At 32.9% G+C, this 56,984-nt stretch overlaps 3 protein-coding genes across 7 annotated transcripts; 2 read left to right on the top strand and 1 right to left on the bottom strand.

Moving 5' to 3' along the window:
• The first annotated feature begins 1,532 nt into the window (after positions 1-1,532).
• Positions 1,533-26,812, top strand: LOC141695491 (protein NRT1/ PTR FAMILY 2.5-like). 5 transcript variants are annotated; one of them, XM_074499732.1, is made up of 4 exons: positions 1,533-1,882; positions 1,963-2,180; positions 26,164-26,375; positions 26,454-26,812. In XM_074499732.1, exons 1-4 carry the CDS (start codon positions 1,756-1,758, stop codon positions 26,476-26,478), a joined length of 582 nt encoding a protein of 193 aa, XP_074355833.1. In that variant the 5' UTR covers positions 1,533-1,755; the 3' UTR covers positions 26,479-26,812. The 5 variants fall into 5 exon arrangements, 2 of the variants coding, with proteins under 2 accessions (XP_074355833.1, XP_074355834.1); XM_074499733.1 differs by having other exon boundaries at positions 1,535-1,882; positions 26,164-26,359; XR_012564449.1 differs by lacking the exons at positions 26,164-26,375; positions 26,454-26,812 and adding an exon at positions 11,942-11,957 and having other exon boundaries at positions 1,549-1,882.
• A 3,604-nt stretch (positions 26,813-30,416) lies between these two features.
• Positions 30,417-31,563, bottom strand: LOC141696366 (uncharacterized). The gene is made up of 2 exons (XM_074500516.1): positions 30,743-31,563; positions 30,417-30,621 (listed from the first exon to the last, which is right to left on the bottom strand). The coding sequence occupies exons 1-2, from the start codon at positions 31,561-31,563 to the stop codon at positions 30,417-30,419; spliced, it is 1,026 nt and encodes a 341-aa protein (XP_074356617.1).
• A 24,359-nt stretch (positions 31,564-55,922) lies between these two features.
• Positions 55,923-56,504, top strand: LOC141696365 (uncharacterized). Its single transcript, XM_074500515.1, has one exon. It carries the CDS (start codon positions 55,923-55,925, stop codon positions 56,502-56,504), a length of 582 nt encoding a protein of 193 aa, XP_074356616.1.
• Positions 56,505-56,984: the final 480 nt, after the last annotated feature.

The raw sequence follows: 56,984 nt of genomic DNA, 5'->3' as shown, positions 1-56,984 counted from the left end.
ATTCAACAATATTGATATTTGATGCAAGATAGCTTGCTGTGAAGATTGAGGATGCTATGGATCAAAAAAAGGGAACAAATAAAAGGACTGTACGATCACGTTGTTAAGAAGGGATCATGACATGATCACGTTTTAGGATGACATGCTCATGTCAAATAGGAAATTTTCAATAGTTCCTACTTGGTGGTTGTGCATGTTCGTGATACATACCTCATGATTATGGTTCCTTATCATAAATATTTAAGTTTTAATTGAGATTTGGTATTATTTCTTTCATTTTAGGGTTTTATGTCCTTACGTGCATAAACATCATCACTATGTACTAGATTATTATCTTATTATTAATCAAAAACTCTCGAGAGTTTTCTCATATTTCCGAAAGATCTCAGAGTTATCTTATTCCAATTCGTATTTGTGAATTCATTATTAAGGATTAGCGCTTATTTTTTCCATTCTTCCGTGCTACGTCAATATTCATTCCCTAACCATCAATTTTATTTTAGGAGTTTAACAATCTTAACATGGTAATTCTTTTTATAACAAATGTTGAAACAATTCTAATTATTTAACCTATCATAAAGTTGGAACAAAATAAAATTTAACTAGCTAAATTTTATATAATAAATATTTGATATTTGTTTAGCTAAAAATATAACTATCATGTTATCGTCTTGAAGATGCTCTTATCTGTTAAAGTGATTTGGATTATTCATCCTGCAAACTTATATGGAGCATCACTTCCTCTTCTCGATATAGAAACGGAACACTAGTTTAACCATGGATTATTTTTTGTTTTCTTGGTAAGCAAGTTTAACCATGAATTAAATGGAGTAACCTAAAATATTTGAACTATATATCAATCAGTTATAGTGATAGTTACCTAAAAGACTAGTTAAAAGACGCTTGCAAAAGGGATATAACTGTATAGTTATCCTAGTTCCCTAAAGTTTGTAACATTATTCTAATCGTACATATAATAAAAAAAAATTAAAATAGAAAACTCATAGGAAAGGATTAAACAAATAAATATCTATTTTTTCATGGCAGGTCTTTGAACTAAACATTTATAAGTATATTACACAATTTGTCATATTACCTAAGCTTAAAAATAATTATTAAGTGTTGCTCAAAGTACATTAATTATTAAAATAAGACGGAGGAAAACAACATAAAAATGCCAGAGTAAAAAGAATTTGAAAGGAATTTAATCCATTAGCTATAGGACAAAGGGTAGAAAACACACAGAGATTTCTGATTTTACGTTTTGTTATAATAATATTGTCCGCCAATGAGCTAGGAACATAATTATATTCCTCCTCCCTGTAAAAAAAATCACAAATTCATATATTGTTCATCATCACGTGTCTTTTTAACTTTAATTTTATACAACGGAATATGTCTAAAAAGAAAAAGGACAATCATTGTCTGATTGTCTTCAATTTGAAGGAAATACTTTGCAGTGTCCTCTTATTAATGCTATCAGACTAGTACTCTTGAAACAAAGAATTAAGATTTTATTTGATTCCACTGTTTCGAATCAGATAAGTTATGTCCAAATCATAAAAATATGTATTTATTTAGAGCCACAAATTTTCGTCACTCAATTTTTAGTCGGCCCCTGTGGACAGAGCTAGATAGCTAATTATGAAGGTTCATCAGTGGGGTGCATGTGCTGAAGTTGGTAAAAACAGAGAAAGAGTATAAAGATACAGAGCCAGATAGATAGTATGTGTGTGAGTTAAAAAAATAAATACTATGAAATACTCAGAGTTAGAGCATGTGGAAGGCGAGTCTTCGGGGAAGAAGTTATCGGAAGAAGCACGGGAGGATTGCATGCAGAACAGTAAGCGTGGTGGCTGGACAACCTTTCCATACATTATAGGTATAATACAATTGTGGTCAAATTTCTACCAAGAATTGCAGTTTAATGTTATTTGCTCATACATGTACTGGAAAATGCAGGGACTGAGCTAGGATTGTCGCTGGCGGCTACAGGGTGGGGATGCAACCTGACGGTTTACTTGATCACTGTATTCAGTCTTAAGAGTATACATGCTACACAGATCAGCAGCATTGTTGCCGGATCCAGCAATCTGTTTCCCATTGCTGGAACTATTCTAGCAGACTCTTTCTTTGGCTCCTTCTCGGTCATCAGCATCTTCTCTATAATTTCCCTATCGGTAAAGTTCTTTGATTTTTATTCTTAAAATTGTCTGGAATACAGAAACACTATCAACATCTAAATGACACAAGTAAACAATAGTACAATGAAAGACGTCTGCATCTTAAATGGCAAAATAGAACAAAACAGAAATAGATCATTAACTTCGAAGGTAAAGAGGACATGCCGAGATTTCTATTTGAATATTGCTAAACAGAAAAGAATAGAATAGAGTCTATGCTAGTTATGTAGCTAGTTTAGAATTATGAACTCAAACGGTGACATGGCAAGTCCACTAGCAAGTAGCAACCCGAGACTCCAAGAAACGGGGTCACTTATGATGGAATAATTTGTCCACTATAGTAAGATATTTTGTAATAATACCTATGCTTAATATTAACTGTTGCTCAAATTACATTAATTATTAAGATAAACTAGAAGAAAAATGGCTAAATACAACCGGTCGACTGTTTTCGGTTCAATTTAGCTCAATACGACCGGTTTTTGGACCGTTTGTATTCGCTCGAGTAATATTTAGTAAACCCGTAGTATTTAGTACTAAATACGATCGACTAAATACAACCGGCTAAATACAACCCCTTAAATATGACCGGCTAAATACAACCATTTCCGGTCAAATTCAAATGTTCAGATATAACTCGATTTACCCACCCAACTAATTAAATTTTTCAATAAATTTTAAACAGCCCGCCCAAAAATTATATTCGACTAAAAATGATCAAAAGTAGGTGTTCAGTAAAATATTATTATTAATTTTGATTATATAATTTTTTACATTTTATAGGAGTATCCATTATTCATAATATTAAAATATTATTATTATTATTGTGTATTTAATTAATTATTTAAATTAAAAAATTTATTTTTGATAGCTCACTATTTTAATTTTAAGTTATTTGATAAAATAGGTAAGCTCTCTGTTTAAATGTTTTTAAAATTTTGCACATAGTAGTTTTTCTTAGCCATTTTAACATTTGTACAGTTCAACCATTCAATATTTATTCTAAATGGAAGAAACATTATAGGGTTAGGATCTGAACCCCTAAATTTAATTTTGTCAGATTAGTTAATAATTAGTTACGACAAACTTCATATCCGTACATTTGGATTACTCAAAACAAAAAAAAAGTTGGAAACTCAACCATAATTTATACCTTAAATCTATAACTATTAAACTACATATGTAACCATTTTATCTACATGAATTTAGCGATTAAGAACAATTTTATTATTAGCTCATTAATTATACATTAGAAAAGTATAGTGAAAATATAATTTTTGCATACGATCCAAATTTTTGTATTATATTCATTTGTACGTCGGAATATCAAAAAAACTTACATAAATTACAAAATACTTATAAATGCTCTAAGCGTACGGATATCATAATATATATATATATATATATATATATATATATATATATATATATATCAAAACATTCAGTTTGCTTTTTTAACAGTCAACCACTAGTTTGACTAATAATTCTAACTAATATTTGGTCGCATATTGATATTGCGATTTTTTAAAAATATTAATGAATGAACCTACGGATGTCAAGATCTATATATTTTAATGATATGAAAAAAATTTAGAATAAAATAAATATATTTGGTTTAGTTTTTAACAGTCAACTAGTAGTTTAACGAGTACTTCTAACTAGTTTTTAATCCCATATTTATGTTGCGATTTTTTAAAAATATTTATAAATGATCCTACTGCACGGATGTCATTATCTATATATTTTAGTCATATGACAAAAAATTTAGAAAAAATAAATATATTTGGTTTGTTTTTTTAACAGTCAACCAGTAGTTTGAATAGTACTTCTCACTAGTGTTTGGTCCCATATTGATGTTGCGAAATATATATGCTTGCTTTCAGAATCATAAAATCGTAGACTTTGGTTCCTAACTGCTTTTTAAGATTCACTACTCTCTTATTACGATCGTCAAGTTCCATTATTTCAATACTAAAAACCTTCATATGAGCTAAGAACCCAAGTTCACGTATATGACCAACGTGTGATTTTTTCTCAGTCCGTGCTTCATATGGTGTCTGTCGCAATAAAGGTCGAGCGGGATATACTGAATGACTAACGGATTCGCCCTGCAACATGGATGGAACCTGCACCTTCTTTCGTGTAACTCCTCGCCATATCTACCATATTTAGGTGTCTTCACTTTACGAAGCCATTTTGCCGAAGCGAGTACGGAGCAGTGAAATGCCTTATGATTCCTCCTTCCTTATAGTAGATTTAAAATCGTTTGACGAGAACTCCCATCTCCTGAATACTTTTAGCTTCCTGTTTGATCCATCTCCAACCTTAGCTAAAAAATTCTTGAATGCACTCAAAGCTTCGTCCATGCTCTTAAGCATGTAAATCCACATGATTCGACTATAGTCTTCCATCAAAAGAGAAAAGAATTTATTTTATGTAGGTCTTTCTGGAAATATTAGACCACAAAGATCCCCATGAACTAACTCAAATACTTTCTTCGCACTATAATTGCTTTATCTGAAATGATTTTCTGGTCAGTTTTGACATCGAACACCCATGGAAAATACGTTTAGGTTGAGTATTTTTAGGCAGCCCACATAACATTTGATTATTTGACATCAAAGCTCACCCGTCTAGTGACAAGTTCCTTAAAATTTGATTTTTGAATCATCATGTGATTACTTGTAAGTATCACAAATTTGACTCGTTGAGTAACATCATATTATTGTCTTCCTTCACCATTTGGAATGCGTTTTGGTACTACTCTTTACTTGTTGAGTAACATCATATTATTGTCTTCCTTCTCCTAATTTTACCAATAGGAGGGCATGCTCTTTTTTTTCCAATTCCTCTACTGGCTTCTTGTTTATGCTCCCTGGTTCGTCTAGGTTCCACGTAATGGCCAAGAATGTTGCAATTATTGCACCCGACTCTGCTTTTATCTCGTCCTCCACAACCATTCATGTATGATTGTTCATATGTTTCTTATTTATTTGTTCGCTTAATACATTTTACTCGTACACAAAAGCTTATCCTCGTTATTTTCTCTTTTTGACAATTTTTTCTTTGTCAATTATAGTTGCCCCCTAGTATTCTCATTCTGTCCTTCTAATTATTCTTCATGTGCCTTAGGTAACTCAATAGCCACTTCTACCGATATTATCTCCAGATATCCAAATTGTTCTATTGTTAATGCAATTTTAAAAATTTTTGAAGGAACTGTACGAAGCAGTTTCTCACCATATATAATCACCTATTTCTTCTCCAAGAGCCCGAATAGTCAATATAATGCCATTCAGTTTCATGTAAAAATCATCAAGTTGTTCGGGGCTGTTCATACTTAATGACACGAACTCGACTTTCAACATCTGAATCTTTGATTTTTTCATTCGTTTTGCGCCTAGACACATAATCTTGATCGCCCAGGCTTTCTTATCCATTTTCTTCACTGCAATAGATAACAACTGTTGGTGAGATTGTGAAGCTGTATGAACAGTAAATATGATAACTCAATACTTGAACATGACAGGTAAATAATACTACGTCTACATAAGAAATCAGGAAGAATTAAAGACAAGACATATATAAAGAATCAAAAGATTAGAAGAAGGTTTGAATTCTGTTTACAGGTCACTTAAAGAAGTTCATTAATATGTTCATGCCTTAGTGAAGAATAAAAGTTAAATACTTTCAGGGTTTTAGAAATGATGAAGATTCAATGTAAAAGTGCCACAAGAAGATTTCAGTGTATTAACATTGAAAGAAGATAGACAATGTTTGAAGCATAGGAATCTGAAGAACTGAAAACAAGATATAGATAAATGTTGAAGAAGACATCCGCAGTCTTGAACTTATACTCACTGTTAGGAATATGTGTATTAGTTTGATGATAAGTTAAACAAAATACTTAAGTAGAAATCTAGTGTTTGTAGCCTCAACGGATAAGACCATCTTGGCTATCCGTTGAAGTAGTAGCTTTACTTAGCAATAAGTTTAGTATTGTAGCACATTTCTTTCTCTGGATTCAAGTTGTAATTCTTAGATGTTGTAAGAAATTATCAGTCATGTTGACTACTAGTGGATATGCAAATAAGAGGGCTAATTATAAATATTTCATGCCTTGTAATTTTGTATAAGTGAAGAAGTATCAACTGATATTGAAGACCTTCAACGGATAAGAAACAAAGCTTCAACGGATGTCTCTAATGCTTCAACGGATAATATTCATCAACGGATGAGTGCTTCAACGGATAAAGACTTCAACTGATAATGCATCAACGGATAAAGCTTCAACGGATAAAGCCTCAACGGATAAGGCATCAACGGATGAAAGCTTCAACGAATGCTTAGTTCATTAGCAGTTGATAGTGACAATTCACAAGCTGACAGAGGCACATGGGTTGACAGAGACAAACTGGAATGTGGAAGCCTCTAGGAGGAATCAAGAAAATGCAGTATTTCCATTCTGATGCAAACAAGGAAGTATTCAAAGATCTACAGCCAAGCCTAAATTGCATTTGATAGAGAAATGAAGAAGAAACATGTGAAGAATCTTTTTAATTGTATTTTACAGTTTTGTCTTCACTTGTAAACTTGGTGTTATATAAACCAAGTAGCAGCTAGTAATTAGATAAGAATTTTCCTGAGCTGTTTAGAAATATCCGGAGAGAAAATCATCTAGTTTGTACTAGGAAGCAACTATGATTAAATTTTTTGAATCACAGATTTTCTGAAATAACACATCTCTGGTAGAACAACAAATCCACCATAAAAGTTTTTAAGTTCTTTGTGTTCTTTACATTTGTGTTTGAATATATATATGTCTGTATTTGCTTCAAGCAATTCACACACTTATTCTCAAAAACACTTAGCCTTAGAAACTGCTCAAAACTTGAAAAAGTTTTGAGATTTACATTCAACCCCCCTTCTGTAAATCTCATTGTTAGTCCACTGGGAATAACAATTGGTATCAGAGCTTGCTCTTAACATACAAAGAGGTTAAAGATCCATTCTGCTAACATCATGAGTAAGAAGGATATTGGTGTAAAGATTCCAATCCTGGAAAGAGATAACTATCATCACTGGAAGGTGAAGATGCATTTACATCTTCTCTCTCAAGATGAAAGCTACATCAACTGCATTGAGAATGGTCCTCACATCCCACACAAGGTGGCAACAGCTGCTACTGCAACAGTTGCTGTTGTTGCTGTTGGACAGTCTATTCCCAAGCCAAAGGCAGAATGGACTGTTGAAGATATTGAAGAGGTCCACAAGGACAAGAAAGCCATGAACATTCTGTTTAATGGCCTGGATCAAGATATGTTTGACAATGTCATCAACAGCCAAACTGCTAAGGAAATTTGGGATACTGTATAGCTTATCTGTGAAGGCACTGAGCAAATTAGAGAAAACAAAATGCAGCTTCTCATTCAACAGTATGAATATTTTCACTTTGAAGAAGGAGAATCATTGAATGATACCTTCAACAGATTTCAAAAACTGTTGAATGGATTAAAGCTGTATGGGAGAGTGTACCAAGTCAAGGACTCCAATTTAAAATTTCTAAGGTCTCTACCAAAGGAATGGAAGCCTATGACTGTTTCTCTAAGAAATTCTCAAGATTATAAGGACTTCACACTTGAAAGATTATATGGAATTTTGAAGACATATGAACTTAAGATGGAGCAAGATGAGCTGTTGGAAAAGGGAAAGAGAAAAGGAGGATCAGTTGCACTTGTAGCTGACAGTGAGAAGGTTGAAGCCAGGAATGAGGAAAAGACAATGCCAAGTCTCAAAATTGGCACAAGCAAATCAGAATCAAGCAAGGGTAGGATACAAAATTCCAGTCAATTCCAGTCAGGATGAAGCAAGGTTGTAGCTGAGGATGAAGACAATTCCAGTCAGGATGACTCTGATGATATTGATGAACATCTGGATTTCTGTCCAGGAGGTTTGCAAAGATGAAGTTCAGGAAAAATACAAAATTCACTAAGCCAAACAAAAACATGGTGGATAAATCAAAGTTCAAATGTTACAACTGTGGCATTAGTGGACACTTTGCAAGTGAGTGTAGGAAGCCAACTTCTGATAAAAAGAAATTTTAGCAAGTTGATTACAAAAAGAAGTATTTTGATTTGCTCAAACAAAAGGAAAGAGCTTTTCTCACTCAAGATGATTGGGCAGCAGATGGGGTCAATGAAGATGATGATATGGAATATGTCAACCTAGCCCTGATGGCTAATTCTGATGAAAATGAAACTAGTTCATCAAGCAACCAGGTAATTACTACTGATCTCTCTCAGCTTTCTAAACATGAATGCAATGAAGCCATAAATGATATGTCCAATAAATTATATCATTTGCGTGTTTCCCTTAAATCACTAGCTAAAGAAAACACTAGGATCAAAGAGAATAATGTTTTTTTAAGTGATAGGAATGCTGTGTTTGAGAATCAGGTAATTGAACTTGAAAAGATTAACCTTAAATGCTTGACTGTTGAGAGTGAACTAGAAGAAGTTGTTAAGAAGGTAGAAATTCTTTCTAAACAGTTAGAAAGTGAGCAAGAGGTAATCAAGGCCTGGAAAACATCTAGGGATGTTAGTGTTCAGATTGCCAAGGTTCAGGGAATTGAATCATTCTGTGAGAATGCCTGGAAGAAAAACAAAAAGGAGTTAGAATTAATTGATGGATTATCAACGGATGTGGAATCAACGGATGATGAAAGTTATCCGTTGAAGGAAGAAAAGGAGCATCCATCGAAGGCTCATCAATTAAAACAGGCAAGTAATTTTAAAAATAAAAATCTCAATAAGAAAAATGATTCAACTTTCAAGAACTTTGTCAAAGAAGGAGCCATCACATCCAAAGATGCCAGTAAGGTGAATATAGGACACATGACTTTAGATCAGCTGAAAAATAGGCTTAAGTTGGTTGAGGATAAGACGGAAACTAAAAGAAAATCTAAAAGAAATGGGAAGGTAGGGATTAATAAACATAACAATTACACACCTGATAGGTATGCTCCTAGAAAAAGCTGTGTGCATTGTAAAAGTGTTAATCACCTATCTGATAATTGCAAATCTGTTAAAAATACTCCCATGCCTTCAAATCCCTCCATGCCTAACATGTCTATGTGACCTCTGCATGCCACGCCTGTTATGTCTCATCAGAATCCCCATGCACATTTTGCAAACATGTCATATATTAATAATCCTTATTTTACTGCATTTAGTATGCCTCAAATGCCATACAATATGCCTATGTGGAATAACATGTTTGCACAATCTATGCCTTATCAAATTCAATCAAATGTGCTAAATGATTCTGTGACTAACCCTACACTTCAACCAACCACATCTGAGATCAAGGTTGACCCAAAGTTACCTAAGTCAAAAGATGCAGGAGGAATGAAGTCTAGGAAAAAGACTAACAAGGCTCGACCTAAGGAAACTTGGGTACCAAAATCAACTTGATTGATTTTGTTGTGTGCAGGGAAAAAGAAGGAATCTATGGTACTTGGACAGTGGCTGTTCAAGACACATGACAAGAGATTTCACCCTGCTCACAGAGTTTAAGGAGAGAGCTGGCCCTAGCATAACCTTTGGAGATGACAGCAAAGGATTCACTATGGGATATGGCTTGATTTCAAAAGAAAATGTCATCATTGATGAAGTTGCATTGGTTGATGGTCTCAAACACAACATATTGAGCATCAGTCAACTATGTGACAGAGGGAATACTGTTTCCTTCAATTCTGAAGCCTGTATTGTCACAAGTAAAAAGGACAATAAAGTGGTTCTAATTGGAGTTAGAAAAGGAAATGTGTACTTAGCTGACTTCAACTCTACAGATGCAGAATCCATTACTTGTCTTTTCAGCAAAGCAAGTGCAGTTGAAAGTTGGCTATGGCACAAGAAGCTGTCCCATTTGAATTTCAAGACAATGAATGATCTAGTCAAAAAGGACTTAGTTAGAGGAATGCCTCTAGTGGAATTCACAAGGGATGGACTGTGTGATGCTTGTCAGAAAGGAAAGCAAAAGAAAGTATCATTCAGTAAGAAGTTTAATCTGCAATTGATGAACCATTTCAACTGCTACACATGGATCTTTTTGGACCAGTCAATGTATTGTCAATTTCAAGGAAAAGATATTGCCTAGTGATTGTTGATGATTTCTCTAAGTTTTCACGGGTCTATTTTCTTGGATCAAAGGATGAAGCTAGTGAAATCATTATCAATCATATCAAGCAAGTCAACAATCATCCTGATTTCAAAGTAAGGAATATTATGAGTGATAATGGAACTGAGTTCAAGAATTTAACCATGAAGTTGTTCTGTGAAGTGAAAGGAATATGTCCTAAGTCCAATCATGTATGAGGATTTAGGAATAACTTTTATGTAATCTGTTTTGATTTCATTGATATTAATAAAAGACTTGTTTTGTTTTTATTACGGGCTTTATCTATTTAAGTGTTTAAATAAGATATACCATAGTTTAGAGTAAAGCTTTTTATGGATTATGATGAGATCATAATAGTGAGACCTAAAAAGATGATAACTCTAAACTTAAATAGTTCCTGGTCATAGGATTACTAACTGGTAATTAATAATCCGCAAAGATCGGTACATACTATGCTTGCTTCATTATGAAGGATGTCTGTTCTCATAGACATTTGTGTGGTGACACTATAGCTAGTATGTAGGCGCTTATTATAGAATAAGTTCACTGAACATGACTCGCACAGCTGAACAACTGATGGAGTTCACTCACGTGTCAGCAGTTGTTCACCTAGTGATAGTTGTACAAGTATCCTTAGATTTGAGGTCATCATAGTCATCTTGTGTACACTGAACTATGCTTTGGTTTAGTTCTTAGTCTCCAGGGACAATTATTAGGGCTCTACTGGGTATAGAAATTTGTACACAAAGATAGTGTATGATCAATAAAGGATCTACCCCTTCCAGTGAAGGAAGCGAATGTTCAAGGCTGATCCAATTATGCTAGTTCAGGAATCTCTGGCCAGAGTGAATGAAATTAGAAAGGAGTTTCTAATTTGCATAGAACTACGCAAAATAAATGGTAAGCAAGTAATTAAATTAGATAGGCTTGACAAGAGATCCATGCCTTGTATTTAATCGGGACATTGTAGGGTAGAAGGAGTTTATTGTACGGTAACTATTCACTGACAGGTTCTTGGTATTCTAAGCAGTGAATTCATATTATCGGGATAGTCGCGATATGTTGAGAAGCATCACTCACGATGTAGAATAAATGTGATTAATTAATTAATCATATTTAATAAATTAGAGACTTTATATAAATAATGATAAAATAGTTTTATTATTATTTATTTCTACTACCGGCTTAATATTGAACCTACAGGGTCACACCATAAAAAGAGAATGATTTAAAGGTGGAGGAATTAATTAATAATGGCTAAATAATTATTTATTTGTGAAATAAATAATTAATTGGCAAATTTAATAATTGATTAAATGAGATTTAATTGATTATAAATTAATTAAGAAAAGTTCTTAATATTATTAATTAAGGATTTAATTTTTGGAAATTAAATCAAGAGAGAATTATTTCTAAAGTGTTTAGAAAAAGGATTAATAATTAAAAGGTGTTTTAATTATTAATGAGAATAATAAATGGGATAATAATAATAATATTTATGGGAAAATTTCAGCTGAAAATTTTGCCTATAAATACACTATTATAGACCCTATTTTATTCTAACCCCAGAAACCCAAAAGTTTCAGAAAACCAAATTCTCTCCACCTCCTCCTCCTCCTAAAAGTCGTTTTCTTGGTGGATACCGGTGGAGTGCTTCACACTTGAGGAGCAACTGCTAAAGATCTCTGATCGTTGTCTCCAAATTATTTTTAAAGGTTAGATTCGATCCCTCGAATTTTTTATTCACGATTTATATGCTTTTATTTGGATTTTGTGTGTGTAAAAGTGTTTTTCCACGCCCCGCTGCGTTTAAAAATCCAACAGTGGTATCAGAGCATAGGTTGTATGCATATAGATCTGTGGTAAAAATTTCAGAATTTTATGTGCTTGTATGAATTAATTATGATTTTTACAAGTTATATCATGGATTAATTTTGTCTGATGAGAAATCGTTTCTTAGAATAATTTTGAATTTTCATCTGGGTTCTACAAGTGTTGTAGATCGTCTGGGTATTTTTTTCATAATTTTAGGATGTATAGATTTTTTATTATGAATTTTTGAAGTTCTTATAATTAAAATTCGTAATTTAATAAGTATAATTATATGTATATATAGTATATATATATATTTGTATCATCTGTACTACTTCTGCTCTGCTGCGGTAAAGATTAAAGACAGACAGACAAGGGAAGACATTGTCAGACACGGCAGGAACAGGCAAGGCGGCGCCAGGAACAGGCGCGTGTGGCGCACGCGCGCAAGAAGGCATGTTGCGCATTCGTAGAATGCGTGACACCCTTTATTGGCTGAAAAAGGGTGTAACGCATCACCGGAATGCGTTACAGGGCTTGTAACGCGTTCCTGTAATGCGTTACAGCCCGTCTGTTGATATTAAAATTGATTTTCTGGGAGTTTCGTAACTCCGTTTTGGGCGTGCAATATACCGTTGGATTCGTTTTTTCGAGACGGATCTAATGGAGTGATCTATTTTAGTTTATATTAAAGTTTTGAACTGTTTATATTCCATGAAGTGTTTTAAAGCTGTTTTTGATCGTTTGAATTGATTTTAAATGCTTCTTGTGATACATAGAGATGTATATTGCTTAGAACAATGTGCTAGATGATATAACATGCCTACCTTGATGTTGATTCATATTGATATATGTGATATATGCTTAGTTTATCATGCGATGATAGATTTAGGTGAACTTAAATGAACATAAGGCGTTTGTTAGACAACCTAGTATAGTGAAATTGTTTCATAACCTTAAGAATAATATTATGAATACAATCATGAGATTCTTGTGTTTGTGAAACACGTAATTGAATATGAATTTTTGATATGAGAGAAAGGATGATTCTGTCAACAACAGATTTCTATCTGTAAGAAAGGGTTATTAAGTGACGCCTCTTGACAATGCTCCACCCGATCTGGGAATCATCTGATTATTGATTATTGATTTGAAATATTTAATTTAAAAGGAAGAATCTCTTTATAATATGATTATGATTGTAACGTAATATAATCCCTTTAAAATTAAATAATATCAAGTAGTAATTGGCTAATGACACAACGGGCTTGTGTCGGTCATAGCCTTCCAACATGGTAGAATGTAGTTCTTATTTTTGAATCATTGTCGTTTCGTGCCACAGCCGAGGGCTTTGATTTCGAAATAAGAAATACTTATCTATTACATAGAGATGTGTACATTGAATAAGAATCTAAAGGTCGTTACGTGCCACAGCCGTGGGCCTTTGGGGACTGATTCAATAGTACGGAATGTTGGGTTAGACTTGACTTAGAATATTGAGTTTGTCGTGCCACAGCCGTGACTCAATTATTCAAGAGGCTAAAGTTTGATTAGGGAATAACATGAGATGTAATTGAAAAGAGTTGTCTGCCTATTGAACATTAAATGGCGTTTCGTGCCACAGCCGGGGTTGTGTGATGGAATGTAGGATCCCTATTCCCACTAGCATTATGAATGCTTAATTTTTCACGTAGGGGGTTGAATAAATTAGGAAAACTAGTGGGAGCCACTTATGAATAAAGACCCGATTCATATAGTGTTTTGAAATGAAATCAAATATTTGCTAAGTGTTGTTATGTGTTTATCATTTACAGATTTACTTTGTACGTTATGTCTTCTGCACTATCACTCAGGAGCATACTAGATGCTCACAAATTGACTGGTCCTAATTATGCTGACTGGCTTCGAAACTTGAGAATTGTTCTCAGGATTGAGAAGCTGGAATACGTGATTGACTCACCTAAGCCTACTGAACCTGCTAGTGATGCACATAATGATGAACATGTTGTGTATCATAAGTGGATAGATGATGCAAATATTGCTCAATGCATCATGCTAGCTTCCATGAACATTGAGCTACAGAAGCAACATGAACATATGGATGCTCACACTATCCTCGTGCATCTACAAGAGTTGTATGATGTGGCAGGGAGGACAGCTCGATATGAGATATCGAAGGAGCTGTTCGGGTGTAGGATGTCTGAGGGATCATCTGTGAATGACCATGTACTAAAGATGATCAATTTGATTGAACGTCTTGGACAACTTGGTTTTGCCATGGATGGGGAGCTGAGTCAAGACTTGGTCTTGCAATCGCTTCTGAGTTCGTTCTCGCAGTTTGTTGTGAACTTTCACATGAATAAGTTGGATGTCAGCCTGCCTGAACTCCACAACATATTGAAGACTGCGGAATCGAATTTTTCCCCTAAGAAGAGTTATGTTTTTCTAATTGGTGAAGGTTCCAATCCTAAGAAAAGGAAGAGGAACTCTTCCAAGAAGAAGAAAGTAGGTGAGAAAACGCCGGTTCCACCAAAAGCTGAAGACCCCGAGAGCAAAATTGTTTGCTTTCACTGTAACAAGGTGGGGCACTGGAAGAGGAACTGCAAGGTTTACCTTGCAGAATTAAAGAAGAAGAAGGGTAGTGAGACTACCGCTTCTGATTCAGGTATGTTCATGATAGAAGTGAATATGTCATTTCTACTTGGGTATTCGATACCGCATGTGGTTCTCATATCTGCAATTTGTTGTAGGGACCAAGGAGAAGTAGGACGCTTGAGGAAGAGGAGGTGATTCTACTGATGGAAATGGAGCAAGAGTTGCTGCTGAAGATGTAGAATCATTTCATTTACATAGGCCTACGGGCAAGACTATTGTTTGAAATAATTGTTATTTTGTTCCCTCGATTGTGAGGAATATTATTCCCATGTTAAACTTGGCTGGATTTTCATTTATTATTGAGAATAATGAATGTTCTATTCTTAGAGATAATATTCTTTATGGACGTGGTGCTTTAAATAATGGTCTGTAGGGTGCTTTAAATAATGGTCTGTATGTATGTGACATAATTTATTTCAGATTGAACAAACTAATAAAAGAAAAGGGATGATGAAAATCTCACTTCATAGTGGCACTGCAGTCTCCATTTAGTAGACATGGAGAGAGGGCTGCAAATTTGCTGGGAATGGTACACACAGATGTATGTGGACCAATGTCTACGCAAGCCATGGGTGGATTTTCATACTTCATTACTTTCATAGATGATAGATCTGGATTCGGATATGTGTTTGATGAAACACAAGTCTGAGGCCTTTGAAAAGTTCAAAGAATATAAGTATAAAGTGGAGAAACAAACCAAACATAGTATTATAATTCTTCGATTAGATCAAGGTGGTGAATACTTTAATGGAGTATTTATAGATTATCTCAAAGTAAATGGTATAGTCTCCCAGTGGACTCCTCCAGATTGGTATCTGAAAGGAGAAATCGAACTTTGTTAAACATAGTTCGGTCCATGATGAGCTATGCAAATCTTCCAGTATTCCTATGGGGTTATGCATTGGAAACCTCAGCATATTTACTGAATAAGGTGCCTTCCAAATCTGTTCCTCAAACTCCGTATGAGATATGGAAAGAAAGGAAACCGAGTCTTAAGCACGTTAAGATTTGGGGATGTCCAGCTTATGTCAAGTAAGTTGACCCAGATAAGCTGGAATATCGATCTGTAAAATGTAGTTTTATGGGATATCCTAAAGATACTTTAGGGTATTACTTTTGCACCGATCATCGGGTGTTTGTCTCCAGACATGCTACCTTCTTGGAAAAGGAGTTTATCCTTGAAGGAAACAGTGGGAGCAAAATTGAACTTGATAAAGTTCAAGAAGCACAAACTACTACGGATCAAATGGAAACACCTGTTCTGACTGAACAACCTTTTGTGGAACAGCCCATTCGTAGGTCAGGGAGAGTGTCTCGCCAACCTGAGAGGTATTATGGCCTTGTCATTGAGAATGACAATGAGTTGTCGATCATTGATGATGACGACCCTATAACCTATAATGAGGCTATGAGTAGTGTTGACTCAGAGAAATGGCATAGTGCCATGAAATCCAGAATGGAATCTATGTATACGGTATACGAAAGAATGATTGGAGCAGATGGCCAGGTGGAGACCTATAAGGCCAGGCTTGTGGCAAAAGGATTCAAACAAAGGCAATGGATTGACTTTGATGAAACTTTTTACCTGTAGCCCTGTTAAAATCAGTTCGGATTTTGCTTGCGATTGCTGCTTACTACGACTATGAGATCTGGCAATTAGCCGGATGGTTTTCTTTCCAAGAGAAATGAAAACCTAGTGTGTAAGCTACTGCGAACCATATGTGGTTTAAAGCAAGCTTCTCGAAAGATGGAACATTCGTTTTGATGAGACAATCAAAGAGTTTGATTTTATCAAAAACGCAGATGAACCATGCATCTACAAAAGGGTTAGTGGGAGCGCGATAACATTTCTTATATTGTATTGAATTAGAGTTGACATACATAACAACATAGCAGACCCACTCACAAAGCTACTTTATGAAAGTCACTTTGATCGTCATAATGACAGGATGGGTATTAGATACCAGAGTGATTGGCTTTAGTACAAGTGGGAGATTGAAAGGAATATGTCCTAAGTCCAATCATGTATGAGGATTTAGGAATAACTTTTATGTAATCTGTTTTGATTTCATTGATATTAATAAAAGACTTGTTTTGTTTTTATTACGGGCTTTATCTATTTAAGTGTTTAAATAAGATATACCATAGTTTAGAGTAAAGCTTTTTATGGATTATGATGAGATCATAATAGTGAGACCTAAAAAGATGATAACACTAAACTTAAATTGTTCCTGGTCATAGGATTACTAACTGGTAATTAATAATCCGCAAAGATCGGTACATACTATGCTTGCTTCATTATGAAGGATGTCTGTTCTCATAGATATTTGTGTGGTGACACTATAGCTAGTATGTAGGTGCTTATTATAGAATAAGTTCACTAAACATGACTCGCACAGCTGAACAACTGATGGATTTCACTCACGTGTCAGCAGTTGTTCACCTAGTGATAGTTGTACAAGTATCCTTAGACTTGAGGTCATCATAGTCATCTTGTGTACACTGAACTGTGCTTTGGTTTAGTTCTTAGTCTCCAGGGACAATTATTAGGGCTCTACTGGGTATAGGAATTTGTACACGAAGATAGTGTATGATCAATAAAGGATCTACCCCTTCCAGTGAAGGAAGCGAATGTTCAAGGCTGATCCAATTATACTAGTTCAGGAATCTCTGGCCAGAGTGAATGAAATTAGAAAGGAGTTTCTAATTTGCATAGAACTACGCAAAATAAATGGTAAGCAAGTGATTAAATTAGATAGGATTGACACGAGATCCATGCCTTGTATTTAATCGGGACATTGTAGGGTAGAAGGAGTTTATTGTACGGTAACTATTCACTGACAGGTTCTTGGTATTCTAAGCAGTGAATTCATATTATCCGGATAGTCGCGATATGTTGAGAAGCATCACTCACGATGTAGAATAAATGTGATTAATTAATTAATCATATTTAATAAATTAGAGAATTTATATAAATAATGATAAATTAGTTTTATTATTATTTATTTCTACTACCGGCTTAATATTGAACCTACAGGGTCACACTATAAAAAGAGAATGATTTTATGGTGGAGGAATTAATTAATAATGGCTAAATAATTATTTATTTGTGAAATAAATAATTAATTGGCAAATTTAATAATTGATTAAATGAGATTTAATTGATTATAAATTAATTAAGAAAAGTTCTTAATATTATTAATTAAGGATTTAATTTTTGGAAATTAAATCAAGAGAGAGAATTATTTCTAAAGTGTTTAGAAAAAGGATTAATAATTAAAAGGTGTTTTAATTATTAATGAGAATAATAAATGGGATAATAATAATAATATTTATGGGAAAATTTCAGCTGAAAATTTTGCCTATAAATACACTATTATAGACCCTATTTTATTCTAACCCCAGAAACCCAAAAGTTTCAGAAAACCAAATTCTCTCCACCTCCTCCTCCTCCTAAAAGTCGTTTTCTTGGTGGATACCGGTGGAGTGCTTCACACTTGAGGAGCAACTGCTAAGGATCTCTGATCGTTGTCTCCGAATTATTTTTAAAGGTTAGATTCGATCCCTCGAATTTTTTATTCACGATTTATATGCTTTTATTTGGATTTTGTGTGTGTAAAAGTGTTTTTCCACGCCCCGCTGCGTTTAAAAATCCAACATGAAGAAAATGGGATCATGCATGAGTTCTCAGCTCCAAGGACCCCACAATAAAATGGTGTGGTGGAAATGAAGAACAGATCACTAATTGAAGCTGCAAGGACAATGCTTGAAGAGTCAAAACTCCCAACTTACTTTTGGGCTGAGGCTGTTAACTGTGCAAGTTACACTCAGAATATTTCTCTAATCAATCAGGCAAAAGGCATGACTCCCTATCAATTATTCAAGAGAAGAAAACCAACTTTAAACTTTCTGCATGTCTTTGGTTGCAAATGTTACATCTTAAGGAATCAATCTGATCACAAAGGAAAGTTTGATGCAAAGGCTGATGAAAGAATATTTGTTGGTTATTCTGCTGGAAAATCATATAGGGTCTACAATCTAAGAACCAACATTGTCATAAAATCTGTGCATGTTGTGTTTGATGATAAAAAGATTGATGGACTAACATATGAGGGACATCATGAATGACTCAAATTTGACAATATTGAGATATATTGTGATGATAGTGAAGATGAGAATGATGAAGAAGGCATCTCAAGAAGAATTCAAAATCTGCCTTTGGATAATGCACAGAATGCTGCATCCGTTGAAAGTCATAATTCAGCTTCCGTTGAAAGAAGCAATGCAGCATCCGTTGAAAGACAAATTGCATCATCCGTTGAAGTTCATAATGAAGCATCCGTTGATCACAGTCTGTCAACGGATAATCAATTCACTTCATCAGTTGATAGAGCTCCCAATTCCTTTCAAAGGATCAGCAACTCAGGGGGAATTTCAACCAATCAACATTCTATCTCACATCATGACAATACTGAGGCAACCTCATCTAGAGCTAATCTACCACCTCAAAGGAAATGGACCAAGAATCACCCTTTTGAACTGATCATTGGTGATGCTACATCTAAAGTGCAAACTAGAAGGGCTACTCAAGATAAATGTCCGTATAGTAGCTTTCTATCAGAGGAGGAACCTAAGAGAGTGGAAGAAGCTCTATTGGATCCAGATTGGATTTTAGCAATGCAAGAGGAGCTAAACCAATTTGAAAGGAATAAAGTATGGAAGCTGGTACCCAAGCCAAAGAAGAAGAGTTCTATTGACACAAAATGGGTATTCAGAAACAAGATGGATGAAAATGGCATTGTCATAAGGAATAAAGCCAGATTGGTTGCTAAAGGCTATTCTCAACAAGAAGGAATAGATTTTGATGAAACATTTGCTCCAGTTGCCAGACTTGAGGCCATCAGAATCTTTCTAGCCTATGCAGCCCATGCCAATTTCAAAGTCTATCAAATGGATGTCAAGAGTGCATTTCTAAATGGGGAATTGAGGGAAGAAGTTTATGTAAGCCAACCTCCAGGATTTGAAGATCCAAACTTTCCAGACTATGTGTATTATCTGTTGAAAGCACTCTATGGACTAAAGCAAGCACCTAGAGCCTGGTATGAGACTTTGTCAAAATTCCTTCTAGATAATCACTTCACAAGAGGTACTGTTGACAAAACTCTCTTCTTTAGAAATGTAAATGGCTCTAAAATACTTGTTCAAATTTATGTATATGATATTATATTTGGATCTACTGATGATAAGCTTTGTAAAAAGTTTGCTAAGTTAATGCAAAGTAAATATGAAATGAGCATGATGGGAGAGCTAACTTATTTTCTTGGTTTACAAGTTAAACAAGTTAGTGGTGGAATTTTCATTAGTCAAACTAAATACATTTATGATCTTTTAAAGAAGTTTGACTTAATGGATTGTTCATCTGCAAAAACTCCCATGGCCACTGCCACCAAGCTTGAATTAAACAAGGCTGAGAAGTCTATGGATATTTCAAGTTATAGAGGCATAATTGGCTCACTTTTATATTTAACTGCTAGTAGACCTGATATAATGTTTTCTACATGTCTCTGTGTTAGATTTCAAGCTGACCCCAAAGAATCTCACTTAGTGGCTATTAAAAGAATCTTCAGATATCTCAAAGGGACTCCAAATCTAGGAATTTGGTACCCTAGAGAGTCTGGTTTTTATCTAATTGGCTACTCAGATGCAGATTATGCAGGCTGTAAAATAGACAGGAAAAGCACAACCGGCACCTGTCAATTTCTAGGGAACAAGCTTGTGTCATGGTTCAGCAAGAAGCAAAATTATGTTTCTACATCAACAACTGAAGCTGAGTACAAGGCTGCTGGTAGTTGCTGTGCAAAGATACTATGGATGAGGAATCAACTATTTGACTATGGTTTGACTGTGGACAAAATTCTAATATTCTATGACAACACAAGTGCCATTGCCATTATTGAAAATCCAGTGCAGCACTCAAGAACCAAGCACATTAATATCAAGTACCACTTCATTAGGGAACATGTGATGAAAGGTACAGTGGAACTTCATTTTGTTCCAAGTGAAAAGCAGATTGCAGACATATTTACCAAGCCACTTGATGAATCAACATTCACAAGATTAGTAAGTGAGCTAGGTATGCTTAATTATTCATAAATTTATGTCCTCTATATAATATGCATTGAAGCCTGAAATAAATTTGCTGCAAGAACAAAGTTGGCTTTAAGAAAGACCTATCCTATCAATGGATATTCCCTATCCGTTGAAAGCCAAAATTGTTCTATCAACGGATGTTCATTATCCGTTGAAAGACAAATACATTTCTGGTAATTTTATCCCTCAACGGATAAAATAGTGTTGGTCATCAACAGGTAACTATTTACCTTATCCGTTGAAGTGTCAAATCAGTTACTTTCAGTAAGTCACAACCGTTGATTTCTTTACTTAACCGTTGATACAGATATACACTATTGTATGTATTTGTTTTAAAGGCAGTTTAGAATTTCTACAGTTTTATTTATTCTTGAACGGCTGTAATTTACTTAAAAGTATCATTTTATTTATGTTTTAATTCAAGAAAGTATAAAAGCCCATTGAACTCTTATTTTCACTTTACGCTTTCTTGCAATTTTCATTCTCCTTCTCTCCCAAAATTCTCAAGTTTTTCTCTGCAACCTCTACTCACAACAATGGCACCAGTAGTCAAAATTATGTCTCAAACATGATTTATTTATGAAAAGAATAATTTTGTAGCCTTGGTTGAAAAGAATGAAGCCCATTCTGATTATCACAAGATGATGGACTTCATCAAAAACTGCAAACTGAGCTATGCAATGCTGGAAGCCCCAACCATCTACTGTGAGGTGATTGAGGAGATTTGGACAACTGCAGAGTTCAACTCCACATATATGACTATTGCCTTCTCTCTCAAAGGTAATGATTATTGTATTAACTGTGATGATATACAATCTTGCTTTAAGTTGCCTGAGAATAATGCCATAACACCACACATTGATAAAGATGTATCTGATATGTTAGATTCCATAGGCTATGCTTTTGATTCTACTAGTTTAGGTAGCATTAGAAGGAAAGGCCTTAGGAAAGAATGGAGTTTTCTTGGAGATGCCTTTATCAAGGTTTTCTCTGGGAAGATTAGCAATTTTGATGCCATAACTTCATCTATTGTTAATATGCTCTATATGCTAGTTTCTGATAGGTACTTTAATTTTAGCAACTGTGTCATACTAGAATTAGGTTCCATATTAGGTAACAAAGCTAATAGACCACATAACATCTACTATGCTAGATTCTTTATGTTATTGGCTAACCATGTTGCTGAAGGATTGGTCATATCAAATGAGAATAATAAACTCAAATGCCGGGCACAAGAGAAAAGGGTCTTTGCAGACCTTGTGAGAATGAACCTCAACAACCAGGTGTCATTGGTATATTTGCCAATCATGAATGCACCACAGGTAAGTGAGGTAAACACTTATATAACTCCTACTATTTCCAACCTCATTATTTCTTCGTCTTCCAGTGTGGCAATGGAATCTGTGTCTTTGTCCAAACAGGTTCCTACCAAATCCACCAAAACTAAAGTTTCAAAACTCAAGTCAAAGAAAACTACCTCTGTTGTTTCTCAAAAGACAACAGTTGTAACAACTACCATAAACCTTGAAGGGAGTGAACAGGGTGTGAGTGGTGAGGGGAGGGGTGAACATCAAAAAACCCCCCAGGATAAGGTGGGAGAGGTGAGTGGTACCCAAGCCAGCCAAGCTACAGTCTCTCAAAAGACTGTGGTGGTTCAAAAGGAGTCAAACACATCCTTAGTTGCATCCTCCCAAAAGGGTGCAACTATTGAAAATAGTCCCCAACCAGGGACACAGAACAAACGAGGGAGGGACACTGAAGCCACACATTCACCAATTAAAGCCTTTTCAAGGAAGAAGAAAGCCAAGACCCTAGTTTCCACACAAGGGGCACACACAGCACAGATACATCCACCTGTATCTGTGCCTTCTCAAATTCAGCTTGATGTGATTCCAGAAAATGTGGAGTCACAGCCCCATTCTCTCATAATAGAAACACACCAATCATCAAACTCTCCATCACCCTCTCTGGATGTGGATATGATATTCACATGAATTCCTGATTCTCCCTCATTAAAACTCAGGGAGGAGCCCCACTCAAAACCTGATGATCATCATCTTTTAGATGATTTGTTGGATCATCAGCCAATTCTTTCAGATATAGTTGAAGAATATGTGTTACCTCACTTAAAATCAATTCACACAGATTCAACAATTATGTCACTTTCTATATCTACATCTTTTCCTTCTTCAACGGATATCTCTCATCCGTTGACAAATGGTTGTTCTTCAACGGATAAGCTTAACAGCAGTTATCCGTTGATACCATCAGTTTCCACTTCAACGGATACTCCCTATCCGTTGATGGTCTCTACACACATAACTGAAACAATTCCAACTGTAGAAGACATGGTTACTGTACAATCACTTTTAGGTTTGAGGGAAGGGAGTGATCTTTTGAGTGAGAGGATGGGTTGCTCCCAGTAAAAAGGAGAGGTTGAGAGTCACCATATGCATGCTATTTCTTCCAGCATGGCAAAAGTGAGTGAGGGGAGTGCCACCTTAGAAGGTAAAGGTGAGGGTGTGTGTGAGCCAGGGGGAGCCCCTGATGCAAGAACATAGAGTAAATGAGAGAAAGGCAGGTACAGAAGCTATAAGGGTGGATCCAGCCATTGTTAGTGAGTCAATGACAGTGGATGATGCAGAAAAGGAAAGACAATTTCAACAAAATTACAAAGTTGTAATTGATAACATTTCCTTGGATGCTGACACTTTTACTCATCCTGTTTTAGCCTATCAATTATTGGCTGCTCTGGGCAATGTGGAGGCAGAACAGACTTTAAACATTGTACACACTTCAGAATCTCTTCTCAGAGACAAAGCTGCTGTTAACAAGCTACCTTCTCAAGCTGGTGAGCCATCTGAAGAATTTGAAGAACCTTACAATACCGTTGATGACTAAACATTTATGTTGCGCGCGAGTCTACTTTGGACCAATAGTGATTTTTCGGGTACACACTTTTATCGGGGTGGAAAACCAAGGGTAAATTAGGTTGTCTTAATTGCCAATTCTGCACTTCTTTATCCAATTTGAAATATAGTCGAAAAGTTTATAATATGAACCACCAAAAATTTCTTCCTCCTGACCATAAGCATAGATCAGATTGTAGAAGATTTTAACTACACCTCCATCATTTGGAATGGACATTGAAGCACTATTATCTCGATATGAGAATTATTTCTAGAATCGTGATACAAAGGAAAGAAAAATGAGTCAGGTTGTCCGTTTAAAAAGAAGTCCATCTTTTTCAGTTACCATATTAGAGGGAAAATTTAGTTAGGCATAGTTTAGATGTCATGCATATAGAAAAACATATGTGTGATAAAATATTAGGGACTTTGTTGAATATTGGCGGCAAGACGAAAGATCATCTCAGCGCTCAAAAAGTTCTTTAAGAAATGAGTATTCAGAAGGTTCTTTACCCTATGAGAATTGGTGATAAGAATCAATACGAAATGAGAGCGACAATTTTTGACATGACGAAAAAAGAAAAGAAAAGATTATGTTCAGTGTTCCAGAATGCGAAACTTCCACATGGAACCGCATATAATATTAGTCGATGCGTGCAAATTAGTGAAATAAAGATGTTTGGGTATAAAATTCATGATGTGCAATTTATGCTTTAGTATTTACTATAATTTGTTGACGTTAAGACCTCAATACAGATGTTGCAATGACTTTGATGAGACTGAGTGCATTTTTTGGGGTTATGCGACAAAGTGATTGAGTTGGAAGATATTCCGAAGTTGCAAGCAAAAATAATAGAAATGCTCTGCCAATTAGAAACTATATTCCCACCTGCCTTTTTTGATATTGTGGTTCACCTTCTAGTTCACTTGTGAAAGAAAATGGAATTCGGAGTACCAGTGCACCTTGGATGGATTTTTGGAATTGACTGATAGCTGGGTAAATTAAAGTCGTATGTCAACAATAGAAGTAAACCAGAAGGGTCCATTGCTAAAGGGTATTTGGCAGAAGAGTGCATGGAATTTTATTCTAGATTTCTAAGTGACGCTATTAAAGCAATGATAAAAGAGAACATACAAGATGGTAAATATGTAGAGTTGGCATAAAAGGTTTAAATTAATGGTCAAAGATACATGCTTTTTAACTGTGGAAATGGCAAAATTAAAAAGATGATTGTGTAAAGCCGATCAAAGCCGATTCCTAGTATTTATTCAATTAAATAGAGTAGTTTAAACTAGTACTATGTAACACTAATAACTTTTTATTTATGAATTATAGGGAACATCGTACCTTACTTGATAGTCATGAAAAGTGAAAGAGGTACACAAGAAAAAGAACACAAATAAAAGAATTTCACCACTGGTTGAAAGATGGGGTATAAAACCGAAAAAACCTTCACCAAAATTATTAATTTTGGCAAGGGACCCCAACGAGCAGCTAAGAAGTTTACTGGCTATGTCATAAACAGATTCAGATTCCATATAAAGAAAAGAGATGCCAACTGTACTACATAAAATAAGGGTGTCATTTTGATAGCCATAACCACCAGTTTTATGAGTTATAAAGATAAAAACCCAATAATCGGAGATGTTACTTACCATGGAGTAATAAAATAAATTACTAAATCAGATTATTGGGGAACAATTTTGGTAGTTCTGTTTCGTTGTTTTGGTATGAAAAGGATAAGAATTGTTATAGGCTTACAAGGATTGAAAATAATTTGCATTTTATTGTAAATAAACTACCGAAGGAGTACCATGACATAGGAAAAAAATCTGATGTTCCTGAAGATGTTTATGGACCCACTATACGCGATGCATAATTGAACTCTGAATATGAGAACCATATCAGAATGATGATGTCAATTGGTGTATGGATTACATGCCGAGTGAAGTGTGCCTTTAATTTTCTAGTGGAGATGAAGCAGACGATGAATTTTTTGAATTAATGGACTTGCTATTTTTTATTTATTTTCCTTATGGCATGTGCCTTTCTCGTAATGCAATCTCTTATGTGTAACTGATTAATATTGTGTTGTAATCAGTACCACTAAACATTGTGCTTGTAATTATTCTCGTGAAACCTTCTCGTACTTATTCATGACTGTTTGTATATATATTGATATTTATCAAAATTGACCTTGTACTTATTAAATGTTGCCTTCTTATACTGGTTACATGTATGGATTAATGAATTTTTTTGTTTTTTTCCTTCTCAGGAAAAATATTTTTTTCTCAGGTCCTACGACAAGATATTGACCCCATTAATTATGGAATATGTGAAAGATGATCTTCGATATACTAAAATTGGAGGAGTATATGAAAAGAAACAAGTTGAAGGTTGGAAATTAATCGCTACTAAAGTAGAAGCAATTCGTGTTGGAGAAATAATGAACCGTGGTTCTTACAGAAAAGGTGAAGAGAAAATCAGGTGACAAGATAATTTTGGTTTTTTCGTATGATAATAGCACCATATGATTTTACACATTTTTGTGTGGTTTTAATGCAGGGGAAGATTGATGATTTCAAAATAAAAAGAAGGCTCAAAGTGGAAGAAAATCAGAGACAAATAAAAAAACTTATTGAGTTTGTTGAACCCTCAACAAAATCAAAAAAATGAAAAAGGCCATACTGGTATAATCTGATATGGAATTGGAATTTGATAGTCCTTTTGTTTCGGGACATGACATTTTAAGTGATGAAGAAGACGTCCAGGTAATGATTTCCAGTGTGTGACATTGTATTTTCTAAAAATAATATCATAAAGTCGTATATGAAATGGTGTTGACCTTATTTTACTACTTTAGCGAAAAAAGAAAATTCAAAAGGAGAAGGATGTAATGATTAGATGAACAATTCGCTTTTCAATTAGAAATGCTCAAAAGGTAGATGTCTCAATTTATTTAAATTCTATATGTTTTATAAAAATATTTGTAGAATGTATGCGTGGTTATCTGATTTTTTTTTCATGACGACTGGTGGGGAGAAATTACCACCTACCTTAGAACAACAACTAGTCCCTCTTCAACACCCTCCACTGCCTCTACCCCCCACCACCTGTTGATTTTACCACGCTAGAAAGGGTTTCGTATAATCAAGAAATTGGTACGATGGAGGCTTACTCGGAAGTGCAAAAACAAAAAATGGAAATGAAAGAGCAAGTAACACATTCCAATGTTGTGAATATCTTGGAATCTCATCACATTACCAATGACGAGTGTATTTGAGACATAATTTTTAATTTATAATTACTGGTTTTATTCAAGTAAATTCTTGATTAAGTGAAATAATTTGTCTATACTTTCATAGGTGAAAGTAGTACATAAATTCAAAAGCGCAGAGGACCTACGAAAATAAATGATATCATCACGTGGAAGCTTGAGGATAATCCATTTGTCTAGTTAAATTCTTAATTCCAGTCTCACTAAACAAAGATAAATTAGCTAATGAAGTGAGTAGTTTATTGGAGACGATAGCTCTTTTATACATTGTAGTTGATTTCAATAATTGATCTAAAGTTCAAGAGGAAGAAAAAAATGGATGCAGGGAGTATGTCAAGGTAAAAAGCATTATTTTTATTTTTCATTGACCAGTTGAATTTTTCATTATATTTGTAAAATGAACTATTGGTTATTTATTTAGTATATCAATAAATTATATTTTTAATTAATTAGTGGACTAAAAAAAGTATTATTCCTAAGGAAGGTATATATTGGGTGTTGAACACCCTTGATGACAATTAGAGGTTGTATAAAAGCCGTTAAGTCGAATTACTTTAAGAAGTTCAATAATGACATGTACCATATAAACAGAAAGCATGTAAACATTCTAATGGAACACTTCACGGTGCTGCTGAAGTACTGGAGTGATGAAGATGTGCAAAACAAAGTTGAAAAAATGTAAACAATTATAAAATGCTGAGTGATACTCATACTGTCGGGCATACAGTTTTGCCTAACTTCGCAGTACAATGATATGCTAAGCCCTTGATCATTTTTTTACGAATTAAGTTCATTTCTTTACGAATGGTAATTCTATATTTTTTTACATTAGAATAACTAGTAGCGCTATTATGTTGTGTTATGGCGGGATTATGATCATGTATGAGACATGTCCATATTTTGTGAAAGCTGTTCCTATGCAGATTGATATAGGTACAAAGAAAATGAAGAAGTTGGGGGATGTTCAAATTTTGGTCGGCGACATGGTTTGTGAAGTTGGATCACAGGTTAGCGACTCATCTCTACAAGGTAGCGAACTAGGTAATTTTCTTGTTGGGCCTAAATTAATGTCTACAAGGGTTGGAAGCGCTGCTGGAACTCAAGTCAGGATGGATTTGATGTGTGGCCGACTGAGCGTCTACACATGGTCATCAGGTTTTGGTGACAAAAGGGGGAGAAATTGTGGAGGTTTATCTGATCAACTTATGGTAGTTGGTTGGGTTTTGCAGTGGAAGTAACCGCAAACGAATTTGCATCCTTGGTTCATGGGCGTTGATTTTGCTACTTGGAGAAACGGACTTCTCAGAATTGTTGATGATTTTATGAGGACGTCCAACTCAGGAGCTGTGGGAGGGTTTGTAAAACCCTTAGACTGGATTGGAATTATAGATTCTGATTTGCTAGGCAGCCAAGTGAAATTGGGACCAAGCATCAGCAGGAGGCGACACGGACTAGTCTCTACGCGGCGACACTGAGTAGGTACCAGGCAGCGACACAGACTAGTCACTCGAAGGCGACTCAGATTGGGCGCTATGGCGACTCAAGATAAATTTGGTTGGCTGATTTATGTATGGGCAACATTGAGCTGGGAGCTTAGCTTGGAGTCCAAAAATGACTAAGGGTTAAGTCAAAAACCTGGGCACGTGTGTGGCACATGGGAAATGATTTATATATACATTATATATATACATATGTGCTGGATTATGCACTAGTGGGTTGCTCGAATAACTACCTTGCAGTTGGGGCTCAAGGATTTGGTGGAAAAATTTGAAGTTGAAGGCATTTGATTTCCGGAACTGCTTGTAACTGCCAGCAGTTGGAGCTGATGGGGTTGTGTGGGCTGCTGGGGTTGCGATCATGCTTTAGTATATATATAGATTGGCATTTTATGAATATATAAGTATCATTCTGTACAAGTTCATATTATATTCTGCACTTGTACTATATTCTAGGAAGTAGGCAAAGTTTGTAAGCATATCTTGGGGTTGTATTCTTATATTGTTGATCAATAAAAGGTTGAGCATTCAAACTCGTAAATCTGTTGTGTCTTTATATTTTCTTGGTAATTAGACACACTTGGACACACGATTATATCTTTATTGTGCATGAGTTTCATAGTTTCATTTGCTGTTTTTGGATTGCTGGGTTGCTGGGCGACAACCTCCCGAGTAGGCTGACTACTTGGGCGTTTGGGCGACTGAGTAGACAGCACGAATAAGAAAATTCACGGTTGAAAATATGACCCGTGACAACATCCATGGTCCAACTATGATTTTGGTACCGGGTGCCCCATGGCTGGAAATATGCTTTAAGGCATGTTTGTTTCATGTCATTAAGTACCGATGGGATTATCAATATTTTCAATCATATTAGATATTATTTAAAGTAAATTAAATTTAAATAAGTGTTTGATGAGTTTCCAACCTTCCACATTTGATATTACTTTAACATTATATCTTTTGAATTATTGTTTACTCATATTATATATAGGATATAGTTTGGATATCTATTCTGTTTATAATATTTAAAAAATAATTTGAAAGTGTCTATTTTATAAATTCGAAAATATGCTTTATTTACAAAAATATGTAGTATATTAAATTTAAAAAAGTGTTTATGAGTTTTTCATCTTTGACCTTTGGTATTACTTTAACATTATCCTTCTTGAATTATCATTTACCCCTGTTATATATACAATATAATATAATTAGGATACCTATTATAATTAAATATTTAAAAAATAATTTGAAACTCTATTTTATAAATTCCAATACATGCTCTAATTATAATAGGTTAAAATAAATTTCAAACTCCTCTCCTTTGTAAATTAGAATACCTTATTTATTTTTAATATCCCAATATGTCTTCTTTATAATTTAGAATAACTATCTACTTTAAATATGTTAAAAAATATTTTAATTATCAATATTTTCAGTCCTATTATATGTATGATATTGACATTTTAAATTATATTTAAAGAAGGGATTGATGAGTTTCGAAAACTAGCTTAAAATTAAGAATATAATTTATTTGTAGACATGATTACTTACAAGTAATTAGATCAGTACTATCCACATGAGAATTACTTCTTTTTTTATATATAAAAAAAATATAACATAACAGAAATTGCTATATCAATCCAAGAAAAAATCTTAACAACATGATTTATATGCTTAGAAGACATGTTTTCATACATCAAGAGGTGAACCAGTTACCCACTACAGGGTACCAACTTAAACATAATTTTTTTATTAATCAGGAGTGGACTCGCGACTTCTCTTCACATGCTTTTTGGCCCAGACTTGCTTGCCGCAAATGGAGTACTTGGTTTTTATTCCTGGAGGAGCTATGCGTGGAATGATAGAAGATGAACGGCAAACCATTCGAGCGTACAATGGTTGTTCATCACTGGACACATCTTGCATGTATATCCCTTCTATGAAATCACCAAAAATCCTGTGCAAAAAGGAAAACCATGTCAACATGCTTACTCACCACATAAATAGATATTTACTAATTAAATATTATTGTAATTATACATATGCATACATCTGGATGAATTTTGAATATTTTATACCTTGTAAAAAATTCTCGAATCTCAGATTCAGGAAGGTAGTAGCCTTTGGAGAATGTCAAAAAGATAGTTCGGTCTTCAGGTGCAACGTCAGGTTCATCCTCGCAACCATCCATCAGCTGCAATCCTCCAAAAATTTCACTTAAATCCGCATCAGGATTTTCCAATACACTGCGGAGCTGACTCATATAGTTTATAGGAACCAAGTTTCCTCCTAACCCTAGTTGTGGAAACCCACCTACAACGTTTTGATACAAAGGAGGACGTGGCACCAAAACCTGATTAGTGTTATAACCAAACCACAACCTATCTCCTTGAACATCTACAAACTGACTATCACTTGTGAGTATATCTCTAAAGGCCCTAACACAAACTTCAGAAATTATACTCCGGACACTTTCAATGATCTTACTCCGTCTCTCACGAAAGTAGAGTAAGTTGATTTCACGAGAGCATAACATCTGAAGCAAACGTGGATTAAAGAATTCTTGACCTGAGTCATTGTTCTCCATCCACATAAAAAATTTAGCAATTTCATTAGCAAGTTGGTCAATCAAATGAAATGGCCAAGAAATAACTTTGTGGACAGCATTCTTGCTGTACCGGATTCTTTCCAGCCAGATCAAGAATGCCACCACAAACTTCGATTCATCAACGTTACGACCAAGTTTACGGACTAGCCTATAAAATAGAGTCCTATCGATGGTATGATAAAGATTATAATGCTCGTTGCTAACATTTTTATCATCGAAATAGGAGTCTGGATCGTACAAAGCAAACCTATGTTTAAATTCATAGAATTCAAACTCGGTCTCCATTGCCATGACTTGAATATGGAGGAAGGGAAACTAAAAGTTTTGAGAGTTATTCAAAGAGGAAATGCAAAGGGTTTGTAGTGGTATGAATCAAACTTAGCGTAGGCGGCTCATATATAGTTGAGACTTGGTGTCAATAGTGTTTATTTCAAGGGGCGAGTCGCAACCTTTTGGAGAGGCCGCATCTATTCAATTTTTTTAGGATTTTTTGGTATGGTTTTCCTACCAATGACTATGCTTAATTTTGTCATTGTTACTATGTTTAATTTTGCCATTCTTTGTTTTGCATATGTCTGATATAGTTTATCCGGACATTTTAAGAAAATCTTTGACTTGATTAGAATAACAATATGCACCTTTTCTTGGGAAAAAGATAAAAATTTGCATTTTTTATCTGTTTCTTTTTCCAAGAATAATAATAAAAATCGTATAAAACAAATATATAATATTTTCAATTTTATCTCTTCATAAACGTTTTCAAAGATATGATTCAACTACAAGTTTACTTGCAATGCATGGTAACTTTCAATATTTAAGTTTTTAATTTTGCAATAACATTTGTCATATGATTCTCTTAAAGAGCATGTAATTGTGACAATTATATCCTTATGCATTATAAGGATATAATTTGACAATGTTATTAAAATATTTGTTACTAATGATCCGAGACTCCCAATGTAATTGGACGATTTCATCTTTAAACAAATGGATTCCAGCAGTTCGATCTAAAAGAAGGGATAATATTATAACCAACGATAAGTCGATATCTTGAATTGAAAGAATAAAATATATTATTATATCAATAATTTAAACCAAAAAGGTTGTAAAAATAGTATATTAGTACAAAATTTGAAATTTTCTTTTTTCTTCATTTTATGGATATTTTTTGTCGGAAAAGACCTTTAAAACTATCACCGAATTATACGTTATTTCGTGAGATTTGCGTGAGTTATAAAATCGTCAAAATCTGATTTATAGAAATTAAGATAAAGCGAAAAATAATCAAACAAAACTCAGATTTTTTTTCTTTTGTTAGCACTTTAATTTGATTCCTTTCCTAAATTATTCAAATTAATAACATTTTTTTAATGAAAATATAAAAATTCATATACTTATGCCGAAACATTAAAAAAAATTCATAATCGGTAAGTCACTACGGTACTTTGGTTATTACTTTTATTTATACATTACTCATACCACTTCTTTAAAACCTAATCAGATATAATTCGTTTGTTGGTATACTGTTCTCGAAATAAAACTAAATAATAAACACTATTATGTGCTAAAAAATTATATTATTGTCCATACCTAAAATAAAATTAAAAGCAAACTACTTACAATTAGTTTAATTTGTTGGGTATATTGGATTTTAGACTTGAACAAAAAATAAATATTGTTGATTCGGATAAATGAAATTATATTATTGAACCAGACTAAAATAAAATAAAATACAAAGATAATAAGTTACGTGTAATAGTGTGAGGCTAAAACCAAGTAATATATATATATATATATATAATTCATCAGAGTAAATTAAATAATCTTCAACCTGTTTAAAAGAAAATTAAAAATTAAAATAAAATATAAATTAATAAAATTTGGTCGGTGTAAAATAAAAGAAAACTAAATATGATTAATTGGATTTGGTCGACCTATAGTATTGATGTGTCATAAGGAAAAATTATGTCTATAATATTCATAGTATTTTATTAAAAAAATTTAGAGACAAAATAATATATAATATTCACTAAAAGAAATAGGGCCTTTACCCAACACCAAATCGGTCATTTTAAGGCAAAAATCGATCAGTATTCACGAGTAACGACGAAGTCAAGAAAGGTCGGATTAGTTACTTTTTGCGTAGAATTTTACGTTGACTAACGCAGACTAATGCCACGGCCGGGTGCAAGATACGCGTCTGACCGCTTTCGAAGGAGATTGGTCATTTTTCTTATGAATGGTAGGTATTGTCAGAATATGGTTGGTATTTAGCGCCTTGAAAATACCATTTTCGGTCGTTATTCTTGCAAGTCGTTGTGAATTGGCTGCCATTTTTTCCGACCACCGCCACTTCTGCCCTCACCACCAACATTTTTACCCCTACCACCATCATTCATGCACCCATGTCCCTTGCGAGGCGTGTTTTTATGGGTCTTTGATTCTTTGCTCGTGTCCCCCGCCAGCCTCTTACCTCTATCTTTTGTCATCAATGCCGAAATAATGACTACGAAAGCTCTCATTATAATAACATACCAAAGTACATCCTAAATTGCATAAAACCAAAACCAAAATGTTAAGGCATGTATTTTATATACAATTACATTATACTTATATAGATAACATAAATTAATTTTAAATTTGCCACATTCGCACAAATAATACAACTATTTTTTAAATTTTCCATATAAACACAAATATTATATGATAGATTCATAATTTGACATAGATATTTACACAAATATAATAATTTTGACATATTGACATAAAATTCAGTCAAACCTGAAAAAGCCCAAATTCACAATTTTACATAATAAACAAAAACGACAAAAATTGGCACCATGCAAACCAAATATTTTGACACTTCAATTCAACAAAATAAAGTTTTATTAAATAAATTAATTCAAAAAACATAAAAAATTATAAAATCAACTTCAAACAACAACTATATCACTTGATTTAAAACCAACATACATGGAAAATAAAACTCATATATATATATATATATAAAGTTCAACAAAACATGTATACATCTATATAACCACAAACAAATATACAACACAAATACATGGATCCATGAAAATCAAACTTAGGAAACATAAATAAGTAAGACATAAGTAAATTATGTGTGTACAAATCTCTAGAAGAGCATTGCTTGATGATGGCGTTGAATTTTTCATGGATTCCGCGGAATGTTATGCGCCATGGATTAAAATGCGATATTTATCAAGATCAACAAAAGGTGAATAATTGATGGAAAGGCATTGTAGTAGAATTTGGTGTAATAGAGAGAAAACATAGAGAGAATATTGAAAGAAAGAGAATACATGGTTTATGTTGGTTAAAAATACAGTAAAGGGGAAAGCGAGGAAAAACAATTTTAACCAAGGAGACTGGTCTTATATCAACCACCTTCGGTTCTTTTGGTCGCATTCGGGGAAAAATGACCGATTCAGTCATTTTAATTTTTTAAATGTTTTACATTTTTTAGTTGTTTAATAGTTTTTGAAAATTGGGTTGCTTAATGAATCCAAAATACTTATTCATTAATTTTTTTAAAAATATTAAATACCAAATATATAATATTAAATAAAATTAAAAAATATATATATTAACATCGTGCATGTTATATCTAGACATTAATGTATAAACTGCAAAGTCTAAATCTCCTGTCTAAAAAAACTGTTATGATTTTTTCGTTATAACACACCACATGAGGCCATTGTTCCTTATATATAAGCTTTTATGTAATTAAAAAAATATATAAAATAATATGGTATTTTTATCTTTTAACATAAACCCTATATTTACAAAAAAATGACAGACAAGAACATATCGATCGATGTTATCCGTCAGTTTTTAAATTTTTACGACCGCTTATCGATCGATACATTTATTCTTTATACATAGAGACCAAATTGGTCATTATAGCGTCACAAACATTTTTGGTAAATCATAATAACGATGAACTTTTGTCGACTATTTTTAAGGAGACGGTTGTTTTATTTATGAATGTGGTCGGTATTGCTTGAATGCGGTTCTTGTTGTCTTTCTAGAAATTCTAATTTTGGGTCAATATTTTGCCTCCCTGTACGCAAAAAAATACCAACTGCAAACACTAAACAATCACCAAATACAATAATTTATATAGAAATTACCAACAAACTACATAAATACTAAAAATAATTCATACAAACTGAGTAACAAAAAATAGAAATCTAATTCCAATATAGTACAACAAAAACTATTAAATCATTCTGTCTTTCATTAAAACAAACAAATATATCCGTCTATCATTGTTAGATATTTTAGGGATATTTTAGGGTCCGCATGCAACAACCAAATTATAAAGTAATATGGAATCATCCAGAGTACAAACTAAAACTTCCGGACTTCATCTCTAATGCCCATGAGAAAGGTACACATCGCTGGTCATGGATTCTTGTACATGATTACTACAATAAAACATCGCCATGAGACCATAAGTCAGTGATTGAACTGAACTCGCGTGTAATGTCCTGAACAACTAATAATTTTGTTAAACTTATGCAAATTACTGAACAATCTATTAAATTGTTAGAATTCCAAAATTCTTACAATGCCACAACAATAATCTTCCAAATTCCATTGCATAATTTTGATCTTTAATTGACCAACCTGCAATTCGCTCGTAGAACCTACAAAATTTTATTAAATAATTATTTATACTCAACAAAAACATAGAGAATTTTGATTAAAAGGGAGGAAATAATTGGAGTATGTAATTATTTTTACCCGTAGAATATGTTTTCTTCACCGCATCGATGTCAAAAAAAAAAATCCATCAAAGCACCCATCTTCATGATAAGTAAGCACCGTACCATCACCTTTCCCCTCAAAATTAATCAAGTCAGAAATAGGATGTGGAGGTGAGTAATATCCTACTAAGGTTTGGCCATGTGGTAAAGTAACGGTAATCTCCTCGGGTGGTAGAATATGGCCAAACCATTTCCAAAAGGCCGAGGAGAGGAGTTGTATTTGTAAACAAGACCAATTTCTATATGAAACATATATATAAATCACGTACAATGCATTAAAAGTATTATATAAATTCAACCTTAATACTTGACCCCTATTCGCGCTTTCTACTTTAAAGCAAAGTGAAAGAGCCTTACATCCAACCCGCGTAACTCCATTTAGAAACAAAATAAAATTACTAGTTAACAAAAATTACTAGTTAAATTATTATTTCTATTTAAATACAATTATAACTTATCATAGGTCGAACGATCATACACAATCTCTTATCACAACCATTTAGAAGATTAACAACAAAGCGAAAGTTTCCCTCGTCCTTATCAAATTTCACATGGGTCTTTTCATCACTAGGATACTCGAAAATAATGGTTTCTGGAATCTCGTCTCAATACTCCGCTAAAATTTGCGGTGGTAAGTTCTGCATAACATGTATATAACTATATGCATATACCAAATATTAAATAATCAATACAAATTAACTGTACATTGAATCATCAACGGGTAATATGAATTTCATAAAATGTAGAATACCGTTGATTTGAGCATCCATTATATCTTTATTATATAATATGTATAAGCGGGATATTATCCAAATTTTTTGTAGTCATAGTCCTTGTACTACCAATTTCATAACGACCAATGGATCTTTAAACAAATTATTCATGGCCATTGGATCTAAAATTAAGGAATATTCTATTACTTAAGATTTAACTTTTTTATAGCCAAAAAAACACGATGGTCAAGCTTCACTACACCATATATGACTTCTAGCAACACCTAAAAGAGTGTTAAAATGACCCAAAAATGTTACCTAAAGCAAAGTCTTTCGGCTATGGTTAAACTTTTTGAAAATTTACTGGTGTTGTATTTGCTCGTGCTAAAATAGGGGTAAACGATAACACTTTTTGAACCTATGGTAATATGGATAAAGTGTTATAAGAGACACCTATATTTACAATTTCAATATCTATGATAACACCAGGTAGGTTTAAGAGTAGTTCTACTGCAACACCCAACAATCAATATGTTGGAATAAACTCTTTTGCAACACCAATTTTCCATTATTAACCCTGAATGATAAAATATTTCAATCTTTTGGTCATATCTTTATATAACATTGTAACATTTCTGTAACACTTTTTTTATTTATTGTAACACTTTTTTCCCATTTTACCAACATAAAAATAAATTTTTATTACACTTACAATACTAAAAACTTAATTACAAATTTCAGTTAAGAACTCAAATCCAAAGTTAAATTTTAACATAAAATAAAGTTCGAAGTCAACCAAAGTAAATAAAGTTTGCAAATTCATCTAAGAGCCACAACTGTTGACCATGTTTCTAATTACACCAAAATAATCTCAAGTTCTAAAATTAAGTTCACATAACTGGAGAGTATCAAGTTCCGAAAATATTTTGTACTTAGAATAAAACAGGACTTCTACTTAAGAAACATGACAATCAAATATCAAGATTGTCAACTCGAATTGCCCTCCTTGAAATTAACCTTTAATTAACTACACCTTTTGACAAGTTTAAGCTGTTGGATGTTTTTAAAAAAATGTTACAAATGAGTTGAGTTCTTGCAAAAAAATTTAATGGTTTGCAATGAGTTTGTTTAACTATTGCAACAGATTTCCAAAATTTCGGGCCCAATACTTTCCAAGGTTTTAAAAATGAGAGGGCTTTAAAAATTTCATCCGGGCATTTTAAAATTAAGATTTCGATTGTGACGTTGTCCAAGATTTAAAATAGGAATTTTTAAATTACAGCTTTAAATTTGACCATGTTTCTTTTAAAATACGGCTTTGTTTTAATGATTTTAGTTGTAAGCTTCATTATGACTATTTTTTTTGTAAATATTTATGCACTACTAGTATTTGCTTCATGTTTGTTGCATATTTACCGTGTAAACTTTTTTATGTGTAAACTCAGTCATAAATTTATCTTGTGTTGAGTAATAATATATTTATCTTTGTGCAATGTTTTTGTTTTTAAGAATATGTTGAGTAATAAGTAGAATATTATTCGACGTCGTATATTTATGCATATTATTTATTTGCTTTCTTGTGTAGAAAATAGGCTGGTAAATTTATATCAATGACTTGGCTTTTACTATATAAACACAATGAGGCTTATAGTAATGGGGCCACATATTTTCGTAGGAATTCCTTTGATAATTTTACCTTAGGAAATAAACTACAATGCCCTTGAAAAGATTTTAGTAATTGGTACTGGTACTCACAACTAAATGTAGATGATCAACTTATGCTTAATGGTCCATGTCCATCATTTTTTATTGGACATATGAAGTGTTAAGTGATAAGTTCTGAAAAATTAATAATGATGAGATGAAATATGACACATATACCAAGGTGATGATTTTGATGAAATGATTCGCAATGAAGGTAAGGATATAAATGGAATGAATGAAGCCGCGGAAGACTTTTATAAGGTTGTTAAGGAAGGGAAAGAACCACTATTTCTTAGGTTTAAAAATTCACTCGTTTAGATTTCATAGTTAGACTTTACCAATTAAAGTGCAGTCATGGGTTTACCGAGTCTGCATTCAACAGTATTTTACATATGGTTAGGGAAGCATTTCCTGATGTAAATCTTAATGTTGCCATAAAAATGATAAGAGATTTATGGCTTGATTATAAAATGAAACATGCTTGTCCAAACGATTGCTTGATATACTCGGTTAAAAAAGTAAATGAGAACGAGTGTGATCATCCAATTTGTAATAGTACATTGGCCCATAATTTTATTCACTTGAGACATACGTTTGCCGTATATCTACATTATTTGAAATATTAGTTGTGCACAAAAATTGCCTGCATGTTATACGTCTGATGGCTTTGGATCTCTTTGTACACTCTATAACATTATTTTTGTAAAAAAAGTTCAAAGGCTTCCTCTGCTAATTGCAAATACCAATAAGGCATCCATAGATCCTTCTCAATCCAAGACATCTAGAAACCTACTCGTTGGATTAGATTTAAAACTACCCCTCGGTATCCTTCCGGCATATTGACCAAGCATCATCCAATCCTTCACTACATATGTTCAGTTAGTAATTTTTGGTGCAGGCAGGCGACGAATCCAATTCTTTTCACAATAATTGACAGTGGTCAGAGGAATCATGTGGGAAATGACAACAGTTCCTTGAATGATTACGTCCATGTAAAAATAATAATTTTGCAAAATTTCTTACTGTATTATACCAAAAACATAAATTTTAAAATTTGTCAATCGCAATGGAAAAATATATTTCAACCCATCAATCATGTGACGAGCCTCTTATTATAATTTTTTCCATATTTTTAACTCTATCTTTTATGAAGACAATTTATGTCCAACATTTTCATCCTCTTCAAAGGACTAACCGGCCAACGAAAGTTAATTCAATAATAAGGAACACATTACACAAGACAAACCCTGAATGAAACCAAAACCGACTAGACAAATTGAACACAATCGCAGAGAAATTCAAGAAATATTAAAGTGAACCTAGTTTGGTATCTACAACAATCTCTTCTTGCATCATGAGTTCAATTGTTATCAGTTTGTATTACTAATTGAAAAATATGATACACGTACTAGTTGTTCATTTCTTGCTCTTGTAAATTCCTCCCCACGTCCTGATTCTTACAGTTGTGATATTGGTAATGATCTTCATACACAGGTTATGATTGTATCTTTGTTGTGTGCATCAATTGTATATTATTTGTTGAACTTGTCTCGAGTTCGTTCATTAATAAATAAGCAGAATATAGCATCTCAAACTATAGATCTCTTGTTATATATTTTACCTCTTATCATAAAATTAATGCACCAATCTCTTGTTAAATGACCTAATTGTAAATTACATAAATCACCATATACTAACCCAATCCATGTCATATAGTTTTAATTATGATTGTGATTTTTAATTTGTCCCTCGTTCTTAAACATAAAAAATTAATTTTAGTTTGGGTTTTTATGTTGTTTGATTGAGACTCTCACACACTCTTCATGTTGCTCTCCCTTTGATGGTATTGGATTGTTAAGTAAAATTCTTATGTTTGCTTTTCTTTCTCTTATCTTCCATTTTTATTTCTTATGTTTATGATGGCGTAGCCCTAGGTAGATTTGTACCTTCTTTCTTCTATCTATGATGGAGTAGTCTTAGGCATATATATACACTTTTTCCATATTTATCGTGTCTATATTACACCCAAATCCATATCATATAATCAAAATCTCATAAATTCAACAATTACTGAATCATTACTAAAAAAGTGAACATATAATTCAAACATGGGCACAAATAGGATCTGTATAATTTGTGAAGTGGCTTCTCGTTATTGGTGGATTTTTTCAGTATATAGATGGTTCATTGTATTTAATAAGTAGAAGCCAATGAAAATTTAATAACTCATATTTTATTGTGTTCCAGATGAAAACCGCAAAAATTAAGTAGTCAAGGTCAAGAAGTATAAACACACATATAATTCTAATAAAATTCAAATATTTAGGAATTTGTGTTGTTGACAATATAAAAATCTACGATATACACACAAATAACCAACAAACGAATAATTGATTTATAAAGTACTTTATGACTTCCTCAATGTATCACAACTCTAGAATCCTTCCATATAGACAGTCCTATAATTTCCAGTCAGAAAGATGTAGCATAATTTTCTAAAGGTGCCTCTTGCTGCCAGGTGAACATGTTGGCTAAAGCAGATTTTTTATACCTGATGTTGGATGTCGGCGATCCGAAATGATAAAATGCTATCATTGTTAATCTTTAATGAACTTAAAAACTCATATGTAAGGCTGGAACGTGTAGGTTCATTCATATTCAATATATCACTTCATTTGACTCAAATTTTTTATACAAAGAAAATTTATCTATATATATTGGGAAATATCGGGAGCTTAGATAGTATAGTGTACAAATATCATTTTGTGTCCTCAACAAATTTGACAATTGGATATTCTGATTTGCAGGAGCTTCAAGGACATCCGTAGTATTTTGTTGTTTTGTGACAGGCTTCTTGAAAGATGATAAACTCGAAATACAAACATGTCCAAAAAATTAAGGAGTCAAGATCAAGATGGAAAAGACATTAATAATAGTAAAAATTAGAATTTAAAATTATATATATATATATATATATATAAATATGTGTGTGTTGGTATGAATATGCACACACACAAATAATCGACAATTGTATTGGATATATATACACACGCACACACTCAAATAACAGACATCTAAATTGAAATTTTACTAGTTTTTCATGGGAGGTTCTAAGTCCACGGCTTATTACATCATTCCAAGTTTGGACACAACCATCTTCTTTTCAAAATTTGATATCAGTAGTCAAGAGCATCTTCATTATCTATTATTTTGTATATGACCAAGTAATAGGTACGATAACTGATTTTCATCTAACTATTATATTATTGTGATATTTGTGCAAAATTAGTAGAATTTCTTGTACACAAAATGATGAAGAGAAGAACTAACGTTCGTGCCTGTTTTTTCTTTTTAAGTCTTCTAATAAAATCGAATCTCATAAACACAAAACAAAGATACCTGAACTTGTTTGTCTTATATAAATTAGGAATTGAAAGGCATATATCATAGCCTATTTGTTTATTCGAGGATTTAACTCAACTCAAATAAGAATGTAACAAGTAAATAGTGGATCTACCGTCAAAGAGATCTCTCAAAGTAACATATGTCAAAGGATTCAGAAACAAGGTTCATCTACAGACTTGAGGAATTACTTTACTGGAAGAAGTTCAAGAAATTGATCAAGCCTCAGTAATATAAATCAAGATTATGGATTTAATCAAATGATAGAGATCTTGTCAGGGTATTAGATAATTACATGGATTTAATCTGAAGAAAATCAAGTATCAAAGTCAAGACATGAAGAAACGTCATGGAAGTTAGTCACTCATGAACCAGACAGTACATCGAGTGTCAACATTGAAGTTGTGGAATTGATTCATAATTTTCAGAAGATTTTCAGAAGAATGGTTGCAGTTCAAGAGTAGTATTAAATCTTTATTAATTAATTAAGTCATATAATTTAATTAAGAAAATAAATTATATCTGTAAAGTTTAATTTATCGATTAATTGAATTAATTGATTAATTAATCCTAAATTAATATTAAGAATTTTTTGAATTATAATTGAATTAAAATCAGATTTAATTCAATAAGACAATTAAGATTGAACTGGCATGACAATCTGGATTGTGATACCGATTGTCATGCCAGGCCTTTGTCAATTGTCTCACCGAAAGTTCTAGCAGGGAGGAGATAGTCTTTCCAGTTCAGTTTGATAGTCTTGCTAGTTCAACAGATAGTCATACCGATTGTCATGCTAGTACAACAGATTGTCATATCGATGGTCTTGCAAGTTCAACAGATTGTCTAACCGATTGTCTTTCTAGTTCTAGTGTATTCTGTTGATTGATTTATTTAAAAGAGAGAAGCAGCAGAAGACATTTAACATATATTACAAGTCAACAGTTCAAGAACAAAACAACAGCAGCCGACTAAACATTTCATCTCTCGCTGCTGTAAATTCAAGATCAACAATTACTAGTAATTAAAGTTAAATAAAAACCACTAAAAATCATTCTCTTGTTCTTGTGTAAGTATCTAGCAGATTAAAATCCCTAGAACTTAATCTCAAATTGCTTCTAGCATTTGATTCTTTTTATTGCAAAAATAGAAAAAGTTTATATCGAATTTATTCTAGATTTGTGATAATTAATTTGAGATTAATCCCTTGTAATCGATACTATTGTTGTAACACCTATCAAGTTTAATAATATTTTTATTTAACTTTAATTTTGTTTCATTTTTTATTCCGCACTAAATTCGATTAAACGGTATAGTTTGTATTCTACCCCCCTTCTACAAACATATTGGGACCCAACAATTAGTATCAGAGCCTTCTGATTAACGAACAAAATAAGATCCTAGACTTTTGTGATTTTTCAACTCCTTGAATTTTTATTTTATTCAAAAATTCATAATGACTTCACAAAAAGTTGGAACCGTTAAAATTCCACTATTTGATAAAGAAAATTATATTATGTGGAAGAAGAAGATGCTCTTGTTTTTACAATTTGCAAATCCCAAATATTTGAACTTGTTAAAAAAGGGTCCAAAAATTCCGATGATTATTGAACCAGAGGTGATAGAAGATGATGTTGTAATTACCAAGGCTAGAACCTATGCAAAAGAGCCTGAGGATTTTACTCCTGCTGAAAAGGAAGAAGCCTCCTTGGATGCCAGTCTTCAATTAATTTTAGTTAATTCCCTTGATTCCTTGATGAACAGACATGTGATGAACTGTAAAAATTCCAAACACATCTGGGAAACTATTGAGGTGATTAATGAAGGTACATAGGAAGTTAGGGAGAACAAGTTAGAGATCCTAACCTCTGAGTATGAACATTTTAAATCCAATCCAGGAGAAGAAATTACTGAAGTGTTCGAGAGGTACAATGCTTTGATCAACAACCTCAACATGAATGGTAAATATTATTCAATCAGGGAGATCAACAAAAAGTTCCTTTTAACACTGCCAACTCATCTTGAACATAGAATCACTTCCATAAGAGAAGCTCGAGATCTGAGTGAGATTTCTTTTGATAGACTCTATGGTGTGTTAAAAACCTATGAGTTGGAGCAGATTCAGCAGAAGGAAGTCTACGGGAAAGATAGAGTGGTCAGCACATCTACTGCTCTAGTAGCTGAAGGTCAACAACAACAACAACAATCTCAACAGTTAGAGAGAATGATACAGTATTCCAAGGCTGAGGAAAATGTGTTAGTAGCAGAATATGATCCTCCTACTACAAATCAATCCAGTGATGATTTTTACTCCTTAGAAGAGCTAGAGCAATTGGAAGATGAGTCAATGGCCCAGATTGTCAAGAGATTCTCCAATGTCAGATTCAAGAGAAATCCCAAGTTCAAGTACAAGTCCAAGTACAACAGATTCCAGACAGGTGGATCTTCATCCTCTACCACCAGTAGTGGTGGATACAAAACATGGATGGTTGATCGGAGCACCATTAGATGCTATAACTGCAATGAGTTGGCACACTTTGCCACAGAATGTAGGAAGCTAAAGCAAGTAAGGAAGAAATCTTATGATTCAAATCAGAAGAGTAACTCTGAAAGGGCTTATCTGGCAAAGGGAAGAAGCTGGGATGATACTGATAGTGAAGATGAAGAAGAAGGGAATCTTGCTCTTATGGCTATTGATGGAAATACTTCATCATCAAGAAAAGATGTAAAATTTACTGATGCTGAATTAGTTTATCATCTAGGAGGTTCCTTAGATTGTGCTCGTCGTGATAATGAACTGTTAAGTCAGCAGATCAAAGACCTTGAGAAAGAGGTCAATGAATTAAGACTTGTGCACATTAATCAAGACAAATTAAAAGAACAAGTATCTTTTCTAGAGAATAGAGTTAACTTTATAGACAACTCGAAACTATTCTCAAAGACAAGATCACCGATCTTGAGACTAAGGTTAAAGTTTACTTCAATTCTTGTTCGAAGGCTAAAGAGTTCTACCGTAAGCAAGATGTTAATCAAACATTTGGAATAGGTTTTGATTATAATGCTACTATTGGAGAATTAGGCATAAACTCCCCTCCTCGTGTCTGTGCTAAAGGTAGGGAAGTACGACATGTGCTTAAGGGTGTTGATAAACCCCTCTATAAAGGATCAATTACTGAACCATTTAATGAGACCTCCTTTATTATTCAAGAAGAAATACGTGTTGAAGATCATGCTAATGAGAAGGTTGTTTCCAAGTCAAGTGTGTCGAAAGTTCCAGTCAAAGTTGTGAAAGCAACTGAGACTAACTCAGACACACATGAGTTGGATAACAAAAATGCCATATCTACCATGCATAAATTGCCTATTATTAATACCTCTCATAATATATGTGGTGTTCCTAGTTGTATATCTTGTGCTTTCAATTTGATGTATGCTTATTTTAATGGTAAGCATGTTTCTAGTGATAAGACTACTCCTCGTCAGCATATGAATAATAGGAAGCATGATAGGTCTAAGACTGCTAGTCCTTCTAAGGCTAGAAAGGAGACATTTGTGCCTAATCTTAAACAGAAATTTGTTAAGGCTATTTACAAGGTCAAATGTTCAGTCATTGAGAAAGTTGAGAATATAAAAGTTAAGAATGTTATTTTTCCTGATAAAGGCCAATTCTACAAGTATGCTGGACCCATCCAACTTTGGGTTCCGAAGAAGGTCTAATCCATTTGTAGTGCAGGGCAGTAAAGAGGTGGAACCGGTAGTGTGGATTCTTGACAATGGATCGTCAAGACATATGACCAGAGATAGAGCCCTGCTATCAAATGTGGTTGAGAAAGCTGGCCCACTGGTTACCTTTGGAGATAACCGCAAAGGTTTTACTGAGGGATATGGCTGTTTGCAAGCTGGTAATGTTATCATTGAACTCAAACTTCTTTCAATATTAGTGATTTCTTATTTCATATAAAATCTTTTGAAATCACTATTGTACATCATTTCTCTCAAAAGATTAAATGCATAATTTTCATTCATTATAGATCTTAAGTACATTTTATCTCTATATTGCCATATGTTATGTGATACAGATTCAGTCTCCAATGGCTTTCTTTCATTGAAAGTCATGAGGTTGAAAACCCACAACTTATATCCCAGATTATAAAGACAAACACAGAAATATAACCAACTAACACTCTCTTACCACTAAAATGAAGTATGAATGAGCGTAAGGGAGATAGTGCCTTAGTGCACCATATAAGGAAGGTTTTGAAGTCAACCCATCAGCTCTGTCTCCTATAAAGATGAGTAGTATTTAAGCCAAGACAACTGTTAGCCCCCATACATCTTCTCAAAAAGATGTAATGGCTGAAAAGGCACAAAAATAGTTACTAGATTCATTCTCTCAACAGGGTGCGCCTATTGAAAGTTACCTGTCGGCCAAGGCAACCGATGTAGTGTCACCACCTCAAACATAAACAATTCTTAATGCACAACGAAAGGTTACACACACAAAGGATGAGTTGACAGAAACAAGAGTTTCAACCATTTTAAGGTCAGATTCGATTGTTCAAGGTTCTTTAATGGACCAATTGCCTTTATAGGTGTTAGGAGATGATACTAATCCAAAAGCCATATATCAGTGGTCAGTGTCTACCTCCCCAGGCTTAAATCCCCTGGATGCATCTGCAGATAGTGGATCTGACATAGGCGCAGATCGGCAACTTGTTGACAATGATTCAGATATTACCTAATGAGTCACAAGGAAATGTCTTCACAGACATTAGAAAGGAACTTTGATCTTTATGCTAAATTCGTTGGATCACTGTTTACCTTCCCAGAATTCAAATATGGAACCCTAAAAAGGAAACTAGCAACTTGTAGATTATGACTCAGATTCATCTGATGAGTTTAACAAGGATGGGCATTTGCGAACTCCCATTGCACCACCTGTGACCTCCTTAGGATGGCTAAGGTGATTTTCCTTGCAGGTACAGCTGAATTTTAGAGCTATGAGAGGAGTGATACACTTGTGAGAATGAGTGTAAACATGAGTGGAGAGAAGAGTGACACACATGTGAGGTACACTAAACAGAATCACACACTCATAGTGAGGAAGCAAGAGAAATTACTTGTTATTTCTTTTCTAACCAAGTGAAATATGAGAACTCCTTCAGACAACAGCATACATTCCTTCTATAAGGGGGAGATAAAAGCTTAAGTAATAGTTTGGAGGATTCCTCAACTAAGGGGGAGAAATAGCAGGGAGGAAGAAAAAGATCCTACATATGTACACTACACCACACCATTGTTGTTTGTAACTACGGATCCTATTATACAGGAGAGGTGGTAAACACAAGGTGATTTTCTGGTAAGGGCAGAAGCTGTTTTCCAAAAGGGGAGTACCATTGGTTTTTATCTGCGGATTCTATTGTAAGGGAGATGTGGTAAACGAAGGTGATCTCCTTTAAGCAGTTAATTCTCATAGGGGGAGAAGCAAGAGACATATGCACTTCTCAACATGAAATGTGGTTGTACAAAAGAAGATGAAACTACTTGAAGATATGTTCAGTCTAGAGGAATAATTATTTGAAATTTGGAAAATGTTAAATATAATCCAGCACTTTTCTGCTATTTACTTTGCATTTCAGTTTACATCTTTTTCTTATTTGTTAGTTGAGTTATCCTCTAGGTATTTGTTGTTATTTCCTAACAAACAAATAGGGGGAGATTGAAAGGCATATGTCATAGCCTATTTGTTTATTCGAGGATTTAACTCAACTCAAATAAGAATTTAACAAGTAAATAGTGGATCTACCGTCAAAGAGATCTCTCAAAGTAACATCTACCAAAGGATTCAAAAACAAGGTTCATCTACGGACTTGAGGAATTACTTCACTGGATGAAGTTCAAGAAATTGATCAAGCCTCAGTGATATAAATCAAGATTGTTGATTTAATCAAGTGACAGAGATCTTGTCTGGGTATCAGATAATTACAGGGATTTAATCTGAAGAAAATCAAGTATCAAAGTCAAGACATGAAGAAACATCACGAAAGTTAGTCGCTCATGAACTAGACAGTACATCGAGTGTCAACATTGAAGTGGTGAAATTGATTCATAATTTTCAGAAGATTTTCAGAAGAATGGTTGTAGTTCAAGAGTAGTTTTAATTCTTTATTAATTAATTAAGTCATATAATTTAATTAAGAAAATAAATTATATCTGCAAATATTAATTTATTGATTAATTGAATTAATTGATTAATTAATCCGGAATTAATATTAAGAATTTTCTGAATTAGAATTGAATTAAAATCAGTTTTAATTCAGTAAGACAATTAAGATTGAACTGGCATGACAATCGGGATTGTCATACCGATTGTCATGGCAGGCCTTTTTCAATTATCTCACCGAAAGTTCTAGCAGGGAGGGGATAGTCTTACTAGTTCAGTTTGATAGTCTTGCTAGTTCAAGATCAACAATTTCTAGTAATTAAAGTTAAATTCAAACCAGTAGAAATCATTCTCTTGTTCTTGTGTAACTATCTAGCGGATCAAACTCCCTAGAACTTAATCTCAAATTGCTTCTAGCATTTGATTCTTTTTATTGCAAAAATAGAAAAAGTTCATGTCAAATTTATTCTAGATTTGTGATAATTAATTTGAGATTAATCCCTTGTAATCGATACTGTTGTTGTAACACCTTTCAAATTTAATAATATTTTTATTTAACTTGAATTTTGTTTCAATTTTTATTCCGCACTAAATTCGATTAAACGGTATAGTTTGTATTCAACCCCCCTTCTACAAACATATTGGGACTCAACAATACAAACTCTATCAAAGGTGGCACAAACATTGGTAGCTATTCTAGTACACTAAATCATGACAACTCAATAAATCAAAATTTTTAATAAATTTGGAAAATAATACAATGAATAACAGAGAGTATTAACTAAAAATATTTATTACAGCTTCTTTTTAATTAAATAGTAAGTTTAATAAATTACATGAAATCACTAACTAATTATAACTTCTACTGGTAGCTCCCTCCGATGTCTTTCTTTCTATTTTATCTATTTTTTTCCTTTTAACACTACAAGAAAAATAACATCAGACAACACTTATCACACAATAGTTGAAAAAAAACTGTTGTCCCGAAATGACAAACAACGGTTTTATTTTGCCCTCCTATAACCATTGTCTAATCCAAGGTTCATATAACGGTTTTGTGAACAGTTGTAAAAAAAATAACAAAAAGCTGGAGTTTACACAACAGTTTTTTAGAACTATTATCTTGATATGCTTCACACAACGGGATGAGTAACCGTTGTAAAATGTTAGACAATGGGTTTTTAAATCTGTTATTTTAATACATATCAGAAAATGGTGCAAGTAACCGTTGTAAAAAAATGCACAACATTTTCTTTAAACTATTATCTTAATACCCTTCATACAATAGAATGGTTAACTTTTGTAAAATAGTAAACAACGGTTTATAAAAATTGTTGTCAATTCAACTTATAACAACAATTTAAAAAACTGTTGTCTTGTAAATGTAAAGAGACAAAAATTTATGAAGGTATTGTCTAAGCGATCCCGAGACAATGGTTAATTTAAAAGTCTTTACGTTCGATGTTTACCTTTCAGACAACGACTTTTAAATGAGGCTCAAACAACGGTTCTACCAAGATAAGAACTGTTGTCTATTTAAAAGAAAACGTGGCACCACCTGATTGGTGGAAAATATTTCATCCGGATCTCTTAGTTGGCAAAATCTAGCCCATTGATTAACTTCACCTGGATCGCTTAGTTGGCACTATAAGAGGCCTTGATTTTCTGAAGGTGTCACACAACATTTTTTAAGAAAACTGTTGTTTGATATCGAATTCTTAAATTGAATCTCGAATAATTTTAAATGATTTTTTGAATGATCCAAATGTAGAGATGTTAAAGTATACATATTTTAGTCATAAAATTTTTTATAAAAAATGAAACTTATCTTTAATGACTTTATAAGGAAAATTGAGGAAAAGTACTACTACCCTAAACGAGATTCATTCCCGAATAAAAAAATAATTTTTTAAAATATTTTTTTACACTATCCAACCGTACGGATGTTAAATTATATTGATTTTAGTCATGTGTAAAATTATTAAAAAATCAAACTTATCTTGCATGACTTTGTAAGGAAAATCCAGTAAAAGTATTATTCCCTTTAATGAGATTCGTTCCCGATCAACAAAATTATTTTTTTAATGATTTTTTGAACGATCCAGCCATACAGATCTTATAGTATATAGATTTTAATCATATGAAAAAATTATAAAAAAAATTCAAACTTATATTGAATAATTTTATATGGAAAATTCGGTAAAAGTACTACTTCTCTAAATGAGATTAATTCCCGAATAACAAAATAATTTTTAAAAAATATTCTTTAAACGATCCAACTATATTGATGTTATATTATATGATTTTAGTCATGTGAAAAAATTATAAAAAAATAAAACTTATTTTGCATGACTTTATAAGGAAAATTTTGTAAAACTACTATTCCCATGAGATTCGATCCTTATCAACAAAAATATTTTTTTAATATTTTTTGATTGATCCACCGTACGGATGTTGAAGTATATAGATTTTAGTGAAATGAAAAAATTAAAAAAATTCAAACTTACCTTGAATGACATTATAAGGAAAATTAGGTAAAAGTACTACTACTTTAAACGAGATTCTTTCGTGAATAACAAAATAATTTTTTAAAATAATTTTTTAGACGATCCACCCGTAAGAATGTTAAATTATATTGATTTTAGTCATGTGAAAAATTATAAAAATATAAAACTTATCTTGCATCACTTTATAAGGAAAATTCAGTAAAAGTAATATTCCCTATAATAAGATTCGTTCCCAATCAACGAAATTATTTTTTTAAAATGATTTTTTGAACGATCCAACCGTACGGATGATAAAGTATACAGATTTTAGTCATATGAAAAAATTATTAAAAAAAATTCAAACTTATCTTAAATAATTTTATAAGGAAAATTCGGTAAAAGTACTACTACCGTGAACGAGATTCGCTCCCAAATAACAAAATTATATTTTTAATTATTAACTTTATAAGAAAAATTCGGTAAAAGTACTATTACCGTAAACGAGATTCATTCCCCAATAACAAAATATTTTTATAAAATTGTTCTTTAGACGATCCAACTGTACGAATGTTAAATTATATTGATTTTAGTCATGTAAAAAAATTATAAAAAAAAAAATTTATCTTGCATGACTTTATAAGGAAAATCCTGTAAAAGTACAATTCCTTTTAATGAAATTTGTTTCCTATCAACATTATATTTTTTTAATAATTTTTTGAACGATCATACCGTTCGGATATTAAAGTATATAGATTTTAGTCAAATGAAAAAATTAAAAAAAACAAACTTATCTTAAATGATATAAAAAGGAAAATTAGGTAAAAGTACTACTACCCTAAACGAGATTCTTTCCCATATAACAAAATAATTTTTTAAAATAATTTTGTAGAAGATCCAACCTTAAGAATGTTATATTAAATTGATTTTATTCATCTGAAAAAATTATAAATAAGATAAAACTTATCTTGCATGACTTTATAAGGAAAATTCGTTAAAAGTACTACTACCCTAAACAAGATTTATTACCGAATAACAAAATAATTTTTCGATCCAACCATATGGAATGTAATGTATACAGATTTTAGTCATATGAAAAAATTATAAAGAAAATTTAAACTTATATTTCATGACTTTATGAGAAAAAATCCGGTAAAAGTACAAATCCCTATAACAAGATTCGTTCTTGATCAACAAAATTATTTTTTAAAATTATTTTTTGGACGATCCAACTGTACAAATATTAAACTATATTGAGTTTAGCCATGTGAAAAAATTATAAAAATATTTTAAATTTATCTTGCATGACTTTATAAGAAAAATCCTATAAAAATATTACTCATCTACACGAGATTTATTCCCAATCAACAAAACTATTTTTTTAATTAATTTTTTTCGACGATATAACCTTACAAATGTTAAACTATAATGATTTCAGTCATGTTAAAAAATTATAAAAAAATTGTATACTTATCCTACATGATTTTATAAGGAAAATTTGGTAAAGTAACTAATATTTTTTTATCCTAGGTAACCCACAACAACTATCCTTCGGGTAAGGAAAATATGGTAAAATGACTAATATTTACATGAGACATGTTTACGATTGTCTGAAGATTAATCAAACAACGGTTTTTACGACGTAATCCGTCGTTTGATTATATACGACATTTTATTCTCACTTAACCGCGTGTAGAACAGAATGTGATACAAAGTCTAAGAAATCATTTGTTCTAAACTGTTGTAGAACTAATATAAGTCCAATGGTTTTGTATTATTTCTATGAAACCATTGTCTATCACAAATTAGTATTTAACGAAGTTTAAGACCTATTATTTCAGAATTAATGATCTTTACTAAATGTTTATATAAAAATTTATTTTTAAATATTTTAAAAATAAATAAAAAATTACATGAAATGAATATTTATTTGTAGGACAAATGTCACTCAAGTTGCAAGAGATGCTACATTATACCGCCATAATTAATTAATTATTTAAATTTAATAAAATTATTGAAAGCAGTTCAAGAAAGAATAAGATACCACCAGGTAAATAAATTATTTATATTTATAATTACTCAAATATTTAAATAAATTTAAACTGAACAATTTTTAAAATTAAAATAATATGTAATATTTTTAAAATTGAATCATAACAAAAACAAAAACACTAATTGTAGCCCATTTCTCGATGAATTGTTGAGACGGTAGATGAAATATAAACGGGCGGCAAAATTGAATTGGGGCTATGTTGGGTTTTATTCACTACTACAAATTTTAACTTAGGATACATCACTTATATAGCGCTTTTTTTATGTGCTATACAAGTGAGTTACTTGCAGAACGTTTTCACAAAAAACGCTATGTAAGTTATTATAAGAAAAATTAAAAAAATTAATAAATAATTAGAAAAAACACTAGCAAAGCGCTTATTAGTATAAACGCTATATAAGTTTTAACTTCAATAACCTTTAACAAAATGCTATGTAAGTTAGTGTATTTTAAGTAATTAATTAATTGTTTTTTATTTATTCTTGCACAACAGTAGCGCTTTTGGAAGCGTAGTCTCGGTGAATAGACATTTTATTTTTAATATGATTGTACTTTGTTTCATTTTTACCAAGAACATCTCATTTTCTCTTCGTCAACACTGCATCGACCAACCAGTTGAAAAAATCATGAAACTTCTGGGTCAATTGGCGAATGGATTTATTGAACTTCTATGTTCCAAAATTCATCTCTCTGCAAAATTTGCAAGCATGTTGCTCTTGGTCTTTCTGGGTGTTCTCAGATAAAATGGAATTGGGGCTTCACAGCAAATCCTTACTCATCGAGCAAATCGAGTACTCTGGCTTCAAATCGATTTGTGAGTTTTCATGGCTCAATTCATTATGATCATTGAAATCGATTTGTTAATGCTAGGGTTTCTAATTCTGAAATTATGGCCTAAAAATACAATAAATTTTCAGATGCTCAATTAAGGTAATTGGATACACTAGGGTTCTTTTTCACTTTGTTCAAAAATCAAGTTAAATATGAAAAGTTTAAAAATATTTTAAAGATGTTAATCCCATCACTGTAACACTGTTCCAGATTATAAGTGATTCTTTTTTTAATGATGACTATTTTACCTGGATGATCATGATAAAAATCTTGTATCTTTATTACATTACTTGCCAGAAACATTGTGTGAGATACAATCCTGAAGATCATGTTATATTAGCATCAGCTTCAGCTTCTTAAGGGGTAGATTCTTAAGGGAGGAATGCTTATTGTTCTCTTTAGCTAATGGAAATGAATTTGATTCTGTTTTTAACTTTCTGGATGAGTTATCTGACTTGTCCAGGTTCAGGACACTCGAGCTAAATATGCAGTCCTGTGTGCTCTCTCATCCTGCAGACATGAGTAAGGTTTTTTCAGGTTCTAGGATCGAAAAGCTATTTGATGATGTGGCTAGCTTTGTAAAACAGTTAGTTCCTTCAAATCAACTCTATAATATAGAGCAGAAAAGTTTACTATGGAGTTCTTGCTGGATGGGTCTTTCTTTATATTTGAATGGAACTACTACTGACAGAGAAGGTTATGTTTTTTATGTGACAAACTGCATCAAGGTGCTGTCTTGTTCAACATCGTCCAGTTTATATTCAGCAACAAGTACAGTAGTTGGTCAAGATCATTTGCTAGAGGAGTGGACTGTGGCAATTAGATGCTTAGCATAGGCTCGACATGCTTGGTTGGTTGATTTTCTTAAGGTTTACATTATCACTCCCAACTTTTATCTTTTTGGTATATTTGTTGTATATATATATATATATGGGTAGCACTTAATGGAGTATACCCTCTTATATAGAGAATCATGGAGAACCATTATTTAAAAAATATAAAATATATATTTTATTTTATTTTTCATCATATATAATTATAAATTTTAATTATCAAGTTAAAAATCAAAGTTACACAATTTTTTTATTTAAAAAATCATTGAAATTAATAAAAAAGTTTAAATTGGTTCTATAGCAGAATCACCACTACAAGAAAAACAGGCTGAGACAACGGTTTTTAACGGTTGTCTGAGACCCCTCAATACCGTTGAGTATTGAGGTGCCGTCTGATATGCGTATCAGACAACATATACTGTTGTCTGTTTGAATCAAAGACAACAACGAGGTCGTATAAAACTGTTGTTCGAAGGTTGGATGAAACAACGGTTTAGATTAACAGAGTGTTGTTAGACTTCAAGTCATTCAAGTGTTTCTACATAAAAACCTATTGTTTAAATATTTGAAACACAATGGTTTAGTTTTACACAACTATTGGGTGTGACATATTCTTATAAGTTTTTCCTGCTATAATAGTATTGTGTGAAACAACTTGTTACAACGATCAAGTAAACCTCAATTTGTGTATATTATGTTCATACGACGCTTTATTCCTTTGTAACATTTGTCGGAATAATTACATACAACGGTTTTTATTATTTTATTGCAGTTTATTGACATTAGATAATGGTTTAGTAAGATAAAACTATTGTTTCAATTTTACACACAATTGTTTGACAATTTATATACACTTGTCAAGTGTATCTTAAATAATAATTAACTAAACATTTTGTACATGAAATCTCATGTGAACATAATTACATATAAGAAGTCGAGATACAAAAAATAAAATTACATGAAATGAATATTTATTTGTAGGACAAATGTCACTCAAGTTGCAAGAGATGCTACATTACACCGCCATAATTAATTAATTATTTAAATTTAATATAATTATTGAAGGCAGTTGAAGAAAGAATAAGATACCGCCAGGTAAATAAATTATTTACATTTATAATTACCCAAATATTTAAATAAATTTAAACTGAACAATTTTTAAAATTAAAATAATATGTAATATTTTTAAAATTGAATCATAACAAAAACAAAAACACTAATTGTAGCCCATTTCTCGATGAATTGTTGAGACGGTAGATGAAATATAAACGGGCGGCAAAATTGAATTGGGGCTATGTTGGGTTTTATTTCTAAACTAGTTTATTGATTGATATTTTTTATTTCATTTATTTTGTTTTGCTGGCAAAGAAATCGGACTATGACTTGGTCTTTGCTTTCCTGAGTATTTTTAGGAGCTCTAGGAAATGAACGTTAGCAGTAGAGTTATTGTAGGACTTTCAGTTTGGTTGTTCCTATTTTCTTGCCACCTTCTATTGTTGTGGCTCTATATTATGTATTTGCAGCAGCATAATAAAAGTCATCAAGTTAGCGTGCATCTTTGTTTTCTAGTTTAAAATATACATACTTATTATTATCATAAGTCATGTTATATTCCTACAATCTGGTATCAGAGCACAGGGGACATTGGTGGATGCACAAGTTCATGCCCAAGATGTCAACGATAGAACGAGGGAAAATTAAAGATGGAGCCATTAGCTTGAGCTTCTCTATGCTGACTAAGGGGAATTACACAACATGGGCTATAAAGATGAAGGTCAACATGCAATCTCACGAAGTTTGGAGAGCTGTAGAGACAACTGAAAAGAATCTGGAGGACAGAATGGATAAGATCTCTTTGGCGGTGATTTACCAAGGAATTCCTGTGGACATACTTATGTCACTCGCTGAGAAACGGACTACAAATGAGGCATTGGAGGCCATTAAGATTACGTGTCAAGGTGCTGAACGCGTAAAGACTGCTAGAACTCAAACATTGAAGGCTGAATTCGATGCAATGAGCATGAAGGAGTCTGAATCACTCGATGATTTCTTTCTAAAACTCAGTGGGTTGGTGACTAATATACGGGATTTGGGAGAAACCATACCTGAGTCGTATATAGTCAAGAAATTGCTACGAGCTGTGCCTACCAAATTTCTCCAAATTGCTTCAACCATTGAGCAGTTTGGAGATTTGGAGATGATGTCTGTGGAGGAAACATTAGGGTCCTTGAAGGCGCACGAAGAAAGATTATGAGGGACAAGTGAAGGAAATGGGAGTCAACTATTGCTCACGGAGGAGGAGTAGGCAAAATGAGAAAGAGGAAATGAAAAGTTTTTGTTAACTCGGGATGAACGGCTGAAACGAGGAAATAAGGGAGGAAGAGACACTTCAGGACGGAGGCCTCGAGGTAACTTTGAATTCCGTGGAAAAGATATAATGTGTGGTGTTCATGACAAAAGAAAAATCCGGTATTTCAACTGTAGCAGCTATGGACACTTTGCCATAGAATGTCAAAAACCAAAACGTGACAGAGGCACCAAGGAGGAGGCAAATATTGCACATATACCCGACGATGAACCGACTTTATTGTTGGCCGAGAAAGAAAAAAAGAAAGAATTGGTGTTGCTAATCAATGAAGAAACGACACCAAAACTAAGTAATGAAGGAGTGATAAATAAGATGGAATCAAATTTATGGTATCTTGACAATGGAGCTAGCAATCACCTGACGGGA

The sequence above is a fragment of the Apium graveolens genome, chromosome 11 (assembly GCF_009905375.1).
Source record: "Apium graveolens cultivar Ventura chromosome 11, ASM990537v1, whole genome shotgun sequence".
Lineage (NCBI taxonomy): Eukaryota > Viridiplantae > Streptophyta > Magnoliopsida > Apiales > Apiaceae > Apium > Apium graveolens.
This window is presented reverse-complemented; position numbering and strand designations above follow the sequence as displayed.

What these genes read in the sequence shown, in the direction of transcription:
- LOC141695491 (XM_074499732.1), top strand. Translation starts at nt 1,756, where the DNA reads ATGAAATACTCAGAGTTAGAGCATGTGGAAGGCGAGTCTTCGGGGAAG. An exon ending in TCTCTATAATTTCCCTATCG is followed by an intron (nt 2,181 to 26,163) that starts GTAAAGTTCTTT and finishes TTTCCTTCTCAG; the next exon opens with GAAAAATATTTTTTTCTCAG. An exon ending in AAAGGTGAAGAGAAAATCAG is followed by an intron (nt 26,376 to 26,453) that starts GTGACAAGATAA and finishes GTTTTAATGCAG; the next exon opens with GGGAAGATTGATGATTTCAA.
- LOC141696366 (XM_074500516.1), bottom strand. Translation starts at nt 31,563, where the DNA reads ATGGCAATGGAGACCGAGTTTGAATTCTATGAATTTAAACATAGGTTT. An exon ending in ATTCGAGAATTTTTTACAAG is followed by an intron (nt 30,622 to 30,742) that starts GTATAAAATATT and finishes CTTTTTGCACAG; the next exon opens with GATTTTTGGTGATTTCATAG.
- LOC141696365 (XM_074500515.1), top strand. Translation starts at nt 55,923, where the DNA reads ATGTCAACGATAGAACGAGGGAAAATTAAAGATGGAGCCATTAGCTTG.